The sequence below is a fragment of the Manis pentadactyla genome, chromosome 8 (assembly GCF_030020395.1).
Source record: "Manis pentadactyla isolate mManPen7 chromosome 8, mManPen7.hap1, whole genome shotgun sequence".
Lineage (NCBI taxonomy): Eukaryota > Metazoa > Chordata > Mammalia > Pholidota > Manidae > Manis > Manis pentadactyla.
Window position 1 is genome coordinate 101,545,626 of NC_080026.1, and position 72,089 is coordinate 101,617,714.

General features: G+C 40.6%; 1 protein-coding gene across 3 annotated transcripts; it reads right to left on the reverse strand.

The window, feature by feature from the left end:
• Window positions 1-751: 751 nt before the first annotated feature.
• PANK1 (pantothenate kinase 1) lies at window positions 752-51,579 on the reverse strand. Of its 3 annotated transcripts, none has more exons than XM_036928694.2 (7): window positions 50,877-51,579; window positions 26,305-26,657; window positions 13,944-14,197; window positions 9,317-9,493; window positions 8,734-8,857; window positions 5,106-5,231; window positions 752-2,229 (listed from the first exon to the last, which is right to left on the reverse strand). In XM_036928694.2, exons 1-7 carry the CDS (start codon window positions 51,562-51,564, stop codon window positions 2,170-2,172), a joined length of 1,782 nt encoding a protein of 593 aa, XP_036784589.2. In that variant the 5' UTR covers window positions 51,565-51,579; the 3' UTR covers window positions 752-2,169. The 3 variants fall into 3 exon arrangements, with proteins under 3 accessions (XP_036784589.2, XP_036784591.1, XP_036784590.2); XM_036928696.2 differs by lacking the exon at window positions 50,877-51,579 and adding an exon at window positions 49,963-50,182; XM_036928695.2 differs by lacking the exon at window positions 9,317-9,493 and having other exon boundaries at window positions 50,877-51,489.
• Between the last annotated feature and the right edge of the window lie 20,510 nt (window positions 51,580-72,089).

Sequence of the window (72,089 nt, forward strand, 5' to 3'; positions counted from 1 at the left end):
TGGACACTTGACCATCCAGACTTCATATAGTTCGAGATAAAAATTCTTTAGTCTTGCCAGGTTTCTTCATGACGTTGAGCAAAAGTTTCTGTAATTCAAGTGATTTCTCAGGCTACAAGCTCCTCATTATAAAAAAAAAAAGCATGGCTATAGGTAGCCAACATTTAACTAATACTTGTATAATAGAATAATTTATTTCTTCAGCTAAACCAATGTTTTACACATTTGTAATGAGGGATCAGGTGATCCCAGACAATTAAAAAATCAGACAGTCACATGAACTTGCCCTGATTTCTTTTGCAGAACCATGATCCAAGGTCTGCTATTCCCTGAAGATGAGAGTAGGAATGGTAGAAGAGAACAATCAAAAAGGCACCAACATAGAGAATATGCAGATTTTTACACTTCTGTTTCTCAAGAACATCTTAGTTTTAAGCCAAGCAGGAACTAATAAAATGTATTTGCAATGACTAAATTTTGAAACTCTTTCAGAATTACCAAATATAGTAGTGATATTTTGACAATAAGGAGCTAGTTGTATATGAACAATAAAGCTACATATAAAAAAAAAGTCGCTGTATAGAGCTACAACTTCAACTGAAGACACAGTATTTTGGAATCTACCACTTACAGGAAAGCCTCTGTGAAATGTAGAATAGCAGAAATACAACATATGTTCATTTTATGGTACAAAAGTGGATAGTATGAACATGAAGATTAAGAAATGAAAATAACACATACACTAAAAACATCACAACAGAAACAGGCTTTATTTCAACCAGACGAAGTGAATACTTCAATTACATCAACTTCTTCAAGACGTGAAGATAGGGAACTCAAAGGTGGTGCTCATAAGGCAGAGAGGGAAAGATTCCTCATGGAGCAATTGTTCTGCCCTTCAAAAATATCAACAATATGCTCAACTCAAAAGATTAATTAGTTCTAAATCATTAGATCTCATGCGTTTCGGTATTTGTACAAGACTCTCATTTGAAAGTTACCCATCGGTCCCAATGATGCTTCTCAAAAAGAAAAAAATATATAGATAGATAGATAGATAGAACAATATCATAATTTTTTTTTAATTTTAGAAACTGGGATTGAAATCGTTCTCAGTTAAAAATCTTCCAAATGAAAAAGCTTTATTATTCAAGATGCCTTCTTACAAAGCTTCTAGGTACATACATGTACAGAACAAATAGATATGACTACCTGACACTTCAACCAATGATTTTTCCTAAATCTCCCAATGTGAACAGTTAATCTACTGGGAGACTTTGCCCTGCATGTTCCAAAGTCCTGCACAGATTTGCTGCCATTTATATGCTGTGCGTGGATGAGGACATTTCATGATAGAACATTCCAATTTAATTCAACCTAACATAAAATAAACCCAACAAAGCAGGGTATATTCATAAGGGTTAAGATAAAATTGCATATAATTTTCAACTTTTGCCAGACTCAAAATTCATGAACACCTTCAGAGTTTTCTCTTCACAGCGCTTTTGAGAGCTTTAGATCTCACGCTTAACTTTGTATTGAGTTGGTCAGCACCTTGATAAATAGGAAAAATTCCATTAAAGAAAGTTACTGGGGTGGACGGCTTGTTATCTGAGGACAGAAACAGGGGGAAGGACTCTCTTTATCCATAAGACATTCAGACAGAAAAAAAAACAAGACAGAAAAGGATAAATAAACAAAATAGTGTTCACAGTAAAACATGCCAGATTTGTAGTTTCATTTGAAACCAACAGCAAATCATGAAACGTCATGAAAAATATAAGTAAAGGTAAAATCTCCTAGAGTAATTACTAAATGAAGTTAAAATTACCACACTGATCAGTAAACCCCAGAAGAAAAATAAACAGCACTTACATTTCAGGTCCTTCTTAAACATCATATGTTAATGCATAAAATTGGTAGGTTTGGCCACGCTGCACAAAACATTTTTTTTTTAAAAATACAGTATACAGAAAAAACTCTTGTATTCCCCATTTTGAATCATAAGCTCAAAACCCCAGGGTAAAAGATCAGCTAAAAGGATTTTTAATTATTTACAAATCCAGCAGGTTCATCTGCCATAATGGCTTGGCTTCCGTCCCAAAGGAGCTTTCACCTTCTCCAGCGGCCGTTCCTAGTTTTCTGTTCTCATAGAAGGCTGTTCCATCTCTACTGCTCATCAGTCATTTTGAACAGTTCCAACAGTGCCCCAACTGCTCCAAAATAACCCTACAAAAACAATGGGAAACCCTCTGTAGGAATGCCTCTGAACCTCAGCCAAATAACTATGGCTTTAATAATTTTAAGAATGCTGCCCCCTACGGTTGTAGATAAATTTAAAACTGGAACTCTGCCATGAACATGGTGGCATAATAATACATAAATACATGTTTGTTTATATATTTTTTAATAAGTTAACAATGATTTAAATAAAGCTTAGAAAAATGTCTGGCATTTAGTATATGCTACATCAGTGCTGGATATTGTTAGTATTATAATTTCATTTTAATCTTTGCCATGGCAATTCGCATTATTACCGCCATTTCACCGGTGAGACATGGGAGGTAATAAAGTAAATTGCCCTTACAGGGTCATACGCTTGTGCTACGGCTCAGCTCCAAATCTGGTCTGACTTCAGAGTTGCTATCTCACAGCAAAGAACTCTAAGCTTCCCTCGATAGATCTTGGAAAGGCATCTAAATTAGCCCAAGCTTCACTTTGTTCATCTGCAAAATAAAAGTCCATATTTCTGTGACAATGAAAGTCACTGAAAAATAGAAATTTTTAGAGAACCTGTTTTGCAAAAGGCGGTAGACTCTACTCCTCTGGTATTTGTCTGACTCAAAAGTTACTGCAGAAATGGGTGACAAGGTGTCACGACTGGTGCCACAGGGCAGGAGCCTTGCTTCTGCTGCCTCCAGCTAACATTTAATGAAGCTTTATAATATGCTAGAGATTGTTCTAAGCACTTTACCTGTATTTATTCACTTACTCCTCACAATAACTTGATGAGACAAATACTGTAAGCACCCCACTTGACAAATGCTGAAACAGGTGGAGAGGTAGAGTCATTGTCTGAGTTCTGGTCAGTAAGAAGCTGTGTTCTTACTGGCTCAGCTGGGGCTACTTCTCAGTAATATCAGTTGAATGAATGAGAGACTGGGTGAGGGGGGACCCCTGGGGCAAGGCAGAAAAGCCACCATCCTAGTGCCTCCCAAAAGTTCTCTCGCTGTAGGAACCTGCAAGAAGGCCTGCCTAAGCCACTGTGAGAATACAGAGAATTTTCTGAGAGATACTTACAAAGGGTTATAACTCTGTACAACTCTGTTGTAACTCTTTTACAAAGAGTTATCTTTGTAACTCTGTTACAAAGGATAACAAAGCAAAGCCGTAGTCCAAGGCCTAGCATTGTACAAAGTAACAAAGATGACTGCATTTTTACCTACAGAAGTGAGTTTTCTCAAAACGTTGTATCTTATTCCTTAATTCAACTAACTACTTGTGTGACTTTGCTGCTCAGGTGGCTTCAAGCCTTGAAGGCTTCCGGGGTTTGTTTTCTGCATTAGCCCAAAAGGATCTGCAGTTAGGGCTGCCAGATAAAATACAGATAAATGCCAGACAAAATAAATGTGTCCTGTATATTTTTAATCACTAAATATGGCAACTCCAGCTGGACTAGAACAGTGGTTTTCTTTTTTCATCTTAATTATTTTTTTAAAGCTGAGGTGCTTTTTTCTGTATCAAGCAAAATATTGTGTGGAAACTTGATAAACAGGCAGATAAAAAGGGAGCTGCTCTGATTGGGGGAGGAGGAGTGAAAATCTGGGACTCCATTCCCCTTCCCAACCAAAAGTTCTATCACCCCATGCCTTTGAACCTGCTTGAAAAGAATATGCTTTCTTTAGTATTAATTTCTATCACTGGGCATTAACTACTTAGAATTTAAGTTCCTGTTGTTTTATATGCTTTACTAAAACAAAATGTGGCTTAGAGAGCTCTAAATAGCTTATAAAGGCATCGGCAACTTTTCAAATAGAAAGTTCAGTTTGGAGATGAGAAGTATTTGCCACAGTAGTTACTAGAACTGAGGTTTATGATACTCGTTCTTGCCATGTGTTTTTTTTTTTTGCTGCAATATGCCCAAGGGATTAGGTACTTCCTACAATAAACAGTTGCCTCTACAGTACTGATTTTAAAGGGGATGGCAGAGGAGGTGGGAGAAAAGAGGAGGGCCCCTCACTCTTAGAAACCTCTGATTTATGAAACTGTACAAACTCGATACAACGGACTCTCTGAATCAGCTGATGCTCTCCATTTCCTCTGTAAACAGGCTAGGTCATGCCCACGGACACCAGCCTCTTAAGGGCATCAGGCTACTCTTAGTAGCCCAAGCACTTCTGTTCTCACCAGTAACGTTATTTATTTGGACAGTCCGCTGTGTTAATCTTCAACTTTGTTTATGACATTTTGTTGTTAATGTAATAATCTAATTTAATTACATGCCACCTAAAGCAATAAAGAGTATAAATTGAATGGTCTTGTCTATGAAAATCCAGTCACATTCTTGAACAAGACTGAAAAAGGTGGTCACAAGTCATTGCTCTCTATTAAGGTGGGTTCCACACATGAAAGATTAAGGGAAAAAATCTAGAAGGATTATACAACTAAATCGCCATGTAAATATCTTTAATTTTTTGATCCTCTTTAAAGAAACAAACGAGAAATCAAAGAAGGTGGATTATGTTAAAAAGTGTAACTGCTGAGCTCTAATCAGCAGACTTCAGGCTCAAAAATAGGTCTTGGTCATAACATGAAAAAATTGATGACTGAATGAACATTTGGACCTTTTACGTTAAAATAAAATTGTTAAAGTAGAAAGGTATTTTTTAATGATTACCCATTTTCACTGACTTTTTTCGGCTAACCAAATACCAATCCTGATTATTGGATAAGATAGCTCCCATTTTATATGTAGTTCTTCCTTATCCTTTGCATAAATGGCAACTCTACATGACCAATTTTAAAACTAAGGGACTTATTCGAGTGTTAGACAACCCAAAATACACTCCATGAGGGACAACTGAATCCAAGCAAGTTCAACCTACCTCGTGTTCCAAAAACAGAGCTTTTAGCTGTCCTTTGGACCAAAAATCCATGGCATATGCTAGCAGCTTCATGGAGACCATATTGATTCTGAGAAAATTCCCAACAAACACAACTCTGTCAATATTCTGGAAAAAAAAAATTAAAGAAAAGCAACTGAACCATGGCATAGAAATAGCAGGTAGCAAAGACCCAATGTTTTGTACTTCGCTGTACTCCCAGGACCTTGCAGAGTGACTTTTTTTTCCAGTGGCATTATTTCAGCATTTCCAAGACAAAGTGGAACAGATTTCAGTGTGTATTCCACAAGAGCAAAAAGGTGAGATTATCGTCGGGCAAGGCAGAGATCAATATGGGGCTTATTTGCAGGTATTATGTCATGTTGATTCAGTTCCCAACATACGTATATAAAATTGTAATTGGAGTCCAATTGGAGCTATCTTTGCTTGTGCATTCCTTCAATCCCCATGAACTTCCAACTGTAAATTCTGTTAACCATTTCACAAATAAAATGGCCATGGTATGGGTTATTCATCTAATGAGTTTGCTCAGTTTGCTCTGTGCCAAACACTCGAAATACAAAAGGAACCATTAGTCTCCTTAGGTCTCTACTTAGGATATACGGTGGAATAGCCTGTTTGGCCAACACGAGGGTTTAAAATATGGTAACGAAAAATACATTTGTATTTTTATTGTCATGGCTTTAGATCTGCATTCTGAACACAAACTTAAGACAGGGCCCAGTCTGCCAGCCATGCAGAGGCTGCTCACCACTCCCTCAGTCACAGCCAGTTGTTAGGGTCACTCATACCGAAGGGAAGGGTGTCTTAGAAGCTGCATTATTTTCTGTGCAGTCTATCAAAAGTAATCAGGGTCTGGGAACATTGCCTTTTAACCATCTCAAGTTGTAACAATACAAGTTGATGAACCCATTAACCACTGTGAAGATTTTCCATGAGTGGAGGGGTGAGAGCTGGTTTTAATAGTTTCCACAAATAAGAACTATTGCCACAAACTGCCCAGATTGAAAGGTGGCAGGAATACTCAGAATAAGAAAGTCAGATTAAAGAGCAATTCAGTTAAATTTACAAATTCTGCCTTTTCTCCCAAACCAAGGGAGTCCAAGGTAGGACTTACTCAAAGTCCCAGTCCTGCCTTACTTTGGTAGAAAGCCAGAAGAAAAGAAGCGGCATTAAAAGGTGATGGACATTCCTTACTCTAAATAAATTCCAGGTGGGTCAAACACATACATGCCAAAAAAAAAAAAAAGTAGAGAGACTAGAGGAAACCACAGGAGAATTCTTTCTAGAAACAATGTTGAAATAGAAAAAGGTAATAACACCCAGATGTATTATCATGCAAAAAAGGCAAGAAGCAATATTTTCAGAAGTACATATTGAAGTATATATGGTACACTGATATGTCTGGAATTTACTTTCTAACATTTTAGCAAAAAAGAGAGGAGGAGGAGCAGGGGGAAGAAAACAGAGGTAGATAAAGCATGTGTGGCAAGATATGATAACTATTGAGTTTGGGTTGATGGATATATGGAGGTTTTTTATACTATTCTCTCTCCTTTATGCAGGTTTATGATTTTTCACAACAGAAAGTTGATAAACAATCAAAGCAAGATGTGGAATAGTATGTAGGGGTGAACTGTATGGTATGTGACTATTTCTCAATAACACTGTTAAGAAAAAATGTTATATGGAGTTTGCTGCCTTTGGAAGGATATGTGAATCCTATATTGCTTTCAATGTAGAATTTAAAAACTACAAGCAATGGCTACTGTAGTAAACTTTACATTGAGAATCAGAGGTGGAAATGGTGACTGACTTCCCTTTGTACCCTTCTGGTGTCTTAGGAATTTTACATTAGGTATTTGTATTTTCTGTTTAAAAAATTTAAGTTGATGGAGAAGCCTGTCATAGCATTCCAATCATTGCAGCAAAAATATTTTAGATTCAGAAAATGTGGTAGCCCTCTATGAAATGGTTCAATCAAAGGTCCTGCCAGCATTGAGTCCTGTGAACCTTTCAATGACTGAAGGCCTTGTGTTTTGGCTCTCACAGGGCAACGCGCTGTGGCCAGTTCCTGGGGTGCCCACAGGGAGCCTGCCCTGGCAGGACGCCAGCTAACACAGTCCTTGCCCCAGGTGATCCGTGATTCCTTTTGTTCATTCAACTCCACAGAAACATTTAAAATAGTTGCTGAAACTGTTATACTTTCAAACAGCCCCTTTTGCTATACTCCAATAACAGTGTTGAAATTGAAATCCAAGTTGCCCTCTCCCTAAAGTGTTACAATACCTGTGAAAGGAACTGCTGGCTCACTCAAGCTCTGTGGAAAGCAGGGGAAAGGGTTCTGTTGCTCTATGGGGCACACACGGGATGTTCGCATCCGACTGACCTTGGCGAATCCGTTAACACAGCCAACAAAACACAGATTAGTCTTGGGGCTAGTTTGGCTACTTGCAAAAACTCCCTTTAAAGGTTAATGTCAAAAAATAAATCCTGTCACAGTGAGTCCCATAACTCAAGTGGACTTGGAAAGGCACGTCTCTGGAATATGTTCTTTCATCTGAGTATCTGCCTTGCATTTAAACTCCATCTGAAATGGGGACTCTCAAAAAGTTGTGACCCTGGCCCACAGGCCAGTGACATACTCTACTCAATATTGTAAAGAGTGTCTTTCTTGCAACCCCGAGAAAGGCAGGGCTGGCATCCACCTACCAAAAAGCCTTGTACTCTGTTTAACACTCCACTCTTCAGGGGACTGGAGGCAGTTACTGAAGTACCGGTAATGCTTGATCTCATGATCTGAGTGGTGGTTACACAGGTGTGTGTGTATGAAAACTCATCGAGCTATATACACTTATGATTTGAGCCCATTTCTGCATGTATGGCATATTCCTATTAAAATTTTTATTTTAAAAAACCCTATTACTGATGCTACTCTGATTTTTTAATACTTCTATTACCTGTTCCATGCCCAGACCCTCTTTCCCATCTTCTTAACACAACTCAGTGAGAGATGTTCTACTTAACTGTCTTGTACTTCAGGAAAGCTTTCCATTTTTTCCAAAGGAATTCTGCAGTGTTTCAAAACATGTTACCAAAGCTTTGTCTAGCACCAGCTCCACCCCTTCTTGTGCCTGGAGCTCTGGCTGGCCTCAGCTGCAGCAAGCTCTCTGTGCTTTGATAGCCCTGTACAATGCTGCTTGAACTCCATGCCACAAGGCAACACTGTAAAGAAGCTGAAAGCAGAGAGAATATCGAATATTCCAAGTGGAACATTTTACCTATAATTATTTGCACGGATGCCTACAGCTTTCATCACACTTCAGCAGGTCATGGTAATGAAGATGGTTAGGAAGGCTATGGCATGGGTTGTAATTTTACTTTGTTTGCATGGCTAGATAGCTTATCATTTATCATCCAGTGCCTACTTAAAAATACAACATATAACTCCTCCCCTCCCTCCAAACACACCTCTCACATTCTACAGGTGTGACTAGGATAAAGAGCAGGCTTCCCAAGGATCTACAGTTCTGTATGGGTCAACAGTGATCGCACTGCTAAAGACGATGTGCGTGAATGACACAAGGCTGTCCCTGGTCTCAGGCCTTACCTCATTCAGTGCACACATCCGAGCAATGGAGCCGATGTTGTTGGTGATGGTGACCAGTGTGGCTCGGGCGAGGTCTTCCTTGCTGATGGACTCTCGCTTTTCCTTACTCATCATGTTGCCAAAGCTATGTTGGAAATATTAGTGAGAGTGTTCAGAATCGTCCTCGGGCAGGCCCTACATGCTTCCATCAAAGTACTGTGGAGAGCTTTATGAATAACTGTTCAAACTCAAATGTCCTGATTCAGCTACCATGGTTCACAAGCAGACAGGAGTACAACATGAATGGCTGGCTGCCCTTGACTTAGCAGGGATGAAGTAGCAAGGTTATTAATTGGAAAAAAAAAATTTTTTTTTAATCTCTCTAGATATCTGGGGGGAAAATATCTGCCCTATTTTAAGCACAAACATCAAGAGATAAACATCGCAGTGCTTCATAAAGAGCAGATCAAGTCTGAGCTCTAATACCATAGATACTTGCACCAGGCTGGTGGGTATTTTTTGACATAAAAAAAAAACTAAATGGCCAGGGTGGAGAGACTGCCTTGTGTTTAATCACTACTGCTCCTAGCTATTTAGTTTCTACCTTGATGCTACAGCAGATCCTTGAAGGCCAAATCGTTCATAGTCTCCTCCGTAAATGTCCTTCACCAGCTTATCAACATTGGTGCTGTCGCCTTTAGCTGCCATTTCCAGAGCTTCTTCAAAGGTCTCACAACCAGTCAGCAAGCAACATAGGCCTAGGAATGTTCCACCTCCAAGACTGAAGGAACAATAAGGTTCATTTTTAAATTTTACTTTAAGATATGCCCCTCCAAGTCCCCAACTACATCAAGAACACTAAAACGGGTTAATAAAAAAAGGAAGAAAAATAAAGGGGCACTTGAGTTAAAGTGCTAGGGTATCAATGAGCTTTAGGGTAGATTGGATAAAAAAGAGGGCAGAAGCTAAAAAGAAATGTCAAGCAAAACTTGCCCCTAAATTTATGAACAAAACCATAGAAAGACTCACTGATTTCTGTTGTGAGACCTTCAACTAGCCACTAACCTAAGTGCTTCACTCAGTTTTCTCACCTATAAAAAGGGGGCCAACTCATGATCTCTCTTATGTGGGTGGTCTGAAAGCAGTGAATAAACAGAGAAATGACTGCTATTAAAAACAAAACAAAACAACCATATGTAGACGAGCACAGATATTTAGAAAAAGGAATTATGTGTACGTGAAGCAGAGCTCGCTTCTACAGAGTCAAACTCTGCCAGGACTCTGCCAGGAATAGCCAGCCCCAAATTGCATCTTCCACCTGACCTTGCATCTCCAGCAGAGATCATTTCATTCAACCTCTTCAGAAATTTCTAAAAGGAAACCACTGACTGATCTCATACTGGAGTTTTTCCAGTAGACTCTGAAAAAGGTCATTAACATTTTACTTACCACCAACAGTCAAAAATGTTAACAAAGGTCATAAAATGGTTCCAATGCTCAACTATGACTTAAAAGCTTTCAGTTTTTTTTTTTTTGAGGGGGGTGGAATTCTTCTAAAATAGTATTTCAGACAAAATTAGAAATTTATTATTGTAGTTGAGAAAGAACTCAACTGTGTTTTATCAGAGTTACCTGAGGTAAGGGAGGGCAGACTCAGAGTAAAGCTATCATCAGTGAAGTCCTGGCAGGAAAAGGCACACTGATGTGGCCATGGTTTTTATGCTATTTAGCAGAAGAGTTAAATGTAGAAGAGCAAATTGCTCATATCAGTTCGTTCTGAAGCCCCAAGAGCTGCTAGCCTTGGGAGCCCTATGTGTTTGGGAACTGACTTTTAATTCTAAGAGAAAATTCAAGTTGAGATTAAGGTTATATAAAACTTAAATTTGAAAAAAACCACAAAAACTTAAGGTAAAGTATATTTACTGTCAATAATTGTGAACAAGAAGGTTCCAGACTGTAGACAGGCACATAGTTCTTTAAATCACATCTGAAGTGTAAACTGTTATGTAATATTTCTCAACTAGTGATTCTTACAAAAACATATGCTTGATTAAGATGATAGGTTCTTGTGGAAAATTAGGTAGTAGGCACCCAGAATAGCAACTAGCCAAATGGAAGGTGCAGTACCGTGAGGCAAGAAAGAGCTCGATGGACATTATTGCTGGGATAACCTAGTCACAGGAGAAATTTTATATTTCCTCTAAGAACGTTTATCTTTATCTACATTTAACATGGCATGGCATGCATGTTGTCTCAGCATACCCTACAAAGCTCAGGATATCCTATACTTTTTTGTTTGCATGCTGTCTGGATTTCTCTTGTTTTCTCTCTATAGATTTTTAAAAGTCTTTGTTCACATTTCTAGCTTCTTTCATCCACACTAGTAACCTTTCTTTGAAGATTAGCCATCTCTATTAATCAAGATATTCACCAACCTACCCCAGACACAGGCAACTGAGGACACTGGCTGGCTCAGAAAGAATGCAACTCATCAATTGAGGTGTTGGTACAAAGGAAGGAGGACAAGCACTTTGTAAGACTAGAAAACGACAAGTGGCTCCAGGCAGAGCACGGAGCTGGGTGGGGGACGCTGTATGTGTGTTGCTGGGACACTGCAGAGGAGGGAAGAATGCACAGTCGTGGAAGAGCACTTTATTAATATCCTCGACCTGCCAAGCATTATCTAAGCAAGTGATTCTCTTGCTCGTGGTCAGGCTCATCTGTTTCAGCAGGCACCCAGGAAGACCCTCAGCAAATCAGAGGCAAAAACATATTGCTAGAAACAGGTGTTGAATATTGTAATTTAAAAAAAAACCCCAACAGACCTGTAGTGAGGGATTTTAGGGAGAAGTAGGAAGAACCCTTCAATTACTGAGTGCTTGTGCCCTTAAAATAGCTTCCAAAACAATGAGATGAGCTGTACTGCTTCTACACTCGTTTCAAAATTCTTTGCATTCCTCTTTTAATAGGCTGCATATTCTAATAATGTCAGCTATAAAGTCCTATTTTTTCCATTGACTTCTATAATAAAGTTGGGGTTGTGTCAATAAAGAAAGAATGTTGCTACCTAATCTAGGATGCAATAAAAGTACACAACATTGAAATGAACCATTTAAAATCATGTTTAAAAGAAAACTGACATCCTGTAATGATGTGACTTTCAATATCATGTCCCAAAGCACTTTTAGTTTAAGGGGGGAATAGGGTATTATACAATAATGAAAAACCTGGAGTTAACAGCTATCAGTTCACAAGAGGAGTAGCAAAATTATAGCTTAAGTCATTTACTTAGATCAGTGGTTCCCCAAAGTGTGTTCAGGTACCGATGTTCACTGCTGACCATAATATTTATTATCAGCGGTTTTCTAATTTGGATCAAGAGAACCCTTTGACAGAACAACAACTCTGGTGGTAGTAGGAGGATCTAGGGCCCATAGAATTGTTCCCTCCCCATCCCCTGCCTGCCCCTGAAAGGGCTCTTACCCTGCAGTCTCTGCAGCCCATTTCCAAAACTACTGCTTGAAGAGAACTTGTAGGGAAACCTGAGCATCCAGACAGGATTTGGTGATGCACAAAGCGCTGGTCATTAATGGGCATTTATCAGTAACTGGAATTCACAGGCACTATGACACGTGATAGAAGCCAACAACACAATTAGCTCATTGGCTGCTTTTCAAGAAGAAGAACTTGCAGCTCAGTTCATTAGTACAACTAGCAGATCCCTGGAACCTCCAAGTTTGAGAAAGTGTATCTGGGAAGTAATTTATGAATTTGTTAAGTGTTAATCAACAAAACTGTAAGTATCTGTGATTGTGGAAAATGTTTAGCTTGTTGTTATCTTGGGACTAGTTCTACCAATTCCATGACTACTCCTGAGAAGGACCCTATGGTTTTTAAAAAATTGTACCTTTATGAGGAGATTACTCTTTAAGGCAATACCAGCTCAGTTGACATATTCTTTATTCTGACAGTCCTAAAGAGGCCATGGGATCAGTTGTGATTCTTCTATGATTAAGAAGCTTATATAAGCTTATCTATACTAAGCTTAGTTCAGTAAGAAAATATATGCCTAATGGCAGTTAGTCTAGAGCAAAGCCTATATTCTGGGCACAAGTGGGACTCAGTGCGAGTGTGACTGTGTGTGCAACACTAGTACTATTGACTTCTGGGGCTCAGGACTTTTTTGTTGGGAGAGGTCTGCCCTATGGCACTTAGTGGTATCCCTGACCTCTGGCCATGAGAAGCCAAAAGCACCCCACCTCCAGGTGTGACAATCAGAATAATATGTTTCCAAACACTGCCCAAATCCCGAGGTGCTAAATCTTCCCTTCCCAGTGGTGAGCCACCGATTTACACAGACCCATCACAAGTCATGGCAACAGCACAGAAAAGCAGTGCTCTCCTCCTAATGGGTGAGTAGTACTGTAGGATTTCAGTGCCAGAAAAGACTGCAGACACTGTCTAAGAACACCCCCTTTGTGGTGCAGACAAGGATACCAAGGCCCAGAGAAGTTACACGGTCTCTTGATCCATCAGAAACAATGGTTTCAATATCATGTCGCAAAGCACTTCTACATGGCACTAATGACTTAAGTTGTTGCTCCAAAAAAGGATCTTCTTTTCGAGTAAGTTAGCTGAGCCCATCTGTCGTTGGGGGCAGGGGGTGTACATGCCCAACAACCTTGGTCACAGGGTTGTTTTCCCACCCACTGCACTCCAAAAGTCCCTGTAAAGTATGTTAACTATTCCAGTTTCAGCTGGAGTATTTACCTGAGGATAAAAAATTGGTCTTTGGAAAGCCAGTTTGGTTTACTGGTTGGAATGACATATTATTTCAAGCAATTCGTCCTGTGCTAGGCACCAAGGAGGTTCTGTAGCCCTTTCTGACCATCCCAAACATCCGTCCATCTGGATTCTACTTGCTCATTGTCCCTGCCATTCATGTGGCACTTAATATGTACTGCCTTTTTGGAAAACTGCTCATGGGTGTGACCTTCTTCCCTTAACCTGATGAGTTTCCAGCAGGGCAAGGGCTGTGTTTCATTAACTTTTATATAAGTCACCCTTTTACTATTTTAACATATTCAATCAAACCTTTTTGATGGACTGAGGAGGGTAAGGTCTTTTTTTTTTAAAGATATTCAATATAAAAACTTTTTTATAAACTGGTCTTCAAGGAAGGGAGCTGGGTTTAAGCACCAAAAGATTCTCCTGGTGGAAACCATGTTTACCTGGTCCCTGTAACTCTTTTATAGTTGTCCTTGGAGTACACCGCTAGAATGCTCACACCTGAGCCCATGTTCACCAGCAACATAGGGTACGGGTTATCAAGGCAGTACGGCTTTTTTTGACATAATTCAGGATTTGTGGGATTTTCAAAATAGTAACACTCCGGCTTGCCATTGAAGCCAACGGAGTCCACATAAAGCAGGCCCTGAATCAGACAGTCCAGTTCATCCAGTTTATGGAGCTGCAGGTCAGCAATCTGAAAGAGAACAAAACCTTGTGAGAGAGGCTATAACCACCTCAGGGGAAGCCTCAGAGGGCTTAGCTGGACTTAAAATGTATCATTAAGAGCACAGAAGCCCCAAGTGTTGAAATCTCGATGCCAATCAGTCACTCCACTGTGGGACACCATGACTGCCCACGGGGCATGCTGAAGGACAGGAGCCCACCTGGCTAGGGGGCTGAATGGCGGCTCCTGAAAGATACGTCCCTGGCCTCATTTTCAGAACCTGCGAATGTTACTTTACTTGGGACAAGGGTCTTTTCAGATATAATTAAAGTGAAAGGTCTTGAAATGAAGTGAATATCCTGGACTATCTGGATAGGCCCTAGGTCCACTGCAGGTTTCCTTATGAGACGCACAGGAAAGACTGGGTGGACACAGAGGAGAAGGCCATGGAAAGACGATGGCAGAGACTGAATAACGCACCACAGGCCAAGGCACACCAACAGCACCAGAAGCTGGAAGAGGCAAGGAATGGAAGCGGCCCAAGAGCCTCTGAAGGAAGGGGGGCCCTGTCAACACCTTGATTTCAGGCCTCTGGCCTCCAGAACTATGACTGAGTACATTTCTGTGGTTCTCAGCCACTAAGTTTGTGGTCATTTGTTACAGGTAGTGAATACACTATACCACTGACCAGGCTGTGCTGCAGGGTGAGGAGAGAGAGAATTTTCTGAAAGCAGAAAGGATCCTGCCCTTCCTTGGCAGCCCATGATGTCCCGAGGGAGGCCTGGTGAGCCTGGAAGCTGGGACCACCTCCACGCAGCCCAAGAAGCCTGACTCTCCTTTCCTCAGGCCTAAGCTTCGGAGTTTAACAGTCATGGCTTTGAAATCCAGCCTCAAACACTTAGCTGAAGGACGTGGGACAAGTTACTTAGCTGCTCCAGACTCAGTCTCCCCCCTCTGTGAAATGGAGACAATGCCCCCTGGCTACTGTTGTTGTAAAGACTCTGCATGGTGGTAGTACATGTAAAACGCTTACACAGAGCTTGGTGTGGACAAAGGGCTCAAAAAAATGTTCTTTTGTTAACAGCTGAGGTGGTCCCAAAGTGAACTTTCACGCTTTTACAAAACAAATATTCCCATTCTGTGAGGTACAAGGGGAAAAAAAGTAAAGGGGAATGGACTGCTGTGGGCCAGCCTTAGGGGAAAGCAGCCAGTCGCATCCTCAAAAAGTTAATTCCTGGTCCTCAGAATCAGTATTACTGCTTGTCCAGAGGTCTGGGTTGATGATCATTTTCCCTGGACAAAAAAAAAAAATTCTAACAATCACCAATATGAAACTGAACCAATGAAGGAAGACTTAATTTATAAGGTCTAACTTAAAATTTTTTTTAAATCTCTTTAAAAAAACAATAGGTAGTGATTGTTTACTACATGTCAAGCACATGAACTAGACCACGAATTTTCACAAACACCCTTTAAGTAGGTACTATCTTTATGCATGGTTATCCCCAGGACTTGTTATTCTTCTTTTCATTCACAATGCATACTGCTTCTGGGATCTGGAAACAACCTAAACAAGTACTGTACTCAGACATTTTGCCAAAAAGACTTCATCTTCATTACAAAAGTTAACAGCTAGAAGAAAGCTTTTGATTTTGTGTCACTCATCTCAATTTCCCATTCAACACAATCCACTGAAGGTTTGCCTGCAGGGCAGAGTTTGAGTAGGTAAGAAGCAAGGTGGGAGAAGTTTCCTAGACACATGGAAACAATTATTCTAAATAACACTGGGTGATAAAGTAAATCTATCTCATAAATTATTCTAATCATTTCATTTTTTACCAGGGGAAACTTCTGAGTGAGATGCATTCTTTATAGATGTTTCAAGGGGCTAATACTATAGATATAAAACTCAAGGGGCAAAAGCAATATACAGATTTGATGCAATCCCTATCAAATTACCAGCAACATTCTTCAACGAACTGGAACAAATGGTTCAAAAGTTCATATGGAAACACCAAAGACCCCGAATAGCCAAAGCAATCCTGAGAAAGAAGAAGAAAGTAGGGGGGATCTCACTCCCCAACTTCAAGCTCTACTACAAAGCCATAGTAATCAAGACAATTTGGTACTGGCACAAGAACAGAGCCACAGACCAGTGGAACAGATTAGAGACTCCAGACATTAACCCAAACATATATGGTCAATTAATATTCGATAAAGGAGCCATGGACATACAATGGGGAAAAGACAGTCTCTTCAACAGATGGTGCTGGCAAAACTAGAGAGCTACATGTAAGAGAATGAAACTGGATCATTGTCTAACCCCATACACAAAAGTAAACTCCAAATGGATCAAAGACCTGAATGTAAGTCATGAAACCATAAAACTCTTAGAAAAAAACATAGGCAAAAATCTCTTGGACATAAACATTAGCGACTTCTTCATGAACATATCTCCCCGGGGAAGGAAAACAAAAGCAAAAATGAACAAGTGGGACTATATCAAGTTGAAAAGCTTCTGTACAGCAAAAGACACCATCAATAGAACAAAAAGGTACCCTACAGTATGGGAGAATATATTTGTAAATGACAGGTCTGAGAAAGGCTTGACATCCAAAATATATAAAGAGCTCATGCACCTCAACAAACAAAAAGCAAATAATCCAATTAAAAAATGGGCAGAGGAACTGAACAGACAGTTCTCCAAAGAAGAAATTCAGATGGCCAACAGACACATGAAAAGATGCTCCACATCGCTAGTTATCAGAGAAATGCAAATTAAAACCACAATGAGATATCACCTCACACCAGTAAGGATGGCCACCATCCAAAAGACAAACAACAACAAATGTTGGCAAGGTTGTGGAGAAAGGGGAACCCTCCTACACTGCTGGTGGGAATGTAAATTAGTTCAACCATTGTGGAAAGCAGTATGGAGGTTCCTCAAAATGCTCAAAATAGACTTACCATTTGACCCAGGAATTCCACTTCTAGGAATTTACCGTAAGAATGCAGCACTCCAGTTTGAAAGAGACAGATGCACCCCTACGTTTATCACAGCACTATTTACAATAGCCAAGAAATGGAAGCAACCTAAGTGTCCATCAGTAGATGAATGGATAAAGAAGATGTGGTACATAAACACAATGGAATATTATTCAGCCATAAGAAGAAAACAAATCCTACCATTTGCAACAACATGGATGGAGCTAGAGGGTATTATGCTCAGTGAAATAAGCCAAGCGGAGAAAGACAAATACCAAATGATTTCACTCATCTGTGGAGTATAAGAACAAAGGAAAAACTGAAGGAACAAAACAGCAGCAGAATCACAGAACCCAAGAATGGACTAACAGTTACCAAAGGGAAAGAGACCTAGGAGAATGGGAGAGTAGGGAGGGATAAGGCAGGGAAGAAGAAAGGGGGTATTATGATTAGCATGTATAATGTGGGGGGTGGGGGAAGGGGGAGGGCTGTGTAACACAGAGAAGACAAGTAGTGATTCTACAACATTTTGCTATGCTGATGGACAGTGACTGTAATGGGGTTTGTGGAGCGGGACTTGGTGTAGGGGAGAGCCTAGTAAACAATGTTCTTCATGTAATTGTAGATTAATGATAAAAAAAGGGGGGATTACTCCCTGATAGGATAAAATTAACTGCAAATCAACGATTAATGCATGCTTTACATATCCTTAATTTTGATCTTTTAAAGGGTGTCAGATGATCAGCTATGGAAGTACATTTTTCTGATAATATTTCTTTCTCTTAAAAAAACAAAGCAGTTCCTGTGTGGTGGTCTCCAATAGGTTCTTCACAATGGTATAAAGGTCATATCAAAGTGTGGGCAAAGGGTTTGTTTGTGTTTATACAGAGGATCAAAGCCTAATTTGGCTACCCAGAAAACGAATTAAGATACGATATGAAGAAGAACTTCCAACATCAACATCCTCTGGAAGAGTCATTCCAGAAGATGATCATCAAAAAACTTCAACAAAGATCCTGGCGCTGTTGCAGTTGTAGCTGCATTCTTCCCACTGGTTCCTGGACTTGCCATTGGAATGAAGAAGGAGATATCTAAGCTGGCCTGTGCATACAGTAAAACAAGTTTGACAGAATCTATATTGTCAGAACTCAACCAAGAATTAGGAGAAGTGCAAGTTGCAGTGCTCCAAAATCGTGCGACTATAGACTATCTACTGTTAAAAGAACATATGGGATACGAACAGTTCCCAGGAATGTGTTGTTTTAATTTGTCTGATTTTTATCAAACTACTCAAATTCAGTTAGACAATATCCATCATATTATTGATAAGTTTTCACAAATGCCTAGGGTACCTAACTGGTTTTCTTGGTTTCACTGGATATCGCTGGTAATTGTAGGTCTGCTTTTGTTATGTAGCTGTATTCCTATTATGTTAATGTGTGTATGCAATTTAATTAGTAGTTTGTTAAAACCTATACATGCTTATGTTACTCTACAGGAAGTTATGTCAAAGAAATAACCAATCTTCCCATGTTTTCTTTCATCTGCTACTTCTATAGCTTTTCTTCTTCCTTCCTAATTACAACCCTTTAGTAGAATTCGTGCCTCATATAGAAAATTACCGAGTATCATAATTCTTCCAAGTGGTAAAGATACCTCAAGACAAATGCTGGGCATAGAAGCCACAGGGCTAAATCTGCGAAGAAGTAAAAAGCTAACCTTTTCAAAGAATATTGCTTCTCTCTCACTTACCAACTTTACATTTCCCTGTATGGCCCCAGAAGACGGCTGGTTAGCCAGAGACGGGTAAGATTCCTCAAGGGAGGAACAACCTAAGACAGGCACAGTCGCAGGGGGGCCATCAGGTGAGAAATTGGGGATCAACAGAGGTGAGGCTTAGAACCTCACCCCCCGTTTTGAGAGAAATCTTCTGCATCCGTGGATGTTTTGTTGCCCTTGTCTAGCTTGGATTAATACTTAGTCTATAGGCACACACCTGATCATCTACATTTGCCCTCTTACAGCACTAAATTATGTTTTCTACCTTTATCTTGCATCTACCTACCACTTCAGCATTTTATTAAAAAAAAAATAAGGGAGAAATGTGGGATTCACATATAAATCAAGTATAAAAATCAAATGAATAATCATATCTGACTTGATTGTTTATAGTTCATGATGTGTGATCAAAACCGAAAGTTTCTGTGATATGACTGCCCTTGCACTGTTCACCATGTAAGAACTTATTCACTATGTAAGAACTTGTTCACCATGTAAGAACTTGTTCGTTACGCTTCAGAAGATTGGAGACTGTTGAGAATTAGGCTTGGGGTTGATTAATGATTGTGCATTGAGTCCCCTATACAGAATTTTATTGTTGTTAACAACCATATGATCAATAAGTATGAGAGATGCCCTCTCAAAAAAAACAAAACTCAAGGGTCTAATACTATAGGTATAAAACTATCTGGAGCCTAAAAAACTACAGTGAGAAATGGCAGTGGAAATGCTATCTGCTCAGTCCTCCCAGATTTCTCAGTCTCCCATTAACCTCTGTCATCACACTTATACCGTTAGTTATATTCTGGTTTACTGGGTGCCCTGCAGCAGCATGCTCAAAGTCCTGTCTGTCATAGTTGCTTAGCAAACATTTGTTAAATGGCACAGGCAAAGTTATGACCTCCTGGAACATCCCAAACGGAAAAGTACCAACTTCAACAACCAGTCCTGGGACTAGGTTAACCTGCTTAAAAATTAATCAGAGGTCCATCAACAATATTGATGGTCATTCCCAAAGCCAACATCACAAACATGGACAGAGACGCAGTTTGTCCAGCTGGTTGTCCTGAAACTATGCTAGGGAAAAAGAAAAACTTGTCAAGGCAAATAAACTAGGTCTTAGAAACACACAACTCTGATCTGAAAGGAACATTGTTATCTCACCCTTTCCCCTCAAAAGCATTTTCAAATAAAGTGCTAGGAGCAAACACGTGTTCTTCATGTTTTACTGGTGGATGGATATTTCTGAAGTCATGCAGCTCCAAACTGGGAAAAAGAAACATCAGTCACTTTGAGTGAGACCTATTCAGACCTCCCTCAAGTATTCACCCTCCAGGAAAAAGGACAGGCTCCCAAAGGCAAGCAATGACTCCAGTCATTACCTGGATTTTCAAACAAACCATCTGAAATTCAGAACAAGATGGGACTTACTCCTCAGATTCTACAGCTCATTAGTACAACTGAATTAGCTTTGCGAAAAGCTTGAAACAGCATGCTCAGATCCTAGCTATGGAGAAACCCTCTTTCTCTGGACTTAGTTTTTCTTTTTATCAGGGGTAACAAATGCAAATGCCTACAGGTGACAGTATGGAAACTTGTAAGAGTGAAGCCCTTGACTAGATGTACAGTAACAGAATGAGGGGGATTGGGGCATTCAAGGCAATCCGCACATATTTAAAACACAGTAGCAGCCCACTGTTGCCATGGTAACGGGGGCTCAGTGATGCCAGAAGATCCCATTTTCCTGAGAGCCGGAAATCCAGATTTTTATGTGAAATCATCCAGTTTTTAAGTGCTGAGACCTAGTTAATTCTTTTTTTTTTTTTTTTAATATTGGAGGCCAACAAAACCTATCTGGGGACTGACTCTGACATCCTTCCCACTATTTTATACATATTCTAATGCTGACCTCTGCCGTGGGTCTTCAGTAATGACAGATCTGAAAGACTGGATCAAACAAACATGCAGATGCAGCTTAGCTAATGGGAACATAACCTTGTAACCACGGTGTGCTGTTAAATACTTAAACACCAGCAATCTGGGAGCAAAAGCCCTGGATTATAGCATCACCAATTTTGTTGGCATAATTGCCCCCATCATGGCCAACTTCAGCTACCAACCTGATGTCATTAAACATGGAACTAGGAAGACATGCACACATGGGCTCTCTTACGGCAGGAGGAACTGGCCCCAACGGCTCATGCTTCTAACTCTCCTTAGCACTTCCAGAAGGTATGAGTTCTGTTAATTCCTAAATTACTAAACTTAAGCCACACCCCTAAACTTAAAAACAGTAAGCCTGAGCTTGCCCTGACACTCAAATGTTGTGTAAACAATGGAGGCTAATAAAAAAAACTACATCAATCTCATGTGTAGGACTTTAGGCCAGAAGCTATTATTGTTACCCATTTTGTAGATGAAATGCATCACTAGGGATCAGCAGGTTAAGTGACTTACTCTGGATCCCAAGTAGGGGAAGAAAGGAGTCAAGTACAAAAAACTTTCAAACTGTAACTGTGATGAACTAAAACAATGCTGGGAGCACTACCAAAACCACCCAAGCAAACATGGGTGCAGTGGGGCTCTCAAGCGTTAGGGGCCACCACAGGCACCTGCAGGGTCTGTGGGAACACAGTGTGCTGGGCCCCACTCCCTGTTTCTGACAACAGCCCGGGCGAGGCTGATGCTGCTGATCCTGGGACCACACAGTGGTCATGAGTCCATCCGCACACACCCCGGGGAGGTGACACAGGCAGCTGCTAAGGCCACGTCCTCTCCCTGACAACAGCTGTACTAACTCACTGGGTGGCTTTCAAGAACCAAATGAGATGGCTGTGTGAAAATGCTTGGGAAACGGTCAGGGACTATACCTGTGTGAATTATGTGAGAACTAAAATAATTCAGCTCTCCTTATCTCAAGCTGAAATACATTTGGAAACACTATTTCCACACCGAGACTCTGTTTTTTAGAGGAAATTCTGTGATTCCTGTATGTTAGAAAAAAGGTGGCTCCTAAACACAAGGCATGCTTGGGACACAATCGTAAGAGGTTCTTATGGGCTTCCGCTTGGTTTATCAAAAATAACTAAGAGCCCAATAGATAAATCTGGTTAAAAGCTATCCTGAGACGTTCCATCCCTACTCTTATGAGAGTATTCTATGGACCTACCACACCCTTTATATCACTCTCCTGGCAGTTGGGAAATGAGTCCCCAAACTGTATTTCAGAAATGAATAAAATGCACATCTGTATGATACCTTATGCTTCCCAAGGTGCCCTGGCTGACACTGGCTCCATAAATCATGTTGGAAGTGGCAGAAAAGGTTATCTTACTAGACCAAGAACAATTTGCATACAAAATGGTTGATTGTGAATGACAAATTACAGGGCTCTTTTCTCCTCCTAAAGGAAACCTTTACAATAGAGACCTGAGAGCGAGATGAATTTCAAATGTGTCCTATGAGTGAGAAATATAACAAAACCTCAAAGATGGCTTCTTCCTGCACACACCCTACGATAAAAGGCACCGGAGTTAATGGTCAAAGGTGTCAAGCCAGAACGAAGTGGAAAACGACAGTGTCTACTGCACCTTGTGCTCCTGCAGTGCCACAGGTCAGTGCCTGGAGAGTAGCGGGAGTCTTGCCAATAATAATGTTATGGAACAGAACACTGAGATTAAGGATTTCAAATATCCACAAGAACCCTACACCCCCCTGAGGGTTTTTCCATTACTAACGTTTTTAGGTTGTTCCCTTGGAAATTTCCGGCTTAAGGCCAACTCTTACATCCTCACACCTTATAGAAAATGTCATGAAGCAACGAGAAAATCCTTTTCTGTTCCCTAAATCTCCTGTTGACCAAATAAGATTGTTGTGCTATGTCTGTTTGTTCAGAGGGTGGGTCTTTGGGTTTTTTAACTATTAAGAGTCACTCTAGTTTCTAATTAATGTTACTCTTGAAAACTCACATGGAAAAGCAGCTATTGTATGGAAGAGCTAGGTGGACAAAAAGGAGGACTTTTTTCTATAAATTTTCTATGAGAATACATTCTGAGGGATACTCTTGTTCAAGTTAGGATTGTGGATGAAAATACTAGATATGGTTCAGAAAATGTCCTGGTAGGTTCTCTAAAACAAAACTCACAGGATAGGGACAGTGGGGATAAACACAAAGCTCCCTGAAATCTACATAATCACACTGGAATCTCCACCTTGAGGACCACTTTTCTAAATGCTGCAGATTCCTCATTGGCTTGTCAATTTCTTAGACCACTTGTAGTTAGATTAAGACTTTCTTTTGTGTTCCATTTTGTGAAGGTTAATTTTTGCCAGTCAGAAATGTGTGATGTGATCCTTAAATGTTAAAAGAAGGAAGGGAAGGAGGAAGGAAGGAGGAAAGGAAAAAAAGAAGAAAAAAGAGAGGAAGAAATACAGCTTTGTTTAACTGAAAATATTCTACACAGGGTCTAATTTAATGCTTGTCCCAAGATTTACAGCTTTTTCTTGCATATTCTAAACTGAATGAAGACTAGGTGACATTAGTAAGGATAAGCACATTTACTATGTATGAAAAGGATATAGTCATCAAGTTTAATGATTGCTAACTAACCAGGATCAGCTGAACATCTTTTAGTTAGCCCTAATTATTGAGATTTTTAAAACACATTTCTACAAAGTTGTATTATACCAAAAACAGTGATTTAAAAAAAAATAACAATTTATTGTATTGTATATTTATAGTATGTGCATACACTGTTTTAATATTTGTTGGAATGTTTACTATTTACAGTAGTATATATTGCTCCTTTACAATCAGGAAAGCATTTAAAATTTTCTGTTCTGGAGAGGGGAAGAGTTTGGATGCAGCATACATCAAAGGGCCTGAGCACTTACGGTTCCCTCTGCCTAAAATACTCTTCCCCAGATATGGGCCTGGTTTGCTCCAGTGTTACCTCAACACACAAAAACCTTCCAACTCGCCCTATCCCTGTTGCCCTATTTTATCCCCTTCCATAGCACTTACGGCCATTTGGTATATCCTATATTCTCTTATTTGATTATTGACTGTCTCCCTGATCAGAATATAATCCTGGGGGCGCAAAGGGCTTTGTTTTGTTCATAACAGTACTTGGTACATAGAAGGAACATGACAAATACGTGTTGAATGAGTGAATGAATGCTTAGGAAGATGATAAAACCTATTCATCCTCACAAACCCTGGAAGAACAGGCACAACATTTAGTGCACTGACAAGCAGGCTACGGGAAGAGACCTGTCTTTCTCAATTGTATCTTCACTTTGGCCAAGACAGCACAGACACTGAAGGCAGTGGTATACTTTCTTTATAGATGTATGCCCAGCTGGCCAGATCATTTGAGGCACATACTCCAGACTTGCTCTCCACTTCAGGCTATTCATTAGGCTCCAGCAACCCTGCCTGAAAGAGCAGAAGCTTCTTTATCTTGGTTTTAATAGACAGGAACTTTCTCAGTACAGAACCTTGAGAGACACAGTTCCTCATGGCCAACCTATATTACTCCACAAGGAGGGACATGGGCATTGACAGGGGTTGCATAAATGCTCCAGGTCACCTTGATTCTCTTCAAGTTCCCTGGCGGAGATGGAGAGATAGGATTCCCTTGGGGGACCTGGGGCACTCACGGCACTAGAGTGGGGTCAATGTTTCCTTCTGAATCTGAATTGAGCTGACGTTTCAGCTCTTACCTGGGGGGCCCTACCAGAGCCTCCTAATCTCTCTTTAGCTTTCATTTCCTTATCCATGCAGTGCAAGAATTCTACATGTCCTGTTCTTCAAAGGTCTCATGATCCTTTCTCTTCTCACCACCTTACCAACCACCTTTTTGCAGATGATAAAACTGAAGCCCACTAGAGGGATATGTACGGCCCTAAGTCACCCAGGCAGTTAGGTGCAGAAACAGGACTAGAAATCAGGTCCAAAGCTTTTTAAATTATGAACTCAAATTCACTTTTCATGCTCCTGGATCTCAGTCTTCTCAGTTTCAGAAACTTCTTTGATCACTGGACCCCTTTGGTGGGAAAAAGGTCCCATGGATTATTTAATTAAGTGGCAGCATCGAATCCTACTGCTGGGTAGGGAAAGGGGACACGGAAGAAAACAGTCAAAACTTGAATATAATCAGTCTTACTTAAGATATGTGCTAGGACTCCACTGACAACTTTTTTTAGAAACTACTTAGTACATCAATGAGATAAATGATGTTACTTTTGATGACACAAATAAAATTTGCATTTATAGCTTTATTAAATGCCATAAATAATGCATTGATTCATTAATTTATTCATGGTAGATTTATTAACTGATAGATTTTATGGCAAGATTGCATTCCATTAGCTTGATGACAAAATGCCAGTCATGGGCACTCTGTGAGAAAATGTATTTTACAATTTACCTCACTATATTTATAACTTGCTGGCAAAACTAATCCCCAGATTTTCTAATCCTTTTTCCTTTAAGCGATTAATGTTCAATCACTTCAATCTAGCTTCCCTTATTTTCTATATCTATTATTTCACTTTATTCTCATTTTATTCCCTATGAGATGAGGCTGGACATTATAGAAAGTATCTTGGATATAGAGATGGGAAAACTAGAACACATAGCTGTTAAAGGATTGCTAACTAAAAAGAAAGTCTGGACTCAATGCTTCTCATTCATGTTTTCCATTTAGCCAAATCTATCAAATCTAAATGAGCAACACAGAGATGGTATGCACTACCGGTCAGGTTACAGCATTATTATTATGTAGAACCATACTCCCCAAATCTTATTCATTAATAAAGGAACTCACTTATAAATAATATCAATATTGTTGGTATTACTTTTTTTTGTGAACAAAACTTCTGAATGACATTCATGAAACACAAAAGAGCAAATGGATAGATAGAATAATTTTTCATAGGAGTTATAGCTTTTCCCAAGAGCCTCAGTCTATGTATTTATAAAACAGGCATAATGATTATGCTTTTCATGGACCTGCAGTGAGAGGATGGAAAATTCTTAACTGAAATACCTCAGAAGGGGGTTTACATCATCTTTACCACATTGCACAGTAGTAATTACAACAGAAACAATGATGACAAGAATGGCTAATAATTACTGAGCATTTACTAAATGCCAAGTACGTATCAGCTCATTTAATCCTTCATGTAACAATCCCTTGAGGAAGAAACTATTTGTATAGACGCAGGCAAGGAAGGTGAAGTAACGAGAGCCCCCAGCGAATCGGCTAGCTCCTCCGTAGGAGGCGCCGTGGTTAGGGAACGGGCGGAAGACACTCCTTCCTTCTCTCACAGGGGGTTTTACTGTTTTGGCAAGGACAAGACCGACCTACCATTCTGAAGTCCTCCTCAAACTTGAAAGCCCCGCCTCCCGTGGCACAGAGTGTGGTGTGAAGGCTGGAGAAGTTCTTCTCGCTGCCCATCTGGATGAACCTGTGCATAGCGCAGCTGGGGAAGCGGATGAAGTGCAGGTTCCCTTTGCGCCCACACATGGTCAAGTTCTTCAGTTCCAGGTGGACGTCTCGGATGCCTGTTTTCCCATAAGCAGTGTTAGAAGTCAAATATTTCCTGATGCTCTTCAGGTTCTCCACTTCCTCCTGTTCCTCTTCAGCTGTGATATCCTTCGGTTCAAAGTAGACCAGTTTAACCAGCGTTCCACCGATATCCATGCCGAACCACGGGAAGGCTAGTGGACAGAAAGACAGTGTTGCTGAATTTTGTACATTTAAAGACACACTCAATTTTTGAATATTCAAGAATGAAACGAAGTGGTGTCACATATGCATTTAACATTCAATTTACCCGAATTCAACTCTCTGTGCCTAAAAGAAGAGACTGGCAAGGAGAAATTTACAATTTAGATGGTGTCCATGATTCTACCCACACTGTCTATGTATTTATAAAACAGCCATAATGACTATGATTATGATCTCTCAATTAGAATAGGCCTTGGAACTGAGTGGGAGATGAGAACTAAGATTCTGCAGTTCCCTAGGCCAGTCTCAATTCCCATGTACGTCACAGGGCCTGAGCATCTCACCAAGCTGCATGTAATCACAATCCTTATCGGTATATATTTTGCATATATCATGGCTCCCACATGCTGTTTTATCAGAATCTCAGCTAAAGAAACAGCAATTCACTTTAGCTGTGATCCAAGCCAGCTGCTCCACACTTGGTAAGCAGTAACTCTAACAGTATAGAAAAATAAAATCCTAAACTCCCAGAAAGATTAAAAGCAGCAAATTCCACTGACAAAACTACGTTAACAACGATCGTATTTTCTGTGCAGAAGTTTGCAAAGCAAATCCCACAGAGCCCAGTGTAGGCTGGGAAGCTTGCTTGCCCTAACAGGAGGTCAGAGACAACTGGAAACAGTTCATGCCTACTAGACGAATTCAGCTCACAGAGAACATTTTTGCTCCATTGCTTAAAATTCACTGTCAGCCTGGTGTATATAGTAGGTAAGGCCTCGAATTGGGATTCAGAAGCAGCAGACAATAACTTGCTCACTGCAACCCCTCCACCTCTCTGGACCTCAGTTCCCCTATATGTGAAAGGGTGGATTGCATTAGAAAGGTTTCCTGTTCTTTCCCCACTATAAGCTTCCTATGGATACTTTAAGAAATACAAAAAAAGTCACAACCACCCCTCAATCATACAGGCTGACCAGTACCCTCATTTTAAACCCTACCGAAATAGTCTATGGCTTGTCAACAGATGCCTGGGCTATGCAATCAGTGCTATGGTTATAATCCATTCTTATCAAAATAGGGAAGACACCTACTCCTGGACAGGATGGTGGAAGTGTATTCTGGAACATTGCTACGAAAGCAACACATTTTGGAAAGACACTGGCAATATCTATTAAAATTAAAAGTACACATATATTTTTAATCCAGCTAATCCATCTCCTGGTCCATAGAAAAGAAAAGCACCAGTATTCAAAGATAGGTATAAGTGTTCACTGCAGCACCTTTTAGGGCAGCCAAATTTAAAAAAAAAAAAAAAAATCTGGAAACACGTGCTTGCCCTTTAACAGGGACACTGTAAAGTGTATGACTTCCAAACGACAGAATACTGGGCAGCCATTGAAATGAATGAAATCTAGCCCAGCTGCCTGCAGAGATAGCCACAATCTTTTGTTAATGAGAAACCTGAAAGCTGCCTAGAAGTGTAAATAATGTATTTACCCAATTTGGTTTGAAAAAAGGCGGGGAAGAAGGGAGGAAGAGAGTAAGAAAAGGAAGGACACTGGAAGGAAGACCCCTATGTGTTTATGATCATATGCACACACAGAAAGGTATAGAAGGCCAACCCTTCAAGTTAATATCATTAGGGGGTCGCAGGATGAGCAGACTGTGTGGGTGAAGGCTAGAGATCAGAGAAGGGGATGGAGACAGTTCTACACTTAGAACTTTAAGGACATGCAGAAGGAAAAAAAAATAAGAATTCAGTGAGAATGGAAAATCGAGACCTCTCAGCATAGAATGGACAGAACAAGCTGTGTGAAACCCAGAAAATAATCTAGTTCTGTACCAGAAATTCAGTATTCACCCAGCCACAGCTGTCACCAGCCCTGTGGGATGAAGAGTCCCTATGTGGCCTTTTGTTTGGTTGGATATTGGTAAGTACAACCAACTACAAAGTGGACTCACTTTTAAAAACGCCAACAGGAGACACTGAAACATTATATGTCATTTAGAATCCTGGTTTCTCCTTCCTACTTTCTGCTCACTTTTGAGTCTTTTCAAAGCTTTTGCTGGCAACTCAACAAAACAGTGGAAAAAAGTGTAAAGTTTTGATGATTCAGTTAAATATTTAACAGCAGTTTTGGTTAAGATAAAATGGGCAAATTGGATTACTGCATTAGTTTAAATGGTGATGGAAACTGCTTTGAATTACCTATGCTCATTTATTACTTTCATGAAAAATTGAATGCTCCTCTATTCACATCTTAATGCCTTTATGGGACCCTGTCATATTTTAAGCATACAGTTTTATTCATCTTCCTGATGTCAAGGTCTACCTAAACTACGTTTCCCATATACAAGCAGTGGATGGAGATAGAAGAGAAGGGAAGGACAGACATCCTGACATAGCTATTGTATGTGACGCACGTTTTCTCCAATCCAGGATACCCAGATGCTTTGATAAAATCAGCTGAACCACTGATAAGCGTCTGTTCTGTGTTTGCCAGAAGTGATGCTGGTTCTAGATTCAGAATGTTTGCATTCACCCTTTACTCCTCCTCCTTAAACTAGATGCCATTTAAAAATTTTTCTAGAATATGCATCATGATGCTCAGCAGGAGACCAGGTTGAAAGTGGACAAGAATAATACTGCAAACAAAGAAATTGATGTACTCCTTCAAAATGGTTTTTACCACAGTGAGGTGTGTATACACTAGAAGCTGATGTTCATGAAACAAAGTGCTGTATAGATCAGTAGTTCACTTTAGGTCCAGCCTCTCTCTTAGCATATTCTAAAGAATAAAAGGAACTATTTCCTAAAGAAATTCTTGCACATGAGCACTAGGAGATATATACAAAGATGTTCACTTTTGCAATATTAATAATAAAAAACCTGGTAACAGTCTAGATGTCCATCTATATGTAAATAAAATGTGGTTTATGATGGAATACTATATAACTTCAAGGATCAATTAGATTTATATGTCTCAAAACGGATACAGTTCAAAAATGATGCTGAAGGAAAACTGCTTTAATGGTGAAAAGTGATGTTCAGGTCCTCAGTTCCAGGCCAGAGCAGGTAAGTACAGGCATGGGACCCTACAGAGCTTTCCCATGGCAATGGGAAGCATTCCAGATAGTGGCTGACCTGTCAACCTAGCTCTTGGGAGGGAGGATACAGCCAGTCTTCATTGCACATACACAATGAGCATGAAATAAACCTTTACTCTTTACTCTACCGAGATGTGGGTATTGTCTGTTAGAACAGAGCCTGGTCTATTCTGACTGCTTGAAATAAGACTTGCTTTAACAGCAAGAAAAAATGTGGCACTGGCTTAGAGGCTAAGCAGCAGGGAGTAAGGAAACAGATCTGGAAGCAGGCAAAAGCATTTGATAAAACCCAATTTGTAACTTGGAGGGCAGATAACATACCTAAAGAATTAGTAGATCCTGTGGGAGAGGTTGAAAGTCATCTGTTAGTAGCATGTGTTAGTTACTATTGGCTACTACTGGCTGCATTTTAAAATGGGTAACCAAAAAAAAAAAAAGAGAGAGATGCTCTCATTAAATAACTGACACTTCACGAGCAACAAGGAAAGGGAATAGAGTCCACCAATCAGCCTTGCAAGGTTGGAAAAACCAGCTGCTTCTTTTCTCCAACAGATAAAGGATAAAACTGAGAAAGGCTTTGCGTGAAAAACATCAATTAGCATTTTGCTTTGGGGTGTGGTTCAAGGAAGAGCATGGCGGTCACACTCACTTGACTTAATGGCTTGACACTCTGAAAGATTGAAGGTCTCCAAATAGAGGCCGTTAAAGTTGTGGCTTCTTAGTTAATTCTTTTAATTAGCATAGGAAAAGAGACTTGAGGTGTGGCTTCCCCACCAAAGCCTGATAGGTTCAAAGTATCATCAATTAAGTCAATAAATATTAAGAGATTGGAAGCAAAAGCCCTAAGATGTACAGTGAATAAAAGCATGCCAAGAACTGAGGGCTTGGCATATGGAATCATCTAGAGTTAAATAGATAAGAAACCTATGTCTTTTTGAAAAGAGTTATATGTACTGCTAAAGAAACCACCAGCCTGAACCTAAAAAGTTGGGAAAACTGAGAAAACAGTTTTCCTAAAGAACTGTTAAGCCCCCAACCCTTTAAAGCTGGGAAGCAGCTGAAAACGTGGCTCCAGCCCCTAAGGAGGGCATATTCTTTGGTGCTCACTTTAGATGTGGTCAAGGAGGTTACTGGAAAATGCCAAGGGCCAAAGACAGCAATAGACTGGGGAGGACTTCCCCGAGAGAAGAATAAAGACATTCTCTACCGACAAGGCAGGATCCCAGGGGGATTTTGGAATGGCTTCAGCATTTTAAAATGACTGAGGACCAGTGATTGGCTGTCTTCCACTTGCCCTCTTTATGAATAGCAGTGCACAAAGGGTTTTCCAATTTTGGTTTCACTGTTATATAGTAATATATAAGGTGGGGGAGGGGGTCAACATCAGAAAACTTGCCTCTCTTAGTTCAGAAGCCTCGAGCTCAAGAGGACCCTGGTCTAGAGTTTGTGTCAAAATGACTTTGTATCACACCCTAATTTAGAGTCCCCTGGGCAGGCATCCAGATGCCATGACTGGGTGGGGCTTGCAGGTTGCCCCCTTGGAGACAAGATGACTATATTCCACCTGAAGGTGGGAAAGCAAGCCAAATACCTGGTAATCAAAAAAGCAAATTGTGGCGGTCACTAGTGCTGCCGGCCAGATATTTCTGGTTCTCCTCCTACTAGGCCCAAAGGGGTTAGACTGCATGCAATTCCAAGACATCTTATAACTGAGCTGGGCAATGTGCCTTAGCTGTCCAGGGAGTTGTGAATGGAAATGGTATATGTCACTTCAAGGCAAGAACTTTATGGCTGGTATGAGACCTTTTCAGAACTTTTTCTGTTACCATGACCAGAAAAATCTAAGATAATGATTGCTCCATCAGCTGGGTCACAGAGTGAAGACAAGGCTGAATGGAGCCCCCACCACCACTCAATATACTTGTAGTATGAAGGAAAAATAAACATTTGTTGTTTAAAGCCACTGAGATTTGAGGGTTATTTGTTACTGCAGCATGATCTTGCCTATCCTGATGAATACCTTCCATCAAAATCTTTGGCTGGTTTTTTCCTCTGGAACCATTCCTCTCCTATAGGACTAGATCCAGGGACTGTCAATACTGCTGATAAACGTGGTAGCTGAGAGTTAATAAAAAGGTAGGTAGGTCCTGCTGCATTTATTTCTGTCTAAAAATTCACCAAACATCAAACCAAGATGGGTAACCTGGTAATCATAAAAACCAGGAAATGAATCTGTATTCTAAATACTTGGTGAAAATATTCAAGAAATTTTATTGGTAGTTGATGGCTTTAAAACAAAGCCTGTTTCTTAAAGACCTTTTCAGAACAGTAAAATAGTCTCTGAGGGGCACTTATTTTTCCGGCAGTAAATTTCAAGGGTTATACAGTGAACTCCAAATAGCAAAAAAATGAGCAGAGTGAAACACTCTCTCTCTCTCTCTCTCTCTCTCTCTCTCTCTGTCTCTCTCTCTCTCTCACACACACACACACACACACACACACACACACACACACACACAGAAAAAGTTTCCTAACAAAGAAACAGTTCTAATGGCTAAGGGAGCCTGACATTAGAAAATCTACCTCCTCCTGAACAAGAAGCTACAGAGCTTTAAGTGTTGTTCCTGGAAAGGCAAGGTTCCCCAACACTAAAATTTCTTTCTGTATGTAAATTCCGAGAGCTCAGGATTAGCTCCTGTGGGCACTGAGTCTGACTCAGTCACCAGTTGCTGTCCTGGGCAGCTCAACAGATATCTCAAGGTTCCACCAAGTCAGAATTTGTTGTAATAGCTGTGAATAGAGACCAGCAGGACTGAATTTCTCCCACTATTTGTGAATAGATCTGTTAAGCAAACTAATAGGTGGAAAAGATGTTCTGAGGATTGTGTAATTAACAGAAAAATAAAAAGAATTTTAAAGCACTTCAGATATATTTTTACACTAACATTAATACTAATTATGTTGAAGTTGCCTAAGGACCACCATATGTTCCAAAAAAAAGTTTGTTAATTTAGAATCCAGGTGAGTAATAAGATTGTATTTCTTTAAAATTTTGCAGAGGGCCAGCCTTTCCTTTATGACATCTAAATGTGGTTGAGAGTATAACGTAATTTTTTGCAAATATATTTATAGAGGCATTTAATGCTATGAGGTGAAAGGGACCTTCAGTGGAGCCCAATACCCTGTTTACAGATATAAAAATGAATGCTTAGAGAGATCAAGGAGTTGTCCAAGGTCACCCACAGTAGGTACAGAACCCATTTTGATCTTCACGAGCCAATACATTCTCCATTTTTCAAAGCTAGTCTGAGCTGAGTTGTTTGTCACTTGCAATTGAGAGCATCCAACAAACAGAATGATTGTGGGCAAGTTTCTTTCTTGGGCCATTTACTAAGCTGTAAGATGGAGGTGCACCAACTAATTACCAAAGTTCTGTCTGGTTCTCACATTCTGTCATCCTCAATACACACAAACAAAGCTCTTCAAAACCATACTTACAACTGCATCAGACATAAAAGTTGAAAACCAAAGAACTATTTAAGGACCTTGAAGAAAGTGGTAAATGTGAAATGTAATAAAAGGTTTTCCATAACACTGTAAAGAAACCCATAATTATTGCACATAGAGCAATCTGCTAAACATTAAATACTTTATGCAAAGAAACTTGAGTCATGTTTTCTTTAAAAGTAATGCAGACCAGATTTCTTTAGTTTGAATTTTAGTCACATGGCAATACCCAGTGTTGGCAAGGGGACAAGGAAAGAGCACCGAGAATGCCAGTGGGAATGGGAATGTGAACTGGTGTAACCTTTCCATGGGGGTATTTGGAAATATATACTAAAAAGCTTCAGATTCTTATACCCTTTGATACCTTACTTGCACTTTACCCTATAGAAGTGATTATGCATGCATTTCAAAAGTTATCTTAAAAAAAAATTGAAGTTTTACTCCTAATGATAGAACTCACTTAGTGCCCCTAAATAGAGAGCTGGTTAAATAAATGATCATCTATCAGTGCAAAGGAACAACATACCAACATTAAAGTCATTTGTAGGGTGGCATTTAATGATGTAAGGAAAATGTTCATTATATATATATTGTTCAGTATATAAATGTTCATATATATATTGAATATATACATACATTATATATTCAGAGACTATTTCAGTGTTCTGAAAAGGTCTTTAAGAAACAGGCTTTGTTTTAGAGTCATCAACTACCAATAAAATTTCTTGAATATTTTCACCACAGTATTTAGAATTGTTTTCACCTATATATAGGTGAAAAGGGCAGGTGAGTAAATCGTACATTTCATATGATTAGAATTCTGTGTGAAAATTAAATGGTTATGTACACAGAAAACAAGACTGGAAATGAGATCAAAATGTTAACAGCCATTATCTCTGGATCATAGATTAGCATGTGTTTTTTCTTCTTCCAACTTTTTTGATGATGCACTTCAGTTTTTTATAATCAATACATTAATTTTCATAATCAGAATTATATTAGAATTCTCAATCAAAAACTTCTCTGTAATGATGCAAAAGAAAAACCCAATGTTTTCACTTTGCTTCAACGAGCAGAGAGCATCTGTGGTCCTGCCCGTGAGAACAGTACGCTTTCCCCAGGTCAGCAGCTTCCCCTGCTCAGGCCGTCCCCTAGCCACATCAAGCCTGCTACTGAGATTGCTGAGACACAAGCCAGCCACACTGGCGGGGAAAGCCTGACACCCCAGAGCAGAGCTGTTTAGCTAGTTAGGCTCTTGACATCACAAGGGCCCCCGAAGGTGGGAATTTAGAGTAGGAAGTCCTCATCACCCACCTACCCTGTTGTCAGGACAAATCCTGTATGTTAAACAGGGTGACGGAAGACCCTTCCAGGAGCGTAGGCATATCTGTGGCGAGGGATCACTGAGGGGAAGGTCACGCACCCCGTGTGACAAGAGCCCTCCTGCCACTGGTACAGCCTCCGATCCCATCAACTTTCTCCTCACCCAGACAAGGGCGGGCACAATGGGGCTGATTAAATTCCCACATACGAAAGGGTAAAAGAGAACAGCGAGGATACCTTTCAGAACTTCCGAGGCAAGTAGAAATATTTCACATCAGCCACCAGAACTGAAGTCTGAATTTCACTATCCTGCCACGCAGGCCCAAATTACCTGTTAGGCACGTCAGACTCAGTACCTAGGGGCTGCAAGATTTTTAAGCAGTCATGAAATACTATAATTTCTTTTAAAATCAGAAGAAAAAGATGAACTCTCAGGTCAAAGAAAATGTTGTCATGTTCATATCAACACATTCATCTGTACACCAACACAGTCGTAAAATATGTCTTCTATTTATTTTGCATGAAGGAAGGGGACTAAAGGCCAAGGTGCCTGGGGACCATGAACGTGACCCTCTGTTTACATTTTGCTCCACCTCCACCCCAGGTTGGAACTGACAGGATACCTGGCCAGAGTCTACTTTGCATTTGCAATTTGAAGTAGGTCTCTCTGTGTTGCCTACAATTGTATTTCCTTAAAGAGACTTCAATTTTAGTATGTGGTACAACTAAATTTTAAAGTCAAAGGTTTAATTATTTTTAAAGATAACTGGCTATAATCAACCATGTTGTTTCTCACATTCACCTCACCATAAAAGCCACCTTTGGCACTTGTTGAAAATACCTGGAGATTCCAGTGCAGTGGGACTGGAGAAAATGTCTTCAGTGAGGGGGCACTGGAATTCAAGTTCAAGACCACTGTTCTAGCTGAATAAAAATGAATGCTTTAAGTAGCCAGACCAGAGTGTAAAAGTGAGAAGTCAGAGTCTGAATGAGCCACCCTTGCTTGTAACTAACTACAAGAGCACTCAGGCTGACAGCTGAAGGCAATGCACAGTAATGACCCAGCAGACGTCCCATTCCCAGGAGGGATTCGAACACATCTAATTGCTTGTTAATGAAATTATTTATGAACCATTTATAATGTGAATGCTGCAGGTGATTTTCAAATTTAAATACATCTTTTGAAGTTATCATCCATCCATGATTAAACCCCATGGCTATGGCTTTAGGAATGTTTCGCATATGATCACATTTCACCAGTGCACTCCTCTCTCCCAGTGACTCCCATTTGAGAGGTCACCCTGCATTCTTCCATGAAAAAGTGAGCTCTGGCAACAGTCCTCATGTATTGAGGTCAGGCAGGCAGACATTCTTTGATTCACAACCCACGTGGCTGACCTTGACACAGACAACCACATGAAATCAGAACAACAAACAGGAACACCAACATAAAAGCTATGTTCCTTTTTTTTTTTCAGGTTAAGATTTGGGCGGAAAAAAAGCCCTTGCAGGGTGCCATTCTGGTGGCCTCTATAAATATATTCTTAGCTCGGATGTGAGCCAGGATGAACAAGAAGGGGCAAGATGCAGCTAGAGCTAAGGGCGCCCAAAACGTCAACTTTTTGGGCGTAAACTTTTCCTGGAGTTTCTTCATCAAGTCCCTGAGCAGCTCAGTGAGGTGCAGTTTCTTTCCCAAGGTCCTGGAGCCTCTCCCTGCCACCCTCATGAAAGACATCAGAGCAGAAAGAGAGGTGTCACTCTAGTAACAAGGAGCTCATCTTCTCCCTGTCGCCCCTGTAGTCAAGCCCTGTATTTTTGTTCTAGGTCTTCAGGAGGGGAAATGGTAGGAAATTGGTGTCCCATTCCACAGTAATGTTCTCAGGCTAAGGAGATGGGAGGAAAACACAACTGCAGACAGTTATGGTCATCATCTCCATTTCTTCAGGCAGGAAGCTGCCTGCCCTGCCCAGTGGAGAAGCAACGGACGCTGAGCATCAACCTCAGCTTTAATTATGCTACCTTCATCATCAGAAATACGATCCCTGCACTAAAAAGATTTCATAGTTTTGACTGTGCAGAGAAGTGCCATGGGACATGAGTTCAGTGCACCTGTATGTCTATCTCCAATGTGGTCATTTCAGCCACCACAGTTGGTCACAGCATCCACCCAGGAATGGCTCCTTCAGCTACCTAATGCCCACACCAAGGCTCAAGATGGTAATCTTATTACCTACTTAAACAAATCCCAATTTAAACCACCAAGAGGTTTAGCTTTATATCTTGATAAGCCACCAGAGCAAGCTTACTCACTCTAGGGATACTGCTGACAATTACCAGGGAGTGGTTAATTAGAGAGGCTTTGGGGAGAACAGATTGCTAGGCGGTACTGCCACGCAGAACAAACAGGTCTACCAGAAATGGGTTCTATTCATTTATTTTTGCTCCATTGGGGAAGTCTGGTAAATTTTTGAAGTCAAACTGGGTGGGGACTAAGTCAAGACATGCCACTGCTCACATGGCAATGCAAGCTGAAAGAAAGAGGAAATCACAGCAACCTCTTCAAATAATCCAAGACCAACTTCATGCTTATGCATTGACTGATTCATTGAACAGTTATTTATTTTGTTCCTAGACAGTGTGAGGCACTATGGTACATGCAGCAATGAACCTGCCCCCTTGGCACTTAGTATCTAGCCCATAAGGACTGATCATTAACAAAGAACAGTCTGGAAAGAAGGAGTGAAAACTCTGCCAGCTTTATGCAGGGTTCCCTCTTAAGCAGAGTAACTATCACAAAATGTAGCCTGACACTTCCTAGCCATTCAAGAATCTTCTAATTAAGCTGGAGATGACATTCAAACCTACAAAAAGTTTAAAATCACAGGATGTTAGTGTTGGAGGGGCATACGAGCTCTTTTAGGGAAGTGCACATCAAAACCACAGGGAGATATTACTTCAAACCCACTAGCATGGCTATAACTTAAAAAATGGAAAATAACAATTGTTGCTGAGGATGTGGAGAAATTGAAACCCTCGTACACCACTGGCAGGAATATAAAATACTGCAGTCACTTTGGAAAACAGTTTGGCAATTCTGCAAGAGGTTTCACATAAGTTAGTATATGATCTGGCAAATCCATGCTTAGGTATAAACCCAAGAGAAATGAAAACATATGGCCACACAAGAACTTGTAGCAAATGTTTAAACTGTCAGCAGCACTATTCATATAGCCAAAAAGTGGAAATGACTCAAACATCCATCAGGAAATTAACGTGGGCTATCTCCATACGGTGAAATATTATTTGGCGAGGAAAAGGAACAAAATACTGATACACACTAAGACATGGGTGAATCTTAAGAATACCATGCTAAGTGAAAGGAGCCAATCACAAAAGACCACATATTATATGATTCCATTTATATGAAATGTCCACAATAGGCAAATCTATAGAGACAGAAGGAATAGTGGTTGCCTAGGGTTGGGAGTTGTGGAGAAAAAGAGAAGTGACTACTCATATAAGTTTTCTGGGAGTGATAAAGATTCTAAAATGGATTGAGGTGATGGCTGCACTCTGTGAATATGCTAAAAACCACTGAATTGACACTTTAAATAGGTGAATTGCATGTGAATTATACCTCAATAAAGTGGACTTTATAGATATATAAAGTTCTGGCTCAACCTTCCATTTTATAGATAACTTTTAAAATATGAATGCCAAATTATAACTGTTTTTGAAGGAAACCTTTCTAAAATGCATGACCCACTTTCCCATAATTGTAAAGAAAATAAACAGAAAAAAATGTTTGCACTTTCTGATGATTCAGGGTCCTATGAGAATCAGTTATTGTGCCTCGTATACACTGATGCCCTCAGGGACCACCTAACCCTGTGCTTCCCAGGCTGCTACAGTTTGACTATTCTTTTGTCTCTGTTACATAGCTTTCTGTGTCTTGCTTTTGAATTAATGCCGTTGATTGCTTGCTGTTATCAGTGTTGCTACAATAGGTCTATACCAAAACTGCTATGTATGAATGCAGAGTAACCAGAAAATCAAGTCTGTTAAAACTGTGACTTTGGTAAGAAGAAACAGAGCACAGGAAGTACTTCCATGTATAAAATGCACAAGCTTCTCCAATTTCACCTACTTTCCAGCACTGAATTTGTTGCCCTCCCAGGTTCTGAGCTGCCTCTTGGATTACTGCTGGCAAGTGGCCAGAGTGACGATCATTGTAATTAATAATAAATGTTTTTTACTATAACAATTTTTATCAAAGTCACAGCTAGATATAATATCTAATTGGGCGAAGAGATTAAAACTGTAAAAGTGTAAGTATGAACATTCAAAATATTTTATTTATCTGGTGCCATTTAGAGTGCCGTTCTATATCATTAAGGTGAGATTTTCAAACTCCTTAGCACTGAAACCTTTTAATCACATCTTAACTCTGGGCCTCACATGTGAAAGAGATAAAAGCAACATCTTATTTACATTGGTTTATTTTACAAAACTTACCACATGTTTAATATACAGTTCATCAGGGAGAAGGCTGCTGTATTGAGAATCATAAAGGCTGGAGAACTGCCACTTACACATGATAGCGGCAGTTTCATGAACTTCAGTGTTTGATTTACTATTGGGTTTGTTTGGATTACACAATATGGGGAACAGCTTGATTCACAGAGAGTAGGTGCAAAGCCTAACTGATTTTTGAACTGCTTTCCTTGCAATCTCAGGGATTTTTGAATCAAAAATGATTCAGTATCTTGAATTTACTGAACTGTTTCACAAAGTTTACCGTAATTTCACCAAACAAAAGCATCTAGACCTTATAATAAGTGCTAAAACACTAAGGCAGCCTTATCAGGACTTGACAGGTTACTCTTTTGCTTATTATATAACCAACCTAAGCTAGTAAATTTGCCAAATAAGTATGTCTGAGCCTTGCCTAAAATTTAATCAAGTGTGATATACTTGTGCTGAAGTGGTATATTAGCTTGTGCAATTTTATGTGGACACACATGCACAGCCCAAACTTTTAAAAAGATTTCAGAGCTACAAACTTGCCAATCAATGGTCTGTTAATAATAATTCAGAAGAAGCTTACTCTAAGGTCTATAAAAAATGAGTTAATCCAGCAGCAGCCTGTGTATCAATTAACAATAAGGATTTACTATGTGCCAGGTACTGTGCTGAGCTTTATATGCAATATTTAATTCTCATTACCCAATGAGATAGGCATTATTATTATAATACCCATTTTATGGATGATGAAACTGAGGTTCAGAGAGGTTAAAGAACTCACCCAAATATTTGTTAGGTGGTCTCCAGCATGCTTTTTTTTTCTTATTAAAGTATCATTGATATACAATTTTATTAAGGTTTCACATAAACAACATTGTGGTTTCAACATTCACCCATATTATCAAGTCCTCAACCCCCCCACTGCAGTCACTGTCTATCAGTGCAGTAAGATGTTATGGAGTCATTACTTGTCTTCTCCATGTCCAGTATGCTTTTTAATTACAACTTTTAAATAGACAAAAATATTTTTAAAGAAGAATTTTGAAGAAAATATGTGGAGCCCCTGGAAGTTCCATCCTACACATAGCTGATAACAAATATACATTCACTGCAAAACAAAAGAGCAAACCTAAACACTTTATACCCCATTACTTATATAGCCTAGTATAAAAACAGGTATTAACGATGTCCCTAAATTATCTGAAAATATTAAATTATACTTATTCTTTCAAAGAAGGCAGGGGTATATAAAATGTACTTGAAGCACATTTTTCATAAAACTGACAAAAGTTAAACCAGTCCTGACAGTTACATACAGATAAGAATTCACTGACATTTAACTGGTTTCAGGCCCAGGAACGCTTGCCAAACAAAACTGATACAGATACTAAATAGATTCGGGATCTTTTCCTTTGTTCTTGCGGTTACTCTAATACAGAGTCACAGTTCTAAAGGTTACCTAGAATTGCAAATCTCAACACACTTCAGCAGTACCCATCCTGTTAACCTCCTATAAACCCCAGGCTCAACTCTGAATCCAGCACCTCCAGATTCCCAGGCCTGAGCCCCATCCTTCACTTCTCACCTTCTTTAGGGTGGGCGCTAGCTTGCCGGCCCCCACCCTAATGACTTCAGGGGAAATGAGAGGGGTGGAATTCCTTCACTACTGTTCCTAATCTCTTATCTCAATTTCAAGACAAAAACTACATAGGAGAGACTAATCACTTCTAGTCCAGTGATTCTGAGGTGATCCCAAAGTACCCTTTTGGGCACTGACTATTTCATTCCAAGAATAAGGTTTCAAATCTCAGACCGAGAAAAAGTGGTTAAAAATTAATCATAAACAAACATAGCAGGTACTGGCAAACAAATAAACCTCTGGGGCAACAGAATATCAGTTTTTCTTCAACAAACAGGATGTAACAATTTTAACTGTGGCTAGATAACTGAATTTATTCATCTGACTGTGGATCACAAAATACTAGCCTCAACTAGGTATAACACATTGTTAACTTTTTCAGCAAATAATAGATTATGTTTATGTCTTTAAAAAGGAGTTCTTTTTTCTTAGAAATACAGATGAAAACATTTATCACTGAAATGATATGATTCTTGAGATTCACTGCAATATCATCCAGTTTGGGAGGTGAAGGCTTGTATGTAATAGATAAAATAAGATTGGACATGGGTTGATAATTATAGAAGTTGAGTGGTGAGGAATTAGCAGTTAGTTTTATTATACACTCTAGTTTTGTATAACACTTGAAATTCTCCTAAATAAAACAATCTCTTTAAAAATCTTTCCACTTGCTCCAAATATTCATTCAGGAGATGAGAGGCCACACGGAGCACAATGAGTTACCTTTGGAGTAAAATTCAAATGGGGATGAACTGGGGAAGTCCCTCTTTTGCCTCACAGATCCTACTTACGGAACCAAACATACCAAACTCCTTTCCCTCTTGGCTGGGACAAATTTCAACCTGCCTGCACTAACCAGAAATATGAAATGAAGACACTGTGGCAACTCCACCCTGCCACTGCAGCAGCAATAAGGGGACCAAGCACCCTAGAAAGGTATGAGGCTCACCTAGGGCCTGACTGACCCCTATTTAAAGAAAAAATGCTGGTGTTCCTCAAACCACAAATAATAACACGTAACAAAATAATTCAAGTCATTCAAAATAAAAACAATAGCGAATCATGAAATAAGTATAAAGACCCAAGTTATGACTTTCCTGTGATGAAACTTTGCTGCACGCATGTATACAGATAGATACAACATCTATCAGTCTATATACATATAATGTCTATCTATCTATATACATAACGGCATGTATATTTTCTTCTCCTTTCCTTGGTTCCCCTGCTGCACTGCTGGTACACTAACACCAGCTTGTTCAATCTATTGGATAATCCAGCACTGAGCCCAGCTATACTCAAAGTAGAAATTTAAAAGGGAGAAAGGGAGGCAGACAATGATGTGATTCTAAATTCTAACCTTGTCTCATAGTGGGCCTCAGTTTGTAGAATACAGTACTTTCTTTCCTGAGAATGAATCTCCCTTGTCTAACTTTTCATCCTCTGCTATTGTCCCTACTTAGCAGAGGCCAGGCTGACCTTTCCCTCTTATTCTCTGCCTCAAATACTTTAATAATTCAGTCTGTATTACTGATGCTCCCTCCCTGGGACTGTTCTCTGAGTGACCTGTGACCTGTATCCCAGTCAGTGGTGTACTGGTAAATATTTAACAATTGGCTCTCTGAAAATAAAGCCCTGATTTTCAGCATTTTCCAGTTTCCATTATGCAAATACACCCACTATGGATGATTTTGTGCCTCACCAATGCAAGGACACTGAGTACAAAATTGGGAAGTAATGTGTCTAACCAGCTCCCAGAGCCTGTGGCAGCCAGCTCCAGCACACCACGAGGACTCCTGGCTTGACAAGGATAATCCCAGTGTATGACTGTGGCCCTGGCATAATTGTTAATGGTACCCTCTACCACTCTTTAAAACTGTTGAAGAAATATTATGTGGTCATCCTAAAGAATAAATCACATTCAAACCACATCCTCATAGTAAAAACCTTCCATGAAAGGCAAGAAGATTATCTCCTTGACCAAACTGACATTACCTTTCTTAAAATACATGACATTTCCCCTAAATACAAAGCATTTCTTTAGATGTTTTTCACCAAATACAGATAATTGGGGAATGATAAACAGCTGCAATTATGTTCAATCTTCCAAGCATACAGAGTTTAGTGACTTATGGAACTGCTATAGCATTTGAGTAAAATCAAGTGAGGCAACTGGTTTCAGGCTACACTCCAGGTGGTATTATATGAAGCTGAGTATCTCATTCAGAGTCTAACTGGCCCAAAGGAATAAAGCTGGCTAGCCTTTGTGGAAACCATAGGGGTTACTAAATCTCACCATTCAAGGCCACCCAAGTCAATACTTACCTGATTCCCTTTATGACAACCCCAAGAAGCCAACCTCCAGTCTAAGCTGCAATACTTTCCAGCAACCCAGTACAACCCAAGCTGAATAACATGGGTGGTGGAGTCTAGCAGGCGAGAGTGTGGTCTTAGTTCTTTAGAAGGAAGGACCTTAAGGAAAAGTCAAGATAAAATAGCTGTCTTTAAATATCTAATGAGATGTCATGTATAAGATAGAACCCTGCATTGTCAAGGAAGACAGGGTGTAAGTTATGGGGAGGCAGATCCTGACTTCGTGTAAGGAAAGACATCTAACACCACCCACCATAATAATAGCTGACATTAACTGAGTGTTTATGTTTTGATGGAAGCCTTGCCATACTGCTGACCTATATTGAACTTGAAGTCGACTAAGTCCATCCCTCCCATTTGCACTCCAGGACTGCTCATCTCAGGCTGCAAAGGATTTGTTTGTCCAGAGGCCCCAGAGGATTCTTAGTAACTGGCACTGCCCAGGCTGGCCACAGTTCACAGAGGTTCATGCAGGTCCAGTCTGTCCTGAGCTGCTATCTTAAGGCCTTGTGCCCTCCGATTCAGCACAGAGTCAAGGCCAGGCACACCAGAAGTTTCACGTGCTGGTCTTTAAGGCAACAAGTGCCCAGAAATATGCATCTCATCCTCTGCCAAGCCAGTTTGCTAGTCTGTGAGTTACACAGAAAGCCTGGGAGCTGGATGCAGCTGCTATGAATTCTGAAGCCTTGTTCAATTCATGCAGCTTTTATAAAGGAAAAGTGCCCACCTTCCTAATTCTTCTCATCTCTTTCCTGCATATCTGCCTCACTCAAGGGTTGAGATATCCAACAGTAAAGATCAAAGGAAGATTATTTCTTTTTTAAAAATAACTTTGTCCTAAACAGCAGCAGAATCACAGAACCCATGAATGGACTAACAGTTACCAAAGGGAAAGGGACTGGGGAGGATGGGTGGGAAGGGAGGGATAAGGGTGGGGAGGAAGAAAGGGGGCATTACAATTAGCATGTATAATGTGGGGGGGTATGGGGTGGGCTCTACAACATAGAGAAGACAAGTAGTGATTTTACAGCATCTTACTATGCTAATGGACAGTGACTGTGAAGGGGTATGTCAGGGGGACTTGGTGAAGGGGGGAGCCTAGTAAACATAATGTTCTTCATGTAATTGTAGATTAATGATACCAAAAAATAATAATAATAATAATAATAAAGGAAAAATAAAAATAAAATAACTTTGTCCTGACACTAGATTAGCAGTAACATAAGTGACACAGTTTTCTAATTCACGAAGTTGCCAAGAGAACTCTCAGACAGGGCACACTCTTACTCGGTCACAGGAGTTGCAGTGAGTGAATTATGAAAGTGACAATGAGGTCAAGACTTGTGACACAGGTCATGCTTTCTGCTTGTAAAAGCGTCAGAGGGAATCTGGGGAGCTTCCATTCAAGACATGATGTCAGACCCTGAAACCCAATTCTAAAGGTTCTCAGTTGGGGCAGGATGAGTTCATGGAAATCCTGAGATTTTAGAAAGTTTTGAAAGCCTCTGTGACTAAGTAAAAGCAATAATATTAACATTGAATGCCTTTTATTAATATTAGCTAGTATAATAGTAAAATATCTTTTACCACACACACATAACAGGGTGCAGGCATTCTGCTCTACACTATATTTTCCACATCTGGCCTCACAACTGATAAGATGGGCATCATTATCACTATTCACCAAAGTGAGTCGTTGAGAAGTTAGAATCCCGTCTTCGGCTACCCTGTTTGGAAGCAGTGCAGTGAGGCTCTGAATCCAGGTCTGGGAGCATTCGATGAGATGATCCACCCAGAGCGCTTAGCTCTGTATCGAGCACAGAGTAATGCCCTTTAACGTCGGCTACTGTTACTTGCACAGATACACAGATGAGCTTTTTGCCATAGGTGCACAGACTGCAGACACTTATCTTTTCTGAAGCTTTGTAGAACACTTCCTTTTCCCAACATAAATAACAGGCTTACTGCGGCAGAAAAGAAAGCCAGCTAGCTGGCAATGGAGTTAGACTGGGGGTTGCATTTTAGCCCTGCCATTCACTGACTACAGGGCTTGGGGTAGGGTGCTTCACTTCTCTAAGCCTCTCTTTCCCCATCTGGGAAATGGAGAGTGGGAGTGGTAATTGCAGGCTTTTGTAGAAACATACACAGAACAATGGGCACATAGCTGGTGCTCAGTAATAGCTACTTTAATTACTCAGAGTGATTATTGTAGGTACCCACTATGTCATGAATTTCTCCATCCTCTTTCCAAACTGTTGGAACATCCAGATCATTATTTCAATATAATTCCTTCACCCCTTCAAATTGCTGCTTTCAAATATATTCCCAAGGAGAAAATGCACATGCGCACACAGACACACATATGATGAGCCAACTCTAAGCATCTAGAAGACATCATAGATTAAGTAATGTGATACCAAGCTTGACAGCTGCACTATCTAGAGAAAAGGTCTACTTAGAAATTCTGTGCGTCACGCTGGGTACACTGAACAGCTTCCATATCTGATACAGAATACTGTTATCCCAAGATAGAATGCTGGCTTACATATTACAGCACATGAAATTACATACAGTAGAAGTCAAACATTGATTTATTATTTTCATGGTAATTGGTTTGTTTTAAAACACACACACACACATGCATGCTATTAAAAACCAAATTATCACATGCAAAAAAAACTCAATTTTGTTTCCCTACTAATTTCATCTCCAAAACCATAATGAATTTTGTTTTATTCACGTGTTAAATGTTGCATGTGTTAAAAATTAACAGCACTCTTTTCATCTTTGGTCAGTATGCCAAATTAAACATGCCTGTATTAATGTTGAAATTCATTAACTGGTCTTTGGGGAAAAGTGGTATTCATGTCTAACAGATCCTGATACCTGAGTTAAACTTAAGACGCTGGACTCTTGGGCCATAAATTCTTAATCTTCAGTGCAAATGGGCATTGCACAATTCATAATTTTATTGATAAACCTGGGAATCTGACCATATCCTAGAAGGTAGCAGTACTAGAGTACATCCTTGCTTTCCATTTTAGTCTTCTGTTCTTGAATTTGCAATGCTTCCTATCCATTCAGAAGTATCAAACATGTTAAAAAAAAAAGACCACATATATGCCCATCCTCTATGCAGATACAACCAGAAAGTTCTGCCTTATTTATTTTTTTAATCCTCATTTTTCTAATTAGCCTGATTCAGAGGTAGTGGGAAGCCCAAATGCCAAAAACTAAATATCCCATTATTTAGAAAATTAAAGCCTTGAACTTTCACAATGTTACTAAAACTAGAGAAATAGATTTTGGGTTTCTTCAGCATGTACCCAGGGTATGTTAGGAGCATAATGAACTCTCATCCATTTTTCTGCCAGTGTGCTATCTGGACCACTTGGAAGTCAGACCTTCCCAAGGAGGCTGCTGGCACTGGTCCAGGCCGTATTCCTGCCTGTTGCCACCCAACAGGATAGGGAAGGAAGAGGGCAGCATTTATCCCCGAGCCTTCTGATGATGCTCAAATATTTGCCTTTTTGGCAGCATTGTGCTGGGTGACTCAAACAATTTTTCTCCTCGGTCTGCAAGTGTGGCTCATTTAACAGTGTCCCTGGGGTCATAAATATCTAGGATTTCAAGGTGACATCTATATATACCACTTTGTGCCATTTCTGTTCCTCCTCTAAAAGTATGTATTCACCAATTTCACTAATAGTAATGTAAGAGTTATGTACAAAGTTGCTGTTGTGGAGACCCTAGCTGCAGCCTATAGCTATGAGAGACAGGTTAAATAAATCTGATATATCCATATAATGGAACACTGGGAATATAATATAGCCACTAAAATGATGTTTTAATGCCGTCAGAAAAGGCTTATGATAAAATTTTTTTTTATTAAAGTATCATTGTTATACAATCTTATGCTAGTTTCAAATACACAACAGTGGTTCAACAGATACCCATATTAAATCCTTATTCCCTCTAGTGTGGTTAGTATAGATCAATGTAGTTTAGATGTTAGGGGATATGATATAATATTCAAATAAAAATGTTGTCAAAGTCTTACCTCTGTATGATCCAAAATTACCTTTAAAATATGACTTTAAAAAATTACCTTTAAACAGTTGTTTTCTCTGAGTAATAGGATTTTGAGTACTTTTTTTCTACCTTTTTTCCTACATTTTTGTATTATCCAGTATTTTTATTGGGAAAGGGTAAGAGAAAAAGTAATTGTGGGATAAGAGTGTTATAGCTAATCAAATAAAACATGTTGGTCTTTCTTATTCTAGAACTGAATTTTTTTTTAAGTAAGAAAGTCAATCTGAGGTTGTCTCTGCCGGCTCAACTGCCCTGTCCTATGGACTAACAGTGGGTGGTGTTCCGTAGACGGCGATGACTGCTGGCATTTACTAAATAACTGCTAGATGCTAAGCAGAGATCTAACGTCTCTCTCTCTATACACCACTTCATTTAATCCTCACACCAGTTCAGTGAGGTAACAATGATTATATACATCTTTCTAAACTGAAATTGAAGCATAAAGATTAAATAATTGGCCCCACATCATGCAGCTACAATTGAAACTCAAGCCCTCTCCAGTTTGAATGGGTACACCATTTACAACATATTAGGCCCTCACAGCATTTAATTAGGACTATCATTAGTTTCAAAATATTTGGGAAATGAACTGACTCTGAAAGGTGCTACTATGTATGTGTCAAAGAATTAGAGCACCAAGGAACATACTAAAGAACTCTCCCTACTGCTACCTTATGAAAACTCCACTGAAGGCCTTTTGCCATCTTTGTAGGGAGGGAACCAACTACCTTAGTGAGGTAGTAATGATGTCACTTGTACTTTATTTTTGTGACAACAATCAAATACCTGGGCGCCCAAGGTGTAAGGCCTGGAGAAAAAAATACATCTATACCTAGACTGCCAACTGCCTTGGGGAGATAAGACAAGCAACACCATGAAACAATTGGCAAAAACAAAGCATAATTAAATGCTAAGTCATGTGGCAGAGGGAGTAACTAGTGTAGACATCATATAGATCATATAGGAAGAACTGTTAAGCTCCGAAGTATCATCAGTTTTAGGGGTACAAGAAACAACACCTGGAGATGACCTAAGACAACTCCAGCATTTCAAGAAGAGAGCTGGTAACTTGGTTGAGGGCACTCGGCTGCTAAGTAGCAGGGTAAGGTAAAGTAACTAAGGAAGCTTGAGGACGCAGTCAGTCTTAGAAAACCTTTCCAAGGATAAGTAGAGTAAGACAATGATAGGTGAGATGAAAACAGAGGATCAATATTCCCCTTCCCTGGTTTAGTAAAGTCAACTTGCCACTGGCCTGATTTTTTAGATTATAAGATTGTGAGTAGTCCTGCACTAAGGGGTCAGATTTAAATTTTTAAAATAATCAAACACTACTGTATTATTTCATTCAATTCATCATTTTTAAACATTAAGTATTTTAATGTGTATTGCACTCCACCCAAAACATCACCAAATAGAAACACACCTACCCACATATGCATTCCAGGCGCTGCTTCTGATTGGGACAGAAGCAGGCATCTGATGTCGTAAATTGGTAAGTGGGAATTAGTTGTCCAGCTTTGATGCTTCCACCCCAACATACTCTTAAATTCCATTTGAAGCACCCAATAATACTCTTTCTAATAACTGTTCATATAAAACCTGCCAGTCATCAAAAATTGTACCTAAATATCAACTGATTGAGTAACATGTTTTTTAAAATAAAAAAGATTTCTAAATGTAAATAGGCAAGCATAAAGATATTAAAACTAGTTTGAACTAAGAAATTTTGGTAGTGAACATAGCAAATGTGACTTGGAATAGGTAAAACTTCATAAATCTTTGTTCAAATTTGAGAAAACAAAACATGATAGGAAAACAAGAAGTCAATTTCGATGAATCCTTTTTAAAAGTTTATAAATCAGTATCATGGTTCCTAAAATTAAATAATGGAGGTTTTTATTTTGTAAAACATACAAACTGCTTCAACTTCTGACAGAAAGCACACAGGCATGAAGTTATATTTTCTTGTATTGTAAAATAATAATTCCTGTAGGTTCGCAAGCACAAGTTAAGGTTAAAGGTTATTTTTTTCTCTGCCTCCAGGCTATTATTAAGACAGTATATTGTCAATTCTACAAGAATTATTTCAAGAGGTGTTACACCCTCAATTAAACATAGACCATTTTAGCTAGCGATACTAAACAAAAGTTCAATACAGTTCTTTCATTTTATTTTAGCTACTAAATTGCAAACTCTCATATAACCTGTGAATGCAGATCAGAGAAATAACTAAAACATGGCTTCCGAAAAGGTAAAAGGGTTAATAAATCATAAGTAATCAATATTAAGTCCATAAACAAAGTCATTTCCTAACGAGTCTCAAAAACAAAAGCAAATACAAATACTGGTGCTAGATGCTTTCCTTTACAACTGTAGCCAAATCTGCTGTGTGGCTTCAAAGTTCCAGACAAGACCTTACTTTCAACCTAAACATTTCAGAACTGCAACACACAAGTTATCAGTCACCTCGTCCTACAGTCACGTTCAAATACTTTCCGATGTCTCAGGGACTTTAATTGGATCCGAAACGCTAAGACTCTAAACTGAGAAACAGAGAGAAACAAGTTTGCCAAACAGAACCTGTTAGCCAAATAACAAGCTTTCACACAGATAAATCCAAAAGCTCTCTATCAATTTCCCTATATCAAACAGACTAAAGTGTATGCAAAAGGTGCATGTTTGAATGCCATCACTTGTTGAATGCACTTATTAGCACGCTCTCTACTTACTTTGCTTTTTGCCATTTAAAAGCTTCATGAAAGCCAACCAGAAAGAACCAGTTGAATGAGGTTCAGCTCAGCTAGGAAAATCCGGCTGTAAACTCGGTCTACAAATTTACATCCCAGAACGTACTGCGGGGAAGGTACTCTTTACAAATGAACATTTTATACACAAGCTGTAGATGCTGAAATAATGCATTCCAGCTTTCTGCGCTGTGCATTACCACTGAAACCCTCAACTCTACCGCCCCTCTCCCCGAAAAAAAAATTCACCTCCAATCTTCATTGGTCCAGATAGTTCCAACCCACATGGTATCAGTGGGTGTGTCCCTCCCAACAAGTCCTCTCATTGGCTGCGAAGAAGCAGCGTTTAATAGTCTGTGATTTGGAGGGTTGTCAAACTCCACGCCTCCAGGCCTTGAGCTCGCCAATAAACCCACGGTGCAGGAGGCTGCTCTGGAATTCAAAGGGCAAGCTGGCTGCTGGAGCGTCAACCCCCGAAAGAGGAGCTCTCTGAGAAAGGAAGAGCGCGAGAAGGGAGAGGGGGCAGCTCCGGCTGTTAGTTCTACTCTACCCCTACTTCCGGACCCCATCAAATGTTCCCACACGTGCATTTTCCCACCGACAAGTTAGAAGGCGGGCAATGCGTTCGCCTTTTATTGAGCCTAAGCCGCAGCTCAGGCTCCGCGTACAACTGGCCCATTCTACAGATGGAAGCAAACAAGGGTCAGGTTCAGGCAGCGATCTTTAGGGCTTGGCGCCCCCGGGGAAAGATCCAGACCCGGGCGCCCCCTCCGTCCACCCCCAATGGTGGGCGCTAGGGAGCACCGGGTGCGCTGGGGCGCCTGCCCCTCGGATCCCGGGCGTCGGGCCCCGAACGCTGCGCCCGCCTCACGCCGGTGCTCCCCTCCCGGGGGACTTACGCGGCCTGTTCTTCTTCCCCGAGTCCATCCTCCTCCGCAGCCGGCATTTCTTGGCCGGGGAGTCGTGCAGAGGGGGCGGCGGCTGCGGCTGGAGCTCGGGCAGGAGCGGGAGGCGTGGGGGCGCAGTGTCGCCGCCGCTCGCGGGGCCTCGGCTGCAGAGGCGCGGCGGGTGGAAGCCGTTGTGCAGCAGCCCGTTCACCGCGCCAGCGCCGGCGTCCGCGGGAGCTCCCGGGGCGTGCGGTGCCGAGCGCTCCGGCTGCCTGCCCCGGTCGCCCATGCCGGAGGCCGGTGGGGCAGCGCGCGGGCCCCGGCTCAGGCGGCCTAGCTGGAGGTCATTCTCGGGCGTCTTTATTTGCCCGGATCCTCCCTGCGGCTTCCGATTCAGCAGCCGCAGAGCGGGCGCCGGGGAATGGCGAGCCGGGCGCTCCTCCCCTCCTCCTACCGGCTCCCCCGCCTCCTCCGCGCCCTGGCCCCCACGCGCCGGCCCCGCCGCCGCGGCCTGGAGCATGTCCGCTCCGGGCGCAGAACTCGGGATCCCCGCGCACCCCCAGCTGGGGACCCCGCAGCCCGCCTCCCCCGGACCCCCGGGCCCCGCGACTTCAAACGCGGCTTCCTCGCCTCCCAGACCTGGACCTGCTACTGAGCATGCCCAGTCCTGCCCGCCACAGCCACCGACGAGTTTCAACATGGGGACTGAAGTTCTCTGGCTTTGCAAAGAGATGGGCTGGTTGAGCTTTGTATGGCGGAGAGAGCCGAGAGGGCGCGAGAGGATTAGGCAGCTTCGGGAGGAACGGGGAGGAAGACAAACATTTGTGCAGGTTTCAGGTTTGCTAATCCTGCTCCCTGTGGGCTCAATACCTTTGCAAGGTCATTCACGTTGCCCCCTCCCACCTGTGTCCCCGCTGACCCCTCCTTCCCCGCTTTGTGAGTGTGTGTGGTTGTGTGGTTAAGTGACCAAACTAGTCACAGGCCTGAGGGGAAGGAGAAGAATGATTATTTATAGAAAGGTACGCCGATCTAGGGAGGCAGGGAGTGAAATTTCTTTGCTGGCACACATATAGACATCATGTGGTTTCGTGGACTTGTCTTTTGCAGGGAGGAAACCTAGGAATACAGTGTAAGGACAGTGAAGGACAAAGCTGTAAGCAGGATTAACCAGTGCTGGAAGAGATCAAGTAAACAGAAGCAGTCCAAGCTATAAAAAGCACTTTCCTCACCCAGAAAGAACTTCAAGAGACAATGTCATTCTATTTATAGAGTAAGGAGTTGCCTGTGTTTTAAGAGATGGTAGCATTGCATGGTGGGCAACACCATAAGCTTTGGAGTCAGAGCTGGTTCAGATTCCAACTCAGCCACTGAGCAAACCCAGAGAAGGTCATTGCTCAAGTTAACACACCTGGCATTAGAAAACAGGACTAGGCATGTTCAGTAGGCAGGACAAATTTGGGTGGTGAGGACCTTCCCATAGTTATGTAATCCCTTGAGGCCTCAGCTTTTGAGTCTAACAAGGAGCTATGAGACATGTACTTGGAAGTACCTGGTACAATCCCTGGCACACAGTAAATGCTCCAAAAAGGTAGTTATCATTATTACCCTGTCATTGTTAACAGTACACCCTTCATTTCAAGCAAGGGGAACAAACCATGCTCACAGTCATACTTACTGTATGATTTATTACATGTTATGTTCTCTATCATTTGTATTTATTCAATCTACAGAGGAGTCCGTGCTGGCAAATGTTGGCAGGTCCACTGAGTTGCCAGGTCCCCTGGGCCTTAGCATGCTCAGCAACAGCCTGAGCTTGCACCTCAGATTGGCACTTCCTTCTAGCAGAGCCTGACCTAGAACCCCAACTCTAGAACTGTATGGACCTCTTGAGGACTCTGTTGCATCCACTCATTTTTTCAGATAAGGAAACTGAGCCACAGAGAAATGACTGAGGCTATTATATATTAAGAGCAAAGCTACGACTAAATCCAAATCTCTCTCTACTTCTCGGACCTTATTATACTACTTGAAGACATAGAGGAAAAAACCTAGGTGATTGTGGCCTCTGCCTGCCTCCCCTGCTATAGAGCAGCCTGTCAGTCAGTTCCTCGAACAAATGATTATCCCTCTGCATCTGCTGTTTCCAGTCCCTGAAACTCTCTTCCCTCAGGCTTCTTTGTCTACTAGATCCCAACTCAGTCCTCAGATCTTCACTTCAACCTCTTAGATTTAGAGACACCTTCCCTGACCCTTAGGACTAGATTAAGTCTTCCTACTCCCTACACTTCACCTTCATGACTCTTTCAGTTTATGACTCTTCAATACACCTGTTCCCTCATTTGTAAACGGGGATAATAATAGGACATCACCAAATTGTTACAATGATGAAATAAGTTAATATATGTAAAGTGCCCAGCACATCATAAGTGCTATGAAAAAGTTAGATATTACTATTGGTTTGTCTGTCTCCCCCCACTGCACTGTGATCTCCACTAAGGCAGATGACTCTTGTTCATCATTGTATCCCTAGGAAACTCTTGGTAATTATTTATGACTGAATAGATGACTTAGGTGATATTTCACCCAGAGTGTCTCTCACTTTCTACTGTAGATTTGCTAAAAAATCTCCACTGCCACTTCTAAATATTCAAATACATAAATTTTCAAATTCCCATATAATTTAAGCTGAGTAGTTTAGGAAGCAATTTACATCAGAGATCCAAATAAGAACTTTAGCAATGCAGTATCTCCAAGGATCTGTTCTCTTCAGCTTGATTCCCAGGCATGGTGAGGAAGGCCTGAGCCAGGTGGCTCAGCCCCAGGCAGAGCAGAAGTACTGGTCCTGGGGACAGAACGTCCTCCACTTGCTTCCTTTCTCCCGCCTTCTCACGCTGATGCACTGGATCAGTTACACCGGCATGTGGTAGGAAGTCAGGTGGCATCTCACAGGTTTATTCAGGAGTGTGTGTCTCAGCGGTGTAACTCAGAGGCATGAGCTATCATGTGCTCCATCCACCAGGGGCATGGAACAAGTAATGTTTGGAAGAACATGTGGGAGAAAGGAATCCACAAGCCATTTCTTTCCCTTCATTCATTCACTCATTTATTTACCAGTCTTTTTTTAAGTGTGTGCTCTGTTGTGGACACTAAAGATGGTGGGAATACAAAGACAAAATAGGTGCCTTCACTGTTCTCAAGGGGCTTACTATTCAGGGGAAAGAGAAATCAGATGGTTTTCTAGCATCTCCAGTACATACTGTTAAAAAACCAAATTCATCCAAGTAAATTTGAAGATCAATTGGCTATATTAAGGGATTCATGAATTGGGTAGCATTCCCTCTAGCAAGGAGAGAGATGCTCTGAAGAACTGCACAGAATGGAAAGATTTTATGGACGGGAGGTGGGGGAGTTATATTAGCAAGAGAAAAAAGGGACTGTTTTAGGCAAGGTCAGTTTCTCTTAGGGAGAAAGGCAGGGGGTCTTTTGCAGATTACCCTGGCTGCTCTAAGGGAAGAAACAATGAACAAAGTGAAGTATGTCACCTGTGCAATGAGAGGTAACTCCAGAGGACTCGAGAGAGTGAGCCTGGGGGAGGGGAAAGTGTAGGGGGTGCTGAGATGAATGTTAAAACAGGTTTCTGGGAGGAAATGACCCTCAAGCTGAATTTTTAATAAAAATGGGATTTCTTCAGGTTAGATTGAAGGAAATCCATTCAGAACTGAGGGAGTAGAGATTTTGAGGGTGGTATGAAACCATCTGGCATGTTTGGAAAACTGCCAACAGTTCCACAAGGCTGAAGAACAGTTTACCAACGGAGGACGTGAGCTATAGCAGCTGAAAACATTAGATGGGGGTCCAAATCTCAGATGGTTTTCTGCACATAGCAAAGAGCTTGGACTTGTTCCTGAGGGCCACAGGAAATTATTCAAGAGTTCTAGGCTGTCAGAAACCACAAGATTTGCATTCTGTAAGGACCTCTAGTAGCAGGCTGGAGAATAGATTGGGGGAGGAAGTCCTTAGCTGGGAGACCAAATATAATAATATTGGAAAATACCATATAAGAGGTGATTTACTGTTACTTTCTGAAGACACACACAAAACCCGTTGCCACACCATCATTACACACTATCACTATAGAAATTTTAGGTACTTGCTAAAATAGAGATAGCATCAAGCATTCCCAAGCATCCATCCACTTAGCCACATTTATGTTACAGTGTGAGCACCCAGAAAAGATAATTCAAGGCATAGTTCAAAAAGAATTACTAGAACTTTGACTACCAGAATAATATTGATCCTAGATGAACTTTTTTTTGTTTTTGTTTTGTTATTGGTGTTGGCACCTTCTTTAGAGATTTGCCATGGGGCACATCATGCAAGAAATACAAGAGACTATTTTAAATGATTTGCATGGGTGGGTGGGAGAAATAGGTGAAGGGGATAAAAAGGCACAAAATCTCAATCATAATATAAAGGAGTCATGGGGATGAAAGTACAGCATAGAGGATACAGTCTATAGTTCTGTAACGTCTATGTTGACAGTAATTATACTAGTGGAGGTGAGCATGTAATTTAATAATGTATTTAACTGTCAAATCACTATGTTGTATGCTTGAAACCAATATAATATTGTATATAAACTGTATTTTAATTAAAAAATATATATATAAAGGCTTTCATACTGCTTTCTGCAGGGCCCTAGGAGCAGAGCTGCCTTGGGGAGTGAGAGGTCACCAAAAACAAGCAAAAACTGCTCTGGTGAATAACAGTGTTTGTCATTAACAGTGACATGAGAGCCTCATCAGGGCCTCAGTCTTCTCCTTTCCTTGGAATTGAGCAACTACTACAGAGCAGGCACCAAGCTAAGTACCAGAGATACAAGCTTGAGCAAAACCAGACAAAGTCCCTATCCTTATCTAGATTCCAGAAAAGACAGGCATTCAACACATAATCACCACAAAAGTAAAGGTGTAAGTGCACCTGCAAAGTGCAAGAAAGGTAAGGCTCCCAGTGCCGTCAGAGCATGTCCGCCAGTGCCCTGACCTTGTCTTAAGCTTTAGCAGAGGAGATGATACTCAAGGTGAACTCTAAATATCAAATAGAGGTTAACTAAGGTTGGGGTGGATGTAGAGGAGGTACTCTTAGCATATGCTGTATCAAATATGGTAGGCACTTCACAGATACTTGCTGAACAGAAGGTCCTTCCCATTAGGATAAATCAAATGTAAGGAAAATTACCCATTGGAACTAATCATTGGAGAAGGCCCAGGCCAGTCCTTTTCTGTTATTGTTCATCTAAACTGGTTACTCTTCTCTCTGCTGATGGAGTATTTTCTACTTAATACTCTTGTTGCCTATTTAGGTTCCTTGGGGTTTTTTTGGTCAACAGAGACGGGAAAATATAGCATCAGCACTACCAATAACAACTGTACAGCAATGAAACATACCCCACATGAACAAATTCCCTGTCAGTCATCAATATTTTTTGAGTATCTTCTAATTATGATTTGGCTAAGGATGGGGTACGGCTGCCTAGAAATGTGATAGACTATACTCAGAGTGACCCTAAGTATTGGGCATAATTTTAGGAATGGAGCTGGGTTTAGCAAAATTTTAGTCTTATTATCTAATATTTACACTGTAAGTGTTGTCTCTTTAATCAGAGTAGTCATTTGAAATGGGTCCTATTACTATCCTCATGTTCCAGTTGCAGGAACCCCTAAAGCTGAGAGGGGCTCATTAACTCGTCCAAGTTCACAAAGCAAAAAATTATTAACTGACACTGAACTCAGGTCTAGGTGGCTCTAGAAACTGCATGCCTCATAACTCACCCATAGTGCCTCCCAAAAGGCGGTGTATCTCGTATTACCTACACACCATGGTTGTGAACATCTGCTATGATATTCCAGTGCCTGAACAGTACTGCATGCAGTTCATCACAATTATTGGGTTCTCTTATTTCTTACTGAAATTTTTTTGCAGTCTGGTCTTGAATCTTGTTTCCAAAAGAGCCTCATTTCTCTTTTAAAAATGTCCTAGCTCTAACAATCTCTATTTTGTATATTCATTCAACAAATATTTAAAAATGATGCTACCATGTGCAAGCCATTGTTCCAAGCAGTGAGGGTCTGGTGATGAGGAGAGGAACAGGGCAGTACCTGGAGGGACCTTAGCGGACAAAGCAAAGTTTTCAACGTGGAGCCTATTTGAATGCTGATAGAATGATCAGTGGAGAGGGTGAAGGTGGTGGGATGATCTAGAACACAAATGGAAGGAGGTCTTTAATAGGAGGAGGGGTACTTCCTCAATTGTTGAAAGAGAAAAGAAGTAAATCAGATGGCAGGAAGAAGTCTAGTTTTGGTGATCACAGTGAAACATGAGGTGAGGTTCTCAGCTTACAGAGGAGAAAGAGGATGGCGGTGGGTATTGAGAGAAGATGGGTATTTAGCTTACTTCCGAAACTGCCAGGCAGTTTGAGTGACCATTTGAGAATGGTGATAAGGAATTTAATATCATTTGTGAGATGCTCAGTAAACATTAGCTATCGTTATTATTAAATGCCCAGTAAGTGAGGTTCATTTATCCCCAATAATGTAGTTAAACAAAGCCGGATCTTTCTCTGCCTTCCCGGTAAGGCAAGACGGGGTTGCTGTGTCAGGCAACAGAGTGGCTGGAGCGCCCCTCGGCAGTTGGAAGAGTGCCAGCTTTCACAGACCTCCCCTGTCCTCTGGGCTCAAGCAGAAGAGAACTTTGCCAGGATGAGCCTTCAGCTGGCATCCCTGCTCCTGCTCTGCAGAGGTCACACATGTTATTCGGAATCAAAGTCAATGCCAATGGTGAGCAACTGCTTTTTACATAGGAGCCACTTCAGCGGCTAGGGTAGGAATGGCACTTCTTGCAGCCAGTATTTCTCATTCAAGTTATCTTTTTCAAATCCCATGGTGTACTAAAAAAGTTTTTGTTTGTTTAGTGGCATCAAACAACATTTGTTATGCTTCTGATTTTGTGGATCTGGAATTCGGACAGAGCTCAGAAATAGCTCGTCTATTTAATGATGACTGGATAGTTGGGTGGTTTGTTTAACTGGGGCCTTATTTACTTGTATCTCTGAGACTGAAATTCTAGCTGTGGTTTGGTTCCTCAGTTTTTCTCTACCTTGTGTCTGCTGGAGCTGAAATGTTCAAGGTGGCTCTTTCATTTCCATGTCTGGCACCAGGTTGGAATGACTAGAGAGCCTGGGGCTGGTTGGTCATCATTCTCCCTCCACATGACCCTTCCACACAGCATGGCAGTCTCAGGGCAGTTTCTGTGGATCCTATGCTTGTGTGTGCCCAGATCCTCTGCCTAACATCCCCTTGCCCTGCTCAGTGAAGTGGGCAGGCAGGCTCCCACAGGCAGTCTTTCTTGGGCTCCCAGGTCGGTTGTCTTTGTGCTGCTTTAGTCAGGGGGACACACCGGACAGGGAATGGCAGGGTCTTCCTCTCTTTCCTGCACCGCCTTGGGAGGCATTCCGGCTTCTGAGGTCTCCAGTGCCTACAGCACCCGTCTGCCTTGATTCTCTCTCCTGCTGGGTGATCTTAACTCCTGGGCTGTGAATATACCACCTGCCCCCTGTGTCTTGCCAGTCTGAGGGTGGTAGTGGCTTCTTACATTGCTCATGTCTGTGTTGCCTCACTGTCTCTGATTAGCTTCTCTGCCTCTCCTTCTTTCCTGCCCCATAGTTCTTGTCTTCTAAACATGCAGGTGGTTTCTCTTCCCCTGGTTGGGTCTTGAGTGACAGACTATCTGTGACACTGACGCAGGATTCGATCTGGAACCGTACCTGTAAACAATGTTAAGGCTTTCCCCACTTCACTTGGCATCTTTCTGGCCCACCCCTCAGGCACCCTTAGATAAGATATCCATTGTTTCATTGTGGGTGGGTATATTTGTGTCAGAAATGCAGTCCCTAGAAAATTGAAATTTATCAGATGGGCTGGTCTGTGATCATCTAACAGCTGAAATAATGTATTTAAAAGGTCTGGAGTCTCTGAGTAAACATCTAGCTGCCCATTTTTCATATAACGTTTAGCATGTTACATTAGTACTGTGGAGATTTTATTAGCATGATTAACACTAGTTTCTGTAATAAATAATTCTGAAATATCCGTGGCTTAAAACAATAAAAACTTCTTTGTTGCTCTTAAAGTGGTCAGATGGGAGTTTCCACTCTGGGCAATCATTTAGGAGCCTAGTGTTACCCTCCGTGTTGACATCCAGATAGGAGATGAAGGACAAGCAAGAGCATAGAGGATGTGGGGGATGTTTTAGGGACTGGGCCTAGAAATATCATACAGCTTCTTTGTCCACATCTTATTGGCCAGAACTCAATCAAGTGGCCTCCATCTAATTTCAGGAGAGTTTGAGAATTGTAGTTCAATGCCTGGGAGGAAAGAGAAATGAGCTTGGAAAACATATGGTCTGTCTCTGCCACTATTTGCTCTCTGTTCAACAGAATTTCCCATTCATTCTTCCTCCCGGTATAGAATAAATTCCTCCCCACCTCCACCCCTGAGAACCTGCTCCAAAGCCACTGAATCCAGCTAAAAGCCATGAGTGATGCTCAGTCATCCCCATCTGGCACCCATGTGGTTCTTTTTGGTTGAGTAATTTACAAGCTGAAGTTATACCTGCTCCTTTCTCATCCTCAATTATACAGAGGCAAGCAGACAAATAAATTCAGTGTCCTATTTCGAAAGGGAAGAAATGAAAGACAAAGTTGACAGTGGTCCAAAGCAGTAGGAGGGCATTATGACGTTTCCCCGACCAGAAGTACCATTAAATGTCTGATCAGACTCTGTTTCTCTTCTAGGACAGGAATTACTTCACCCATATTTCTCTGTGCCCCCTGGTTCCTGTCTTTGGGAATTCTTTGGATTGGCCATTATCCTCCATGGAGATATCTGAAGGGGGTGGTAGGGAGGAAGTTATTTCTGGGGCTATGCCTACTTTGGAGTCTGTTTCCTTCCTCTGGAAAGCTGGGAGTCCAAGGCTGAGTGTTGTTTTGTGCCTTAACTAGTCTTTGTCTTAGACTTTTGTTTTCTTTGGAAATATTATTTCCTCAGAAACTTAATAAGCTTCTCATTGATTTCCTTCTAGATAGTTCTTGTGCCACAACTATACTCAAAATACTTCCCTAGATGTAGTTCTTTTCTTTGTGTCTTTTTTACTTATCCTCATGCTTCTTTCAACTTAATGGTGGCAGCCACCTTGAATCTGTCAGGACTGAGTGGGAACACTACAACTTTACTGTCACCTTTGTCATAGGCTTTTGTTGCTCATAGTTTTCTCAACCTTACTTCCTACTGTTTGGGGCCTAGAAGTGGTCCACTTCAAGATACCAATTGATATAATTTTCTTATTTTCTCACATTTCTTCCTGCAAACTGCCTGAACTTGCCAGCCAGCAGCAGCCAATTCACACTAACAGCTTGGATCTTTCCAACTGCTTCTCTTAGAGAGGACAGCTCAGTAAGCATATGTCCTGCCTCTTAAGTAATTACAAGCGAGAATTTTTACTGAGTGTTTTGCCATCACACAGCATGGACTGCCACCTTTTCTGCCTTTGGAATCAATTTCCTTTGTTCCTACAGCTGGCATCATAAGCCAGTGCCACTTATTTTAGGTTTTTGTTTTAGGAGCCACCCCCGCACTTTAAGGTTCCATTTGTGGTTTTCATCATAGTATTAATGTTAGTTGCAAAAAAAGAACTTCTGAATCTTAGTGGCTTAACACAATATACACAATAGCACAATAAAGTTCATTTCTCACTCTACAGTCCAATGTAGAGCGGGGAGGTTGAGAGGCAACTCTGCTCCATGCAGTCAGGTAACAGAGCCAAAGCTAGCAGAGGCTCCAACCATCTTCAAAGCATGACTCCTAAGTTTGCAGAGTGTGGGTATCCAGCCAGCAGCTGGGAGGGGATAGAGAGTATGATGAACACCGGGGATGTTTTAGGAGCCCAGCTTGTGAGTGGCAGATCACTTCTGCACATATTTCATTTGTCAGAAGTCAGCCATATGGCTTCACTGACCTTGGGAAGAAGGGAATGTAGTTTAGTTGTAGGCCTGACAGGAAAATGAAGTGGGTTTGATGAAAACAGCACTGTCTCTGCCATAGATACTATTGATTAGTTTGCTCGGTTTCCATTTCATCCTTCCAGGGTAATGTTCTATATTTCTAAGGCTGAAAAGCTAAAACATTTCTAAGACTCCTTTGCAGCTAGATTTCTGGATGCTAATTTGGTTCTGCTAATTCAGTTCTGTCAACTGGGTGTACCCAAATGAGCTCTGGAAGGAGGAAATGAGGCAGAGGCCTCACTGGCTGCTTCCTACTGCAAGCGTATTAGGAAAAACAGGTTTTCCTGCAGCAGCTTTCTCCAGCATCCATTCTTCAGCTTTCCAGGTATCAAGTTGTAGTGGCAATCGCAGTGACTCTGTGATTTCCAATCTTTAGCTTACAATGGAGATACAATGACGTGTTCTTGAATTCAGTTGTCCTGGACTCCAGTGTATGGCATCCCTGTATGGTAAGTTAAGTCAGGTTCTGGGAGTGCTTTCTGCAAACTCCACTTGAAGCCAGTCCTTCAGTCCTTCCAATGAAGTATATTAAAAAAAATTTTTTTTACTTCTATTATTTATTTTTGCCTGTATCTTTGTTTATAATAATGCAAGTAACATCCATGAGCCCACTTTGAACCCAATGACTAAAACTTGACCAGTAACGTCTGTCCTGTCTATGTGCTCTTCCTCAGCCCATCCTCCTGCCCTACCTCAAAGGTTCCTCCAGTACAACACACTCGGTGAAGTATTTCTCATTGCAAGAACGGAAGAGGAGGTCTCTAGAGATACTCCCACATGAACAAATTAAAGTAGAGCAGGTAGGGGACAGACTGGGACAGCTAGTGGTGGCAGTTTTGACTGTCTGGAGTGGGATTGTGAAATGAGGCACCATTTTGGAAATAATTTGACATAATCTTATAATGTTGAATTTTCATATATTTTGGGATCCAGCAGCTGCACTCCTAGATGTAGAAAGTCACTTACATATATATATGTTAACTAGTTTGTTGTGGCATGGGTTGGTCCATTATAACTCCTAGCTACACGATATTAAAAGCAGAATTCCCCCACCTAATAAATGGAATTATAAACAACTATTTTAGATAATTAAGTGATTTCTGCTTATAATACCCACATTAGTCTCTGTTTCCTGAACCCTGACTGACACAAATGGCAAGAACTCTGGGCTCAGTGGCAGATGACATGTCTTATTTCAGTCAATAAAGAGTTGGGTTTTTTCAGAAATAACAAGTGTTGGCAAGAATGTGGAGAAAAGGGAGACCTCATGCACTGTTGGTGGGAATGCAAAATGGTGTAGCCACTGTGGAAAATGGTATGGAGGTTCCTCAAAATAAAAAAGATTCAGCAAAATCTACTTCAGGGTATTTAGCCAAAAAAACCCAAAAATACTTATTTAAAAAGACACATACATTGGATTAAAATGGCGGCGTGAGAGGAGAGACAGAGGCTTCCTCCTAAAACTGGATACGATTAGAAAATTTAATTGGCGCAACTAATCCTGAGAGAGCAACAGGAAAGAGGACACATCAGACTGCACACACCTGGAGAAAAGAGCAGACCTCAGCGAACGGGGTAACGTACCAGAGCTGTGGCTCCGTGGGACCCGAGTCCCTCCCCCACCCCAGATCACCCAGGAGGAAGAGAAATGGAGCAGGGAGGGAGTGGAAGGCTTGGGACTGCTGAACACCTAGCTCCGGAGATCTGCTCTGGGAGCACAAACCTACATTTCACGGTGCTTTCTTGAGACTCGCATGACTACCGGGTTGGAAAGTTAATACAGGCAGAGTTCCTGGGGAGACTGGGATTCCGGCTGCTTGTGGAAAGCAGGGATCCATATCTGGCTGCTCTGGGACAAAAACTTATACCTGTGTGACCCGCCCACTGGCTCAGGCAGTGGAGACAGGCACAGCAGCCAGGAGGCGGGGAACAGCTCTTTCCTACCCCCAGTACCGCTCCCCTGTGACCCCAGACATTGCTTCAGGGGCTGAGCAGCTCCAGAATAGAGCTTCTGGACACTAGAGGGCGCCATATACAAACATGAAACGCCAAAGGAACCTTGTCCAGAGTAAAATTGTTAATACAACTCCCGAGAAAGATTTAAATGATATGGACCTGTGACTCTTCCTGAAAGGGAGTTCAAAATAAAAATCATCAACATGCTAATGGAGGTATGGAAAGACATCCAAGCACTCAGGAATGAATTCAGGTCAGAGATCCAATCGTTAAAGAACACGATGGAGGGTATTAAAAGCAGGTTGGATACGGTGGAGGAGACAATAAATGAAATAGAAACTAGAGAAGAGGAATACAAAGAAGCTGAGGCACAGAGAGAAAAAAGGATCTCTAAAAATGAAAGAATATTGAGAGAACTGTGTGACCAATCCAAGCGGAACAATACTTGCATAATAGGGATACCAGAAGAAGAAGAGAGAGAGAAAGGGATAGAAAGTGTCTTTGAGGAGGTAGTTGCTGAAAACTTCCCCAGTCTGGGGAAGGAGATAGTCTCTCAGGCCATGGAGATCCACGGATCTCCCAACACAAGGGACCCAAGGAAGACAACACCAAGACATATAGTAATTAAAATGCAAAAGATCAAGGATAAGGACAGACTGTTAAAAGCAGCCAGAGGCAGAAATAAGATCACGTACAAAGGAAAGCCCATCAGGCTAACATCGGACTTCTCAGCAGAAACCTTACAGGCCAGAAGGGAGTGGCATGATGTATTTAAAGCCATGAAGCAGAAGGGCCTGGAACCAAGATTACTTTATCCGGCGAGATTATCATTTAAATTTGAAGGAGGGATTAAGCAATTTCCAGATAAGCAAAATCTGAGAGAGTTTACCTCCCACAAACCATCTCTGCAGTCTATTTTGGAGGGACTGCTATAGATGGAAGTGTTCCTAGGGTTGGATAGCTGTCACCAGAGGTAGTAAAATCACGGTAGGGAGGGTGGAGCAGCTGATTGCGAGGCAAATGCAAAATTACATTGACTATCCCCAAAGCCAAAAAGACATATACACCCTATGTTCATTGCAGCATTATTTACAATAACCAAGATTTGGGAGCAACCTGACTGTCCATCAGTAGGTGAATGGACAAAGAACATGTGGTACACCCACAAATGGACAAAAAATGTGGTACATGCAACCAAATAGAATATTACTCAGCCATAAAAAAAGAATGAAATCTTGCTTTGGGGACAACATGGATGGGCCAGAGGGTATTATGCTAAGTGGAATAAACCAGAAAGACAAATAGGATTTCACTTATATGTGGAATCTAAAAAAACAATACAAATGAACAAACAAAACAGAAAAGAAGCTGACTCACAGATAAAGAGAACAATCTGGTGGTTGCCAGGGTGGGTAGGGGGAGGAGAGAACAGGCTAAATAGGGAAAGGGGATTAAAAGGTACAAACTCCCACTAATAAAATAAGTAAGACACAGGGATACAATGTACAGCATCAGGAAAGTAGTTAACAATATGTAACAACTTTGTGCAATGACAGATGGTAGCTGAATTTATCATGGTGATTACTTTGCAATGTATACAAATGTTGAGTCACTTTTTGGTACACCTGAAACTAACAAAATACTGTCTGTCAACCACACTTAAAAAAGAGTCTCAGGCAAGTATCTTAACTATTTTAAGACACAGTATCCTGATTTCTAGGGTGAGGAAAATCACACCTACCTTCCCTACTGTGAGGTGTATGAGGAAATGACTAAAATAAATCATTGCTGTACAGTACAGAACCTCTGTGAACTGTGAAAATATTTACTGAGTATTTTCTCTGTCAAATACTATGTTAAGCATTTTGTGACTTTTTCCTTTCATTTTCCTAACAGCCTCATGAGTTAAGTTCTAGTTTTATCCCTATTTTGCAAATGAGAAAATTCAGGGTTTAAATAGATTAAGGTATTTGTGTAAGGTCACATGGCTGGTAAGTGGCAGAACCAAACCTGGAACCCAAGTCAGTCTCATTTGCAGATTTGCTGTATTATTCAGAACTCTTGGTTACAGTAATGGAAACCTCACTCAAAATGACTGAAGTGAAAAAGGGAATTTATTTGCTTATGTAACTGAAAAGTTTAGCGATAAGTTAGTCATACATGGTTAGATCCAAGTGTTCAAAAGTATCATCAAGAATCAGTCTTTAATCTCTCAAATTTCCTTACTTCTGTGTTAGCCTCATCCTTAGGTAGGACCTTCAATAGTTAAAAAAAAAAAGTACTGGGATCAGTTCTGATGGGTCCTGTTGGGTCACTGTCTTCTTTTACTGATCCATGTAGCCAGGGAACTCGGATCTCCTTACCAGAACTGTCGCACATGCAATCCTAGAGGTAATGGCCAGGGTCAACTCTTATCTCAAGTTGCTTTGAGAGTTATAATTTATTTAAAAACTTGACTGACATTAGTCAAGAAAGAAGAAATGGAAAGGAACAATGGAAAAAGGAGAAAGGAGAGATGGAAAAAATATTACAGGATGAAGTGATAACCAGCTAAAATAAGGTCAAGGCATACTTACTGGTTTTTCATAAGGATATTTCCTTTTACCTATCAGGCCCTCATCATGAAATTACCTGGATTTATCTTGATTACATGCCTTGAAAAAATTATGTAATTTCTCCCCATGAAAGGTCACCAAATGGAATAATGTTCATCTTCCCACCTCAAAACTTCCCTAGGAGTTATACTTAGCAACTCCCAAACAGTCTCACAGACACAGTAACTATCAAATAAAGCAGAAGGGAGTAGAAACACAGTGGCCGGTGGGAAACAGGGAAGGGGATGATAGCACTCCAACTGAGGGAAACATGCAGCACCCAAAAAACCCAATCACCTTTACATTTTTCTCCTTTTGTCATTTATTAAATTTTTTAAAGCCTGTCAAAAGACAAGGAGATCTTGCGCATTACTTTTAATGCGAAACAGATGTCACAGCGCCAAACGGGTTACGTAAATGAGTTGAGTGGGAACTAGGATGAATCCAGGAGGTTCATGCCCCTTCCAAAGTGAGTAGTAGCTATTCAACTTCAACTTCACAACTGTTTATTGTCAAGTGTAAATGCAGGCCCAGAGGTGCCAGATTGGCATGTTCAAGAGAAGGCAGAAATCCATATTCTGAGGTGAAATCTCATGATGTTCAAATGTTCATGTGGTAGTCAGTCTCTGAGACTGCCTCATGACCTTTCTCCATGGTATGTGTCCTGGGCACTGTATCACAGCATCAGGTTGGTCTGAGTGCCCAATAAAATAGGGCAGAACTGAAGATATGTGAGCTATTTCCAAGGCTAGATTATAGAAGGTATGAAAGACTGCCTTGCCTTCTCTGGGATCACTCACTCTGGGGGAAGCCAGCCACACTGAAATGAGAATACTCAGGTAACCTGGGAAGAGGTCCACATGGAAATAACTGAGAACTCCCAGCGACCAGCCTGTACACCAGGCCAGCAAGGGGAGTGAGCCAACTTCCAGTCAAGCCTTCAGGTGATGCAGTGCCAGCCAACATCCTGTCTGCAAACTCTTGGGAGACCCTGAGCCAGAACCACTCAGGTAAGACACTGAGATCATAGATTCTTATTGTTTTTAAGCCACTAAGTTTGAAGGAATTTTGTTGCACAGTAACAGGTAAATAATAATGGTCAAAACTAATTTAAAATTTTTAAAAATTTAAAAAGTTGAGCAAGTAAAAAAAAAAATTTCCTTGGGCTGAATTCAGGCTGCCAGTTTATAACAGCTATAGCATGGAAAGCAAGAAGCAGTAGGTTCCTGTTTTTTGATTCTTGCTTCCTTTGAATTGAATTTTTTAAGCACAATGAATCCAAGAGGAAAACAGATTTAATAAACTGAATTATTTTTTTCCAGATTCAGTTACATTTGTGTTCAGATATGCTTCTACCACTTACTGGTTATGAGATCTTGGAAAACGTATGTAACCTTTTTTGGCTACAACTTCCTCATTTTTAAAGGGGGAATAACAATAGAAGTACTTTTCAGGAAAAACTATGAAATGAAAATAAAAAAAAGATTGGTGGGATATCCCATTAAAACATCTCTGCATTCCATTGTTTTTGAGCTATTTCCAACTCTGTAAGTTGTAGACAACAGAGTAATGCAAATCATTCTTGTCCACAGATGTGCAAATTGTGCCTAGCAGTGTACGATCAATTGTTGTCCTGTGACTAGATCAGTTTTGCACCTATAAAGTAAGTTCATTTTAGCTTTCTTGAGGGATAAACACATATGTCTGCTCTTTGGGTTCTCCCTTAAACTGGTTGTAACATCTTACTTATTTCATCATTAATTGATATGTTAAATAAAATCATAGATACATGTTCATGTTATATTTATATATGCATCCTGAGTCAACTTAAAAAGAAATTAATTTTTCAACAGACTTCAAAGTGTTGTTATTATGATTAACTTTTTCAGTGGAGGTAAAGCCCTAGTGTAATGCCTGTCACACAGTGCTCAATAATAATTGCTCATTATAAATGACAAGGAAAAGGGTAGTGAAGAAGCAATGATATGAGGTTACCAATTTAGGTGACACAAATGTCCTTTGGTCTACCTATTCTACCCATTCTTGTTTTCTGAAAAAGAATACTCAGAGACAACAACTTTGCAAATCAACGAAACAGCAGTCAAAATTTCAGCACAGTAATTACACAACAATATCTCAGAAAAATCATTCTAATATCTCCCATCCTAATGAGATGCTAATGCTTCCTTCAATGGTGGTTGTGAAGGTGGCTAAAGTAACATACATGAAATGGGGCATTGGGAATGAGCTAGAAGGATTGCTGATCTGCAAATGGAGTTGGAAAGCATGTGTTTGAATGTTTTTTCAAATTCTGTGCCCTCTGGCAGGTAACTGAAATGCCAGTGCATCAGGTATAAAAAACAAAGCTCTATCCATCTATTTTTCTTTTAGACAGAGATCAAATATTTGTTAAAATTAAAATATGTTTTATTGTAAGAAGAACAGTAGAACAAACCTGATGATAGTTGGAAACAGCAAGAAAAGCAATATCGAATAGAAAGGTGTGCTAGAGTGGGTCAGCTCCAGTTAACTGTTACCACCCAAAACCTCAGACCTAGAATTTTATAAGGACATCAAGAAATCTCAATTACTGTGTGATACTTAATAACTCACACAATTTATTAAACATCCACACCAGCCAATCAAAACATAAATACCATCTCTTTGCGACCTCTGTCTCAGGCCACGCTGTTTAGATGAGCCCTTTGGGTAGCAACTACTTGGTGGTGACTCTCATCATGAGTTGCTTATTACTATTTGGTCTTATTTATTGGCATGAGTAAAAGATGAAGTGCCAGAGAACTGCCTGGGCATTTTTGTTAATCAAACTGGAGCTGTTAGTAGTCAACATGTAAGTAATATTTGTAGCTCTTTTTGCTTACTTACTTTTGCTTATTGTTCATATTAGCCACCGTTGGTTGCAAGGGAACTTGAGAAATAAAGGGTTTTTTTTAGGGTGGTACATTTCCATTTGCTCATACAGTAGAGTTCTACTACTGTGAACAGGGTATCAACTACTGGGTCAAAAAAAACAAAAACAAAAACAAACCCCCAGCAGTGTCGGTGGTGTGCTCAGTAATCCTAGATACTATGTTTATATTAACTTTTATCTTTGCCGGTCTCTCTCTTTTGTCATCACACTCAAAATTATGGGCATGTGGGGGGTGTATGTGTGTGTTCAATCTAGTTTCTTGCCCATTTAACTGGTACATCAGGAGTATATTCTTCCCAGGTAGTTTTCATAAAAGACTACATATTTTGAAAAAAGAAAGGGTATTTTTTACATAAGTAACTAAGCCAAGAAAGTACCTTTGGGTTTTCTTTCTGCTGAAGATTGATTCAATAACAATAACCACTATCATTATAATAATAGCTAAAATTTACTTAGCATTTACTGTGTGCCAGACACTGTTTGCAAAGTGCTTTATGTTCGTTATATTCATCATGAGACTCTATAAGGCAGACTCCATAATCTCTACTGTACCAATAAGGGAACAGACACCCAGAAAAGTTAAATCGCTTAAAATAATGCAGCTAATACACAATGGAGTCAGTATGTCTATTTGGATCTGTCTGATTGCAAAGCTCCTGCTCTTTGTCACCACATTATACTGTCAGATTGTGTATTTCTTCCATATAAGGCAATAATGTACACAGAAATAGTATAACTCCTTTTGGGTTCCCATGCCTGATTCCAGTGTGTGTGCATGTGCATGTGCGTGTGTGAGGGAGTCATCCCCCACACACCACCAATCTATTCACCAACACCAGCAGGGTGTCCAAGAACTCAACTCAATTCTGACACTATCTACCCAGAGACAGCACCAGGTCCCACAGGTTGAGTTCCATCCTCCAAGACTGCCCTCCATCCCCAACTCGACTCCAGTTGCAAGCCCCAGGCTTCCTGCGTTTCCGAACAACCGGCTACAGATTGGAGGTTCCCACAACCTCCCCTTCAGGTTTGATTAATTTGCTAGAGAGGCTCACAGAACTCAGGAAAATACTTAGGTTTACCACTTTAATAAAGGACACCATATAAGTTAACAACCAGATGAAGAGATACATTAGGGCAAAGTCCCAAATAAAGGAGCTTCTATCCTCGTGGAGCTTGCAGCCTGGCTGAATAGCACATGGAAGCGTTCTGGTTCTGCAAGTGTAGAAGCTCTGTCCTACAGAAAAGAAGAATCCAAGAGAGAGGTATGTTCTTTTCAGCAGTTTTTGTGAGGCCTCATTGCATAGTCATGATTGACTAAATCACTGGCTATTGATGATTCAGCCTGCCCAAAAGTCCATTAACATGACAAGACACCCATTTCACCTTAAAGGCCCTGAAGTGTTTTCAGTAACTGTGAATGAAGATGAAATATACCCGGGAAATATATATTTGGTCATCTGAATGACCAAATATGTATTATAACTCATTATATCGCAGATTGCAAGATGTTTCTCACCTTCTCCTGGGGCATCTTTCTAAATTTAATTATGAAGCTCAAATCTTGGCCTATTTTGACCAATACCACAGTAATCATTGTTGTAGGTAAGAATCATCAATGGATGATAAAACTAGTGGGACAAAGTTTGATGAGAAACAGGATATATGCATATCATCAAAGTATCTCCAAAAAGGATATTAGTTATAAAGAGAATAAGAGCAAATTTACAGTGGAGAAGACAGGTGGACATCACCATAACCAAGTAATCAGACTTAACATCAATAATAATGAGACCTATCAACATCACATGACTCCTGAAATGATGCACTAGAAGGCCACGGCATCACTTCTGTTGTATTCTTGCCAAAAGTGTGTAACCTGAATTTAATCATGAGGATATCAGGCACATTCTACAAAACAACTGATCAGTGCTCTCCAAAAGCATATTGTCATGAAAGAGAAAGAAACATGGAGGAACTATCTTAGGTTGAAAGAGATAAGGGAAATATGAGAATTAAATGCAATGTGTGATCCTGGATCAGATTCAGCACTATAAAAAATAGTAGTGTGCGATCAGTGAAATTTGAGTAAGATCTGTAGATTAGTTGATAGTATGGTATCAAAGTTAATATCTTGCTTTTCAAAGTTGTACTACTATTACATAAGTTGTAAACATCTGGGAAGCTAGGTGAAGGATATGTGAGAACTGATTTTTGGTTTTTGATGATGAGTTTTTGTGTGGGGTTTTTTTTTTGCATCTTTTTTGATAGTCTGTAATTATTTTTAAATGATAAACTAAAAAAAAAAAAAGACTTTCTCTCTGGTTTATTCATTAAAGTTATTCTCTTACCAAAATTCTGTCTGAACTAAAAGACAATGAACTGTAAGTATATCTCTACCAGCTTCCTCATCTGCTCTGCATTCTGTATTCTGTCTCCAATAGGCTGCACATTCCTTGGTCCAGATGGTGCCATGCTTATGGCACCAGATCTAACTAAGAAGGAGCTATTCACTTCCCATGCACTTGTGTATTCATTATGAAAATTTTCTGGCAAACAAAATAAAAATGTTTTGTGCTAACATACTCAGTATCTTATGATAGTTTATCTTTGATTGGATGTAAAGTGTCTTGGGAAGGGCATTTTTTTTTTCAAGTGCACATATAAAGGTAGTATGGGCAAGCAATCCTGCACACACTCCATCCCTTACAAAGCCACCACCAAGGAATCACCTCACCTCCTCTAGGTTAGATCTAGTCACAGGGCATCTCCTGGCAGAAGAGGTAACCCCTTCTTCATCCAACCTTTAGCAACAAAACAGAAACCTCTCAGATTTTAAAATGTCCTTAGGCATAATGTCCCCATAAAGTTCCTGAACACAGAGGAGAGTTATATCATGTAGGATGCATTAGGCTGCAAGTAACAATATCCAGCTAAACCTAGCTTAAACAAAGAAGTTTACTAACAGGCAGTCCAGACTTCAGAAGGGTTCCAGGCCCAAAGCCAAGAGGACTCCATTCCATCTGTTTGATGTTCTTTTGGTTTGGTCTTCCTTTATCAGTTCTGTCTCCAGACTATGGCCCCTCATTGTTAATAAATAGCTTACAGGAGCAAATGGGGTCATATGTTTCTTTGTTCATATTCTAAAGGTGAAAAAGAAAACCCTTTACCCAACTGTACTATGGAAACCTTTCCCTTCAAACTGATTGGGCCAGCTTAGGTCACAAGCCCACACCTCTTCCAATAACACCTCTCCAAGGAAAGCTGTTCCTGAATGACTGCAGCCTGAGTTCCTAAGCCATTCAGTGGCAAGGTAGTGGTCACATCATGAGTGGTTTAGAGTAAGCAAGATATACTCCCAAAGCTGGGGATGAAGTTCAATTCCTTTGACTCATGAGCCTCCTGAAGGAATAGTAAACACTTGAATGAAATCAGGGCTTTGTCAGAGAAAGGAATGGGGACAGTGGACATTGCAGAAGTGAATTCCTACCCCTTGGGAATCTAGGGTGTTGGTCTAACATGACCCTCCACCAATATGCTCTTTCTTTGCCACTTCTTCTTTAAAAAAAAAAGGGTTATACCACTATGGAAAATAGTATAGAGGATCTCCAGAAATAAAAATACAA

Bases quoted from the DNA above. Each gene is read 5' to 3' on its own strand.
- PANK1 (XM_036928694.2), bottom strand. From the start codon at position 51,564: ATGTTGAAACTCGTCGGTGGCTGTGGCGGGCAGGACTGGGCATGCTCA. The intron at 26,658-50,876 runs GTAAGTCCCCCG...TCTGTCCACTAG, and splicing joins GGGGAAGAAGAACAGGCCGC to CCTTCCCGTGGTTCGGCATG. The intron at 14,198-26,304 runs GTAGGTCGGTCT...GTTCTCTTTCAG, and splicing joins TTGAGGAGGACTTCAGAATG to ATTGCTGACCTGCAGCTCCA.